This window comes from Crassostrea angulata, chromosome 5 (genome assembly GCF_025612915.1).
Source record: "Crassostrea angulata isolate pt1a10 chromosome 5, ASM2561291v2, whole genome shotgun sequence".
In the NCBI taxonomy this organism is placed as follows: Eukaryota; Metazoa; Mollusca; class Bivalvia; order Ostreida; family Ostreidae; genus Magallana; species Magallana angulata.
The window spans coordinates 8,235,429-8,307,517 of NC_069115.1; the positions used below are offsets into that span (position 1 = coordinate 8,235,429).

At 34.3% G+C, this 72,089-nt stretch overlaps 2 protein-coding genes, 1 long non-coding RNA gene and 1 pseudogene across 4 annotated transcripts; 2 read left to right on the plus strand and 2 right to left on the minus strand.

The window, feature by feature from the left end:
- Positions 1-14,900: 14,900 nt before the first annotated feature.
- On the minus strand, positions 14,901-18,101 carry LOC128185771 (uncharacterized). 2 transcript variants are annotated; one of them, XM_052855433.1, is made up of 2 exons: positions 17,990-18,101; positions 14,901-16,463 (listed from the first exon to the last, which is right to left on the minus strand). In XM_052855433.1, exon 2 carries the CDS (start codon positions 16,459-16,461, stop codon positions 15,199-15,201), a length of 1,263 nt encoding a protein of 420 aa, XP_052711393.1. In that variant the 5' UTR covers positions 16,462-16,463; positions 17,990-18,101; the 3' UTR covers positions 14,901-15,198. The 2 variants fall into 2 exon arrangements, with proteins under 2 accessions (XP_052711393.1, XP_052711392.1); XM_052855432.1 differs by lacking the exon at positions 17,990-18,101 and adding an exon at positions 17,616-17,729.
- A 6,128-nt stretch (positions 18,102-24,229) lies between these two features.
- Positions 24,230-55,846, plus strand: LOC128183754 (uncharacterized; annotated as a pseudogene).
- On the plus strand, positions 39,462-42,512 carry LOC128185773 (uncharacterized). The gene is made up of 3 exons (XR_008243841.1): positions 39,462-39,594; positions 39,684-39,756; positions 42,392-42,512. It is a non-coding gene; the product is annotated as an uncharacterized LOC128185773 (long non-coding RNA).
- On the minus strand, positions 42,375-44,505 carry LOC128185772 (slit homolog 1 protein-like). Its single transcript, XM_052855434.1, has 4 exons — positions 43,322-44,505; positions 43,091-43,213; positions 42,913-43,008; positions 42,375-42,560 (listed from the first exon to the last, which is right to left on the minus strand). The coding sequence occupies exons 1-4, from the start codon at positions 43,467-43,469 to the stop codon at positions 42,433-42,435; spliced, it is 495 nt and encodes a 164-aa protein (XP_052711394.1). The 5' UTR covers positions 43,470-44,505; the 3' UTR covers positions 42,375-42,432.
- Positions 55,847-72,089: the final 16,243 nt, after the last annotated feature.

A 72,089-nucleotide genomic window follows, 5' to 3' on the forward strand; every position in this document is an offset into this window, starting at 1 on the left:
TCAACCGAGTGAAGAAAGCTTTTGTTAGAGAACCGACCCCATCGGATTTCTTTAGCGTTGTCTCATCGCGCCAGATAGCCCAAAAAGACCAAAGTTGTCAAACCGAATCCGTTCAATTGCAAAATCAAACATGTGACTCAAAAACACGACCTCAAAGACACAGACAACCGCCGATTCGGTACCGAGATGGTAATCATGTAAATCCAACAGATGTTATTGTGTGTGATCGATCATCAGACTCTGACGGTTGTCACAAAATTAAAAAGGTGATAGGACAAAAATATTCGCCCCAGGGATTGCAGTATCTAATACAGGTTGTCGGTGAACCTGCAGACAATGCGTTTTGGGTTACCCCTGCATACCTAAATACCAAAGATCGCGAATCCATTAGGATCAGACCCCCTCCATTTATTGATGGGTAATTAATTGAGTCGTATCCCCAGATGTAAACAATTATCTTGTATGTAAATATACCTGTATAAATTTTTTATCATTTGCGCATTTTATTATTTTTTTCTATGTGGTGATTTTTAATTTGTGGATGATTTTATGATTATCTTATGCGAGAAATGTGTTTTTAACATGCAATATTTAGTGCAGCTGCCAATTGCGAGATAAGTTCAAGAACTGTTTAATTAGCGACAGTGAGCCTCGTGTGCTGAATACTAAATACATGGTCTGTCTGTAATCTGAGAATCTGTCTGTTTACACCTTGCGCGGCTAATTATTCAGTAATTATCTTTTGATAACATCTATGCCATGCTGAAAGCTGCTGTGTATCAACGAGATTTTTTTAATGCATTATATGGTATGATGCAATATAGGGGAAACTAGTTCTAGGATAGTAACTGTGTGTTTCCTTAGGTCATATTTTGTTACAAATGTGTTTCAATATGTATTGCTTTTGTAAGCACAAATACAAAAACCGTATGTCTCAGTTTTTATCTGATGAGTATTTTGTAACAAGTGTGGTTGAAATGTTTGTCATGTGTTTTTCTGTGTGTTTTATTTGTTTATGCATGGTTACATATGTGAGGTTAACAATGTATGCTTTTATAAGCGCAAATACATAAACCGTATCTCAATTTTTTTTATATATATGATGAGGATTTTGTAACAAGTGCGAGTGGAGTATTTCGTTATGTGTTTTAATGTGTTTTCAAAATAATTTTTTTCATTAATTAACCCTTGTTAAAATGTTACACATTTTATTTTCTACGGGCGGATGTTATGTTTATGTGTACTAGGATTTATAAATGACAAAAACTATTTATCATAATTTGTAACATCTGTACTATATTATTATTCAATTTTTTCATTTTGGAAATTCTAAATTTGTAATTGGAAAATAATTAGTTTACTCTGAACTACGGAAAGTTGTATTCACATATGTATGTAATTTCATCTTGACATCTCCCTTCCCTGAATCTTGGTATCAATGTCATTATTCTATAATTATTGTCAAATTAACGGTCAGATCTGAGAAATACGTTTCTTTGATTTATTCATGGTTAGAATTACGGTTTCCTGTCTTCCATATGTGAGCGTTGTAAAATTCTGCTTGCTGATGCAAATTTATTTGAAACTTTTTAATTAATTCTATTGGTCGGTTTATGTGAGAGTAGGCGGAGTTGTCAAAGATGAAAAGTGTGTGAGTGAAAATAGTGTGTTCTATTTCCGACCTTTGTTAAATTGAGTTGTACTTTTATATGTAATTTTCGGACTTAATAAATTGTGGAAATTTTAAAAACGGTATTTATTATTCAACTTCATAGTGAATACGTTACAGCTCCAAAATTTAGCATATGTTTTAAAATACGCACTGCAGTAGTTTTCTGATCATTTAACTAAATTTCCATGAAATATGATGCACTAGATTGTAAGTATGCTTATAAAATAAATAGAATACACTTCACATAAGAGGTTACGCATGCGCATGTTTTCACTCCTTACAAAATTCGCCTAAATCTTCGAGGCAGGTTCATTGTTTTACGACATTGGCATTTGCTAAAACTGTATAATCAAAATTCAGCTTGGTAAACTTTTTAAAAAATGTATATTTGTAAAATTTGTTTGTTCATAAATCTATGCATAATATGCGGGCTGAGAAAACTCAAGAAACGAAACTTATTCGTTATACATGTATTTAAAAACACTCATGACGCATGAGCTTTGATTGGTGGTTTTATGTGTTCCGTACAAAAACATTTAATGCTATGTTATTGTTAACATACTAAGTTAAAAAAAACAACAATTAAAATGATAATACATGTTTATACAACGCTTAAAGACCCATTTTAACACATCCGGGGTTTAAGTTTTGCCCGCTGTGAACAATAAAAAATTGAATAAAGCATTATGCCTGATACTTGTTATGCCATGGTAATAATTCATCATAAAAATGTTAAATGTAACGTTTTTCACTCAAATACTTTAAACTGTACACTTACCTTTCGATTTATAGAAAGATATTTTCTATTACACTGCCTTTTTAAAACAGAAACACGTACAGTTATTAACAAACAAAATATAACTACCTTAACATCGATTATTTAGTTGCGTTTTAAAAAAAGATTTCATAATCAACGTGCTTTATGTAGAACCATTCAGGATATAAAGATAAATTTAAAACGACTGAATAAACACGTCTAGATGCTTCCCGATTGTATTATTTTTGTAATCATTGAAGTAAAGATGAAAAAGGCATTTTGCCAAAATGAGTCGGAAAATGATTATGCATTGGTAAGGTCTGTAAATAAAAAATTTTGACATTATTTTTTTATTTTTTTTCTCAGATAAAAGTTTGATAAGAATTGTATGTATCTTCACAATGATTTAATTTCGTGCTGTGTGTGAAAATTAAGATAGGTTTATGAACCACTTTGAGAACCTTAGTTTTAAAAAACATAAGCATAACATTTGGTCTTTATAAATTAGTAAATCGATTTTTTCTACTTTGGACGAAGACATGTGATGGTAGCGATATTAGATATGTATTTGATTTATACCAGTTTATCAAATAGGGAAACAAAATAAGCAGAACGTTATAAAGCTATCAAAATTTAAGATTTACATTTTAAAATAAAATATTGTAGTTCAAGAAGATTACATTATCTAATTTTTTCGAGAACACTACTAAGTCAAAAAAGTACTGACATTCCCATTTTTTACTGATAAACTTAGACATTTACTGACAATGTACTGACTTTACTGATAAACTTAGAAGTGGTACTGACGTTTTTACTGAGGGTATTGAGAAACGTAGAAAAGTACTGACAAACTTAGACAATACTGATAAACTTAGAGAAGTACTGACACTTTTTACTGACAGTACTGAAAAACTTAGAAAAGTACTTATAAGTACTGATAAGCACTGACACCATTATTCTTACTCCCGTTAGAAAGGTGTGAAATTGATTTAAATAATGTATTTTTAATTATATTTAGGAATAAACGATTATCAAAATTATCAATAACATTTTCCTTTAATGAAAATGTCAATTTCATATGTAATTTTATAAGTGAAGGAGAAATTGATCCTTATCTAAAAAAAAAAAAAAAAAGAACTGGCGGATTTTATTGACACTCTTCAGCTAAACATCAATAAACTTGATCACCCATAACAACACCTACCTATTAGCATTTGACTACCCGTATTACCCGTGAGCAGATTTTAGGGTGGTCTGGACACCCCTCCTCCTTTGCACCCTCCCTAAAAGATATCGGTTTTAATACGTACGAAATTTTATTCCACAATTGTGTCACTCCAATAATCGATTACTGTAGCGGAGTATGGGGGCACCAAACATCGCACAAGATCGACATGGTACAGGACCGCGCAGTTCGATACTTTCTAGGGGTTCATCGAATGACCCCCCTCCTGGCAGTCCGAGGCGAATGTGGATGGACAACTTCAAGCGCAAGACACAAAACAAATATGGTTTGACTTTGGAACCGTCTTATGGCAATGGACGACGACCGAATTACCAAAAAGGTTTTTCTCTGGGACCGATCACTGTGTGGTGAACGAAGTTAGAGCCGGTGCGTAAAGTCCATTCTAGACGATGCAGATTTACTAACAGCCTATGAAAATATGCACACATGTAACATAACCTATTTTATCGGCAAACAGCAGTCAGATCAGGAACTCAAATGGCAAATAGATATCCATAACACTCCTAAATTAAGAACATACAAACTTTTAAAGGAACATTTCTGCCTAGAAAATTATATTTCAATGAATATTCCTAAACATATTAGGTCAGCAATGGCACAGTTTCGGTGTGGGGTATTACCGCTGAGGATAGAGACCGGAAGATTTCGGGGGGAACCTGCCACTGAGCGCACGTGTAAATTCTGTATCTTGGACGAAATAGAGGACGAATTCCACTTTCTCATAAAATGTGCTCTATATAACAATCTCAGAAGTGAACTTTATAAATGTGTTAATTTCTCGAATAATTCATATTTATCTCAAGACAATCTATTTCAAACTCTCATTTGCAATTTTCCAAGACAAACTGCTAATTTTATACATTCTGCATTTTAATTAAGACAAAGTAAATTCTCGCGCATGTATTAAAATTATTACTTAGTGTTAACAGTGACTTATAGGTCCAATGGGCCGGGTGTTTGATATATGTAATTTTATACTACTTAGTTGTAAAAGATGTAACACATGTCACTATAATAAATAAATGATGATGATGATGATGATGCACCCTCCATGGAAAAATCTAATTTCTTAAATTTGCCTAAATATTAAATATGGCTCTGACACCCCCCGCAAAACATAAACAATAATTCTACTCTTTTGAAATGATTTTTGGGGTCCGCGCATTTTACAATTTAGTAAATTAATGCGCTGTGTTTCCGTATACTTATGATCGCGATAAGCTCGAAGCGCTTGTTATTGAGACCGAACGGGTTTATAAGATATGTTATCTTTGTGAAATAATATAAATCTAGAAATGAACCCTATCCGTCTTCATTGAAGCTAGAGGAGACTAGATTTTATCAAAACATCTGACTCAACATTGACACAAATCAAGTTTAAATATCTTATTCCATGTATTTAAACTGACCGTGATTTGTAATTTGTAAAAAAAGAAAAGAACATGTGGAGGATCCATGTAACCTGCCTGACTTAAAGCGCATAATAACACAACATAAACAAGAAATCAAATTGACGCAAGCGTCAAATGGGCCGCAAAAATATAATTGTTGTATGAATCATTGGTTGTTAACATAAAAACACACCACAAAGATCGAAGAAAATAAGAGTTGGTTGTACTAATCTTTATGGTAAATTTTAATATACTCTCAGCAACTTGTTTTGAAGAGTTTAACATTTTACTATTATCATAAAGAATTGATTTCGTTACTGTAAGCATTTCTAACGGAAATTGTATGATCATTGCCATAGTATGAAGTAATGGAGAACACATTGCATGATTTGTACATTACTCTGATACAAAGTTCAACTCATCATATTTCTCTTAGAGATTATGTATTTCAAACCATTTTGGTTTTTTCGTTGTTGCATTGTATTGAATGAAAACTTAATGCATTAGTTTAACATATGATTTTAAGGGACCTCATAATAAAATAAAAATGGATTAGTTCAAATTCCAGCCAATTCAAATTTTCAGTTCTGTCATATTCTTGCGTAAATAATTGATATAAAATTAAATGTCATTTCATGATATTTTTTACAACATTTTACATGGAAATATAGTAAATACACACGCAAAGTCATTTTATTTGACACGGCACATAGAAATTCAAAAATAGCATTTATATAAAATTTAATGACATTCAGGTCTTTAGTATTTCAGGTCTTTAGTATGTCCCGCATACCGATCCTGATGCATTGTTTTGAAAAGAATGAAGAACTCCGAAATTTTCCGAATAGATTATAGTCTCGATAAAAACGCGCCAAATACGACAATCTACTAAGTATGACCTACTTTTCATTTACGAATAAAACAAAAATACGTGATATTTTCTAAAAGGCATAAAACATATTTCTACATGCAAATTTACTTTAAATTCATAAAAATAAGCATAGTATTAATTCTATTAAAAAAGAACTATCCCGCAGAAACGCAGTAACAATATTTAAATGTGTATCAAATAACGGACCGCCTTCCGGCGGCCCGTAATAACACGTGCAGATAATCACACACCGATCGATATGATGATATATATTTTGACATTTTTGCCCGGTGTAATGATGCATAGAATATAAACATAGTCTTAATGAAATGTCTGTTGATTCTATTTAGCAAGAGGTAGATTAGTTTATATCCTAATTCTGTAAATCGCAATCGATGATTGACATTGGGTTTGTTTCCCTAATAAATCACGAGAGAGAGAGAGAGAGAGAGAGAGTTGATTTTTTTTCGGAGGGGGGATTAGTCCGGTTCTTTGCCACTTTTAACTTTAAACAGTGTGCATTGTCCAGTTCAGTAATTGATATGCATTATTGTATAGAAATGTCTTTATATATGTACATCTAAAGCAAGGAAACAGTTCATAAATGATTAATGAATGTATTGTATACAAATGCCGGTAACGGATACTACACACATGCATGGTTTTATAACAATGTTTCGGGTTTAAAATATAAGAGAGCAATTATAATAATTCATATCACTGTGTCAAATGACATTCCGAATTTAAAACTCTTTCTTTTCATGTTTGAAATTTTTTGAAGTGATCAACAAAATTTTCAAATTCTGTTTTCTTTACTTAAAAAAAACTGGGGAAGAGTATTAAGGGGTGTTAAAACAACATATTGAATTATTATTGATTAGAAGTACCAAGCATTCAGATCTTAGAACGTGTGTGTATAGACAAGTGCACGTGTGTCTGTCACCTCATTGTTCCCAAACCAGCTACCATGCACTGCAAATTATCATGAAGGACTGTGTATATCCTCTCCTTTAAAAACTTCAATCAACTAGTTAAACATGTGTTTTCAGGTTCTTTGATCAATTGATCTGATGTAAAATAAAATATTAATGGATAAAAGATTAAATTGACCGCTCTAAGTTAATCTAAATAGGCCTAATCATACATTGTAAGTAATGAAATTTAATTAAAATTGCATGTCAACTGATTGAGAATCAATTGCTGGGTAATTTGGTTTGTAAGGTTGAAGGATCGATAATTCCTGATCGTCGGGAATCGGAATGATTAAACTATCTGCTTGAAGGCGAATTCCAAAAAGGAAACTGACTGTTGCACATGGTTGCGCAAATTATCAACCAGAAACGATAACTCTTAATTTGAGACCAATGGAGGTAATAGAGAGTTATCTTTCATGGATCAGCTAGTTATCTATTTGTCTCAATAACTGGTCATCTCATATCAAGTTAGGTCTGATTATTAAACTTTGATGTAATTTGAACTTATAATAAAGTTATCATTATCATGATACTCCCTACGTATACAGATAAGGATCCTCATGCACTATCTAACCCAGATACTGCAAAGATCTAGTAATAAGATAATATTTGCAAGACTTACTTGTGTAGCACATGTACACGGGTACACGTAGTTATGTAACAAAATATACCTTGACTTTCAGCAGCTCATATTGTTCAGACGTTTCTACAATGTACTACGTTCTGTAAAGATGGAGTATCTATGAAATGCAAACTAAAATTGAAATATAAGGCAAACATGCATCTTATTACTCTGCATTTAAGAAGTGCAGGTGTTGCAAAAATGTTCCGTTAATATTAATTACAAAAAAGGTGTCTTTAATCAATAAAATATATAAACTATGAAAATCCTCAAATGCACCAAAGATATAATAAAAAGAAGTTTTAAACAGAATAAATTAAACATTTTCTGCTATTTTTATTATAACATTAAGGGTATCAAGGCCTAATCTCAATTCGCCAAACCGTAAAAACACATTAACGTTACTGCCTAAATGGTATTTTTGTCGTACATAATAGCTGTTGCTGATTAATACCGTACCACAAAAAGTCGACAAGTGTGATAGGGATACAGTTTTGCTTGTTTGGTTCTTTCATGAGCGTTTTTCAATTTTATTTGTTTGTTAAACGATGGCTTCTGAGAAGGATAACGGTAATCACGGTATCAACTGTTAACAATTTGAATTTTTCTCACTATTAATCATTTTAAAAAATGGTTAAGTGTATTTAAACCATCTAAATATTAGGGACCCGAGTTCGATCCCCGTAATCGACAGTGATTGTATGTGACAGGGTATGGCGGTCGCCCGCTTGGACACGTTGGTTTTTCCGGGTACTCCCGCTTTCTTTCGCATCAATGAACCCCTCGAGCTAACATACGTGCCAACGAGATAGATTAATATAAGTTGTCGAACTTGTTTGTAAATCGTTGTATAATAGATAAATTTCAGTTCATATTTAATGAGATCAGAGGCAGATGACATCCTATTGCCCTGTTAACCCCAAATAGTGATGGAAAATGTCATTTGGGAAGTGAATGAAGTGCATATCTTAGCCTCTCAGTTACATGTTTCAGCCCATAAGATAATACCTACAAATCTGAATGACATTCATCATCCTGTGTAGCATATAAGTTATACCTTTATTTTGCTTAAAAAAAAAAAAGAATAAACAAAGTAAGTTGAATTTTAAAAAAAATAATAATTACATTTTAATTAAATAATCATTACAGAAAAGGAACTCATTTATCAATCAATTGTTTTAATCCAGATTAAGTATAGGTACATCAAAGTCCTAGTCCTCGATTAAAAATTGTGAATGTGATTGCATAAATAGATAAATGCCTATAAATGATTAGATCGTTGTGCATATGATATCGGTCACTTTTAATTATAGAAATTGTAGGAAACAAATCATGATTTTGATACGTTTCAAACAAAAGTGAATCAAACCTAAATATTATTTGTATTAATAGCTCTAAATAAATTTTTATTGTAATGATTGGCAAAAAGATTTTAAACTATAGAACAGAAAATTATACTCTGGTTTGTACATGCACAACCCTCATGTTTGAATTTAAAAAAATGAACATAGTGGCTGGGCCTTTGCGTAATAGATATAATATATAAGAAAGAATATGTATACATATGACCTGACATTGTGAATTTGCCCTAAATCTGTAAGTAACCGATCCAAAAATTAGTTTTCAGAAACAAGATACATGTATGTCGAAAATACAGTTTGCAAGTAATACAATATATTTGGATAAATGAAGAATAATGGAATAAGCAGTCACGTCGAGCATGTTTTCCAAATTGCATATTTCGTGATACACTTGGCAAGCACATGTAGCATTATATCAAACTAAGCGCAAGTTAACCCCTGGCAAACAACATCCGAAACAAGCAAAATTGATGTTTGCATCTTTGAATAATCTGATAATAAACGTTTGATAACTAAATCACCAAAATGTTTTTAATTTTACGTATGTATTTCAAGAGCTTTCAAAAGCGGCGCGAAACTGTTTGTCTATATACAAACTATATGTCAACAGTGTTATCTTATCATAAGGAACTAAATAATTATTCTCTCTGGTCGTTTTTTTTTATTGGACATTGAATGTAATTGGTATTTATACAGTTGTTATTTTTGTAAATTCAACTTGGTATAAAATTACATGTAATAATTACTTTAAGAAATTTAATTTAAAATATTTTCTTTAATTTAACAAGAAGATACCAAGTCCCCTGTAATAGTTATCGTATTAGAATAATATCCACTTTCTTTATCAAACGATTACATGAAAACATGATTGCCATAAAATTAATAATTTAAAGCTTTATACTATCATATGAAACTTGCATATGTTAGAAAATAATCATTTAATCCATAGTTGATAAAAACATGTTACTAATGGTAAACGTACACTTTATATAATTGTATATCAATGAAATTCATGTTGCTGTGATGTTGTTATATAGCAATGTAGATTTCATTAAGTATTACCTGAGGTAAAATACCACATGTGCATGTTTAGCAGTAAATTAGTATCACAAAAAGGCAAAGAGCAGCGTAACTTGCATATTGTTAAGTATCAACAATTTTCCAGACTCCTTTGTCTCTAATTTTATTTAGATTATAAGTAGTTTTTATAATCCCTATGAAATTCATGAACATAAAATGACATTTCAGAGTGGATAAAATGTACTTCAAAGTGTTGGCATCATCCTCCAACTTCACGAACTTCCATTGTCCTTCAGGTCCTTGCATAGACCAGCATATCCCGCTATTGCTCAAGTAAACGTTATAATCCTGCCATTTCTTTGACTTTATGTAAAATATGTTGTCCAACTCTGTGTTTCACCGATTCAAACTTACATTCGCAGCCATCAGATGGCGTAGTGTTAGTTGAACGTAAAGGGCATTGGTATATTGATGACATTTCCAATCTCCATCCCGGCCATTTTATCTAGCCAATGTTGTATGTTCGATGAAGAAATTTTAATTTATCTTGACTAAAACTTGGAATTCTGATTTTGTGAAGACGAAGATAATTTTAAAAAAATTTCGTTTTCTGTTGGATGAAATATTGTGAGAAACACAATTTTTTGGAAACTTGTTTCCGTGACATATGTAAAAACTTCAAAATCTGACTTATAGTTTTCATTTATTATTGCAAGAACTCCTTAGGTTCTTGGTTGATCATAGCCACTTCGCAGCTTGATGCAGTAAACTTGCCACAAAAGTGCGCAGAAGTTGCTCGTTCAGCAGACGGTATATCCGGCTGCGTTAGTAGTTCATACGTCTTAGCTTTTAATTTTCCTAAGAACATCAGAGTTTAACTGGTGGGAAACTTGTCTTCCAAGCTAAGTACAATTGTTTCGTGGGTTTGTTCGCTAATCTCCTTCAAATAGGCACGAGTAGTGAAAAGCAAATATTTCAGACCTTCCGCTACTGCATTAAGCTCCGAATCTTGGTAGTGCAGCAATGCTGTATATATCTTATCCTTCCCTGAAGGAAAGGCAGTGGTAAAAATAGTTGTACCAAGTTGCTTTAAATAGATGCCATGGATATCAAGAACAACAACTCCGCCGGTAATACAGACAGTCTAGAAGCCTTAGATTAATTTGTTGATTCGATTTAATTTGAAGCCTAATTTGTAAATTTCAAGAGAAAATATACATGTTAAGATTCAATATAACTTAAAGGATGAATAAAATATCACTAAATAAATAGATTTCGTGTTTGTTACAAAGTGGTAACTAAGGTAGCCATCTTGAATTCGATGCTTAGCATTAAATGTTTAGGCTACGAATATCTACCTAGTGGCTTGACTAGCTCACCGTTCAACAACGTAGCCACTACGTAGTGCCCTACCTAGACGCTACGATCTTGAACGCAACCCAGACCGTATAATATGATACTGAAATAAGTAACTATGATAATCATAATGGTGTACCGTGAAATTTTAGTTTTATGATAATGCTGACACATATGATACATGTAATAATAATCATAAGCTTAGCTCTAAATATAGGTTGGTCATCATCCTACCACCTTATTCATCTCCATTCAGTATCATTTCAGTCAAAACAATTAATACAAAATTAATTACGGACAACTATATATTTAGACCGATAGATTTAACCATTGCACATAGATGTAACCTATATCCATTTACATTGTCCATCATAGCAAACGGTTGTTCAGTCAATGTCCGCTGGCATGCACCGTAGCTACATGTATAGCATAACCATAATTTGCTTACGCATCGAGCCCCTCTTTGTATTGGCCATTGGCCTACTGTCTGATAAAAAAAAATCAAAGTTGAAACTTGTTATGTTTGTAAATCAATAAGCTCCGTCATGACGGTAGCATTCTGCATACAATCCTTGTTTAAAGCTAGCATCAGTAACATCTTGTTTTGATGTGTAATCGTCAACTTATTGAAATTATGCCAGTGCGAAGGTGGCATTTTTGCACCTTGCAATTTTTTATGTCGACATGTAACTTATTTAAATCGACATGTAACTTAGTTATGTTAACATGCAAGATAATTATGTTGACATGCAACATAAATATGTCGACATGCAACTTAGTTATGTTGACATAAAACTTAAAAGTTGCATGTGAACATATTTATGCATGTCAACATATTCATCTCGCATGTCAACATAAGTAAGTTGCATGTTGACATAAATAAGTTGCATGTCGACATAAATAAGTTGCATGTTGACATAAATAAGTTGCATGTCAGCATATCTATCTTGCATGTTAATATAAATAAGTTGCATATCGACATAAAAAGGTAGCATCTAGCATCTTGGATGTCACAGGTGGGCGATATTTGAGATTTTTTTAGATTTTGTATAATTCTTATCTGATTGCAATTTTCTTGCATGTCAACATAATTATGTTGCATGTTGATATAATTATCTTGCATGTCAACATATTTATCTTGCATGTCGACATATTTGATAGAAAAATAACTTGCACACAAGGGGCAGAGATATGCCACCATAGGGTCGCAAGCTGACTGACGTTTTTCATACTAATCGTTAGACCAAAAATAATCACCTTATTGTCTACGGACTTTTCCGTTTTTCGCAATTACAACAAAGAGTACACGGCAGGTGTGACCGGTCAGCAGATGATGCTCACTCCTCCTAGGCACCTGATCCTACCTCTATCTTTTTAAAGGTCCGTGTTGCTCTGCTTTGTATTTGTACTTCGTTTTTTGGATTTTTAAGATGGTCGACAGTTTGTATGTTATGATTCCTTTTAAAAGTGTTTAATTGTGTTTCCCTGAATGCAACATTTTTGTTCAGTCTGTAGAATCAGTTGCAATGGGAACACATAACAAAATTAAATGGTGTCAAGGTTTTGTACTTATCAAAGTCTGCACAGCTACATGTACAAAGTGTGAGAAAAATTGTTGATTACGACTGACCTCTGTCTTTAAACATAGTGAAAATGAAAAAAAAAAAAAAAAAGAATTGTAATCTTTGTATTTGCCGTTGAGGGCAACATTATAAAAACTGAATTAATATTTTTTTAATATCCCCATTGCAAAAATGCTCTACACGTGATATATTCAGTTTCTTTTTGATTAACTATTAATATCTATATTCAGTAGTTAGTCATTGAGCTGATAAGAGAGCAAAACCTACATCTTAAAATAATCAGTTAAAGTAGGCAATAAACCTAGGATGGTAACTGAACATTTCCTTAGGTGGTTTCCCTGACAAGAATTGTCTTTATGTCCTCATTTCAGCTGTTTGCTATCTGATTTTTTTTTTCAACAGGAAATATTACTGTTATCGTAAGATTATATTTTGCTTAGTTATGCTTTAAAATTGCGTAGAATAAACAATATAACTACATGTAAAGTGAATAGGGAAATATAGTTTTAAATTCTTACTTAAAATGATTGTCATTATTGTGATTCGACAACCATCAAGTTTTCATCTATGCTATAAGTTCAACTGCATTAGATACATACCTAATATCTTCGTTTTTTATGAAAGTTTATTTAAAACATGTTGCTACACGTACAATTGAAGTGTTATGCGGTGTATGACTTTTATGATAAATCGCAGCTATTTTTTTTAATTACTGATGACATGTATTATCATACCTCTAATTACTTTTCACTATGTGAGAGTAATTCGATATATATTTCGCTGATTCCCTGAGAATTGCCGTAAACTTACTGACTCCCTTCAAAAAGGTGCGTCAATTTGATGAACTGATACACCCCTATTCGGAAAACTTAGCAATTTCTTTTAAGCAAAGGAAAATTTCCGAAATATTCCGAATAAAATAATGAATATTCATAACCATATCATTAAATTCTAGTTGCAACGTCCTTTTTGATAGGCTATACGAATTCATCTTTTTCGCATGGCATAACTTGCCAACGTCACAGTATATCGCGCGTGCAATTTAATTATATTTACTTAGACGCCTCGGGAAATAGACTTGCTCTCGGGGAACTGGAATCGAACTGGAATCTTGCTGACTCCCTGAATGGTATACTTTAATTGTATACTGTACATGATTAAATGAAATCCAAATGAAAGTAGTCAGTTTTATATGTAGAGATATTTATTAAATCGGTGCGATAAAACGAATAGGATAATCAGTCCTTCGTCTTCAAAATACAAAAAAAGACAACGTTTAAAAAAAATAAAGGACACAAAAGGAACGAAATAAAAAAGAACCAACTTTTCAAGGGTTTGATTGGAAGTGTAGTCCAACTAAACTAAGTCATCCATGACTCTCGTGTGTGCATTCATTTCATTAACATAGAAATAAATTTTGTTTTAGAAACTATTTCTCGCAACCTATCACATAATGTATTCCGATTTTTTAAACACAATGACGTGGTATTGTTTATCTCTATAAAGCTTATATCGTTAATAGGTGGTATATATTTTTGCTTGGATATAAAAATAAACAAATTGTGTTTAAAATGTTTTTAATTCTGTATCATTAAGCTAATGTACCAGAAGATAAAATTCAAACAATTATGCAGCAACAACCGTTGGCGTTGTGAATTACTAGTACGTTTAATAAGTGTTAGATTTCATGACAATTCTTAACACAACCAAACTACTTGTGAGGGAGATAAAGTGTGTAATTCTTATAACATGTTTTAATCAAGTCTGAATCAGAAATATAAGAAAATGATTCTATTAACGCAATCAAAGCATTAAATTAACTCATGTTGAATCATTTTAACACATCTAGACAACATTTACAATAAGAATTTACTTCTATGCTATCATGTTTGACGCCACTAAAAGCTTTAGTTATATTACCACGCCTAACTATACAGTTTTTTCTCACACATATAGATTATAACAATGTAAGCAAAGTATCCCAGGAAAGTGAGTTTTGAGACATAAAAATTAATTATGAAGTTTTAGACAAAAATGCAAATAACAAACGATTATCAAGCTTTACTCATTAGCTATATCAAAAAGATTCAATATAAATTTTACATCTAAAATTGCATTTTAAATCATATAGCTAATAACATGTTTTAAGTAGTTACATTATATAGGTGCATACTATGTAGGTCTTAAAAATCTCTACGAAACTCCTAGAACACAGAACAAATACATTTATATCAGTATAATCCTTGGTATCCTTTCCATTTGCAGATATTCTTATCTTTGAAAACGATGAACGATAATAATTAATGCCAAATAATATATTTATGATTTTAAAAATCTTGAGCTGTCTATACGTCAAGAATTTCCCACAAACAGTTTTCCTTTGATGCTTTCAAATTTTCCGTGCCCTCTATAGAAAAGGTTCTCCAACACGATTTCAAGAACAGAAATTTACAGGGCCATTTAATGGAGGAAAATAAGAACTGCGGCAGGAGCCTTTCATTGCCCAAACGGACGACCTTCCATTGTCCTTCTGTTCCCGGTTTGTCTGAAACAGAAACACACTTTCCATCTTTGTCCATAGAAACGTAGGAGTCTGACCACTTCACTGATCTCATGTAAAATATACCGTCCAACTTCCGATTTCGCACCGGTTCCAAATAAAATTTACAAGCAAAAGACGAGTTTTGGCTTCCACCAATAAAATCCGTTTTAGGTGACATCATTTCAAATCTGTAGTCCGGCAATTTTGAAGAGCGAATGAAATGTTTCCGACGACAGAACTTTTTATCATGCCCTAAGCTTGGAATTCGTATTCTATGAATGCAAATAAAATTCATAAAATTTTCGTTTTCTGTCGGTTGGAATATTGTATGAAACACTGCTTTTTGGAAACTTGTTTCCGTTACATATCTCATAACTTCCATGTCTGATTTTTGACCTTCATTTATCATGGCGAGAACCCCTCGAGTACTTTGTTGATCATAGTTGCTTCGCTGTTTAATGCAGAAAACTTGCCACAACACTATCGTACGGAGATTTGCCAAACGAAAATACAGATTGATATAGACCGATGCCCGGCGGGCAGACTGTGGGTCGGACGTCGTCAGTAGCTCGTGCGTTTTTACTTTCAGTTTGCCCATGAACTTCACAATGTCGTCGGTTGGAAATTTGTCTTCTAATCTGTTAACAACACTTTCGTGAGCTTGTTCGTTGATCTCACCAAAATATGCATTTTTGATGAAAAGCAAATCAACCAAACCAGCTGCTTCTGCTTTTAACTCTGAGTCTTCATAGCGTTCTAATGCTACAAATATACTATCCTCTTCTACAGGGGCATCAGCAGATTTTAGATTTGATCCTATTTTCTTGAACATCGAAGATAGAGCTGACAAGGAAAGTGTAAACGATAATACGGGTACTGTAGAGCATCCAGTCAATTTAGACAGTATATCAACTCCATATGCTAGCTTCTGGAAAACGTCTGCGACGTCAGTTCCTGTTAAGTCAGTTAATTTCTTTGCGGCACATTTTACGTAATCATCAGAGGTGCCGCCGGCGAAAAGCTTTTGTAGTTCTTTTTCTAATCCTTCCATTGATATTTGATCCATCCCTGATGAAATAAAGTAAATGGGGTTTTTTCAGAATAAGAAATACTCTAATTCTTTAATACGTATGTTTTGTCGAATAAAAGAAAAAAAATGTCATTGGTTCTAACAAGATGACTAAACTAATCGATATCTAAGTGTGTCAAGGTATTGTATGTAAAAATCATGTACGATACAAAGGTTTAAAGTCGTAATATGTAATTTATTGTTCAATGGCCTGCAATTTTGCCAGTGTGATGTTTACCTTTAAACGAATTTTAACTCGTCACACCTGATTTCGCGTCATCTCACTATGTACAAAAACCCTAATATATTGACATAATTATGATGCTTAAGCAAGCAAAATGCATGCATACCGTATTTTTTAAAGGTACAAATCATATACATATATATTCTATTAACATGCATGTTTTTCTTAATGATTAAATTAAGTTCAATTGAAAACAAAAATTAAGTATATGCAAATTCTACTAAAACAAACCGCTTGAAGTTATTTATTTTTAAAAAGCATTTTTATACGCTAAACTATCTGTGACAATTTCATTTATCTTTAAAAAGAAACTTTTCATCAGCAGGTTAATAATTTTACTTTGCAATGCCGCCAACCCAATTAAACAAAAACAAAGATCAATAAATTCTTATTTTTTTTCTACATCTTTTTTTTAAAACACATACCGCTTTTATCTGTAACTAACATTGATTAACAGGGAATGAGTAATTCCAAGTCCAACGTCTATTATTAGCATCGATCAGTGCATAATAGATATATTGAATTATAACAATAACGTTTTATCTATATCATTATGTGTTGATTTACCGATGTTGAAGCTAGTGACGAAGCCAAAGTAGAAAACAAAACCACGTCTGACGTCTTGTGTTTTATCTTATAAAATGGGCGCCGGACACTTATTAAAAATAAAACTGATGTGTAAATCATTGCATCATTTAATTTAAAGTTCTTTTTTTCTAAAGTTTCCTAAAATTGAATACAATTAGGTTAATCTATCTCTTTGTACTAGGGTGCGACTCATAAGTGTTAGATGACTATCCCACATGAGAGAGAGAGAGAGAGAGAGAGAGAGAGAGAGAGAGATCTCCATCATTAGATTTGTATTTGCCAGAAAACAAGAAACAACTCTATAGAAAAAAAACCTTACCGATATGTGCTCTGTGTCAGATTAGTCCATACTGAAAGTTGGTGCAATGTATAGTAGCGTTATATTTCAATTGCGTATCAATAAATACACCATAGCGACGATCATTTATTTGTGTTGCGCAACTTTGTTATTGTTCTTAAAATAAATGCTGGAATTTCCTCCTCTTTCAGTTGTCTTGCAATAAAGCAGCTGTCTAACCTTAGCACCTATAGTACATAATAGAACTATAGGAAAAAGCGGATTGAACAAGGGGTTTCCTAAATTAATTAGGCTTAGAGAATGGTCATTATATCTATAGCAAGAAACGAAAAAGAAACTAGTTTGTTCCTGTGAATTTTTACGAGTGAAAAATGATATTATGCCAAAGAAGATACCTTAGATTTTTTTCCTTTCATCGATTTCAATTCCACTTTTTTCACAGGTCTGTGTATTTTGATGATCATCCAAATACCTAGAGACTTAATAGATCGTCACAATCGATCGCAAGGTCAATCATGTGCACTAGATTTGGTCTTTTAAACAAGGAATAATCTGCTTAACCGGGTCAAAATATTTCATTTAAATTTCGATTTAATGGGACGAATAGACAAAAGAATTTATTTACGATTCATTAGACAAATGCCTAATTTCGGACATTAATTATTTCCATTTTTTATCACTAAAGTCAATAACTCGTGTCATGTTAATGTTTTCATATGTTGCTAAATAGAAAATACGTTTTTCAAAACCAATTTAGAAGTTACATCATTGAAAACTGCTAATATATAAATGTATAAACTACGCTTGAAAATTTAAAATATAAAAAAAAACATTTAAGCTAGCTGTAACAGTATATACATGTACAATATCTGTAAACAAAAACATTATGCAAGCTTTGTTTATTTTACTTGACAATTAAATTTGATCTCTTATTTCGCTTAAAACTTCACAATTTTGGCTGACCTTTATAAATACTTGAGAACAACTCGCCTTGTTAAATAGTTTTTTTTGGAAAATTACTATCAAATCAATATTATTTACATACTGGTACTGTACCAGTTATCGGCTAAGACCAGTTATCGGTTAAACTGAGAGTTCGGGTTTATAGCACGTGACAATCCAAGATTTTTTAATTCAGTCGTCTCTTTCGAATAAAGAAAAGTAAGTTTGCTTGAAAACTTTCTTGAATATGTTTTTTACATGAGCTTAAACGATCATTGTTTACCGCTGATTTTACATCTTTGCACTTTCAGCAGTGGGGGAAGTGACGTAATAAGTTAAAAATAGAATATTACCTCTTTGTGATACGTTAATTATTATATCCCTTCTTTGATTTGACATATAAAATCAATACATTTAACATGTATAAACAAAAGGAATTCACGAATTTCCGAGAAATTTGTAGCGCAATTGAACGCCTGATTGCACAATTATGTATTGAATAGTATACGATTTGGTGTATTACCATATGATAATAAACGAATTGTTTATAATGTCTCATGACCCCAAACACTTTAGTCTGACCTAGCAAAGGGGCATAATTCAAACTACATTTAGCAGAGTATAAAATCAACATGAACACGGATTTTTACTATGTTATCATCACGAAGCCGATAACTGGTACAGTAAATCGTAAAATCTCGGCAAATTCGGGGCGTGCTTAAAAGCACAAAACAAGATGTATTGGGTTCTAAATAATGATATAAACTAACAGATTGATAAATATAAGAAGTTCACTTTTTAAAGTATGTCAAGTTTTATCCAAAAATATCAAGAAATAAGGAATTACGAAAAGAAAACGTAAAATTTTAGCCGATAACTGGTACAGTGCCAGTACCTAATAGATACTAAACATCCGCTAAACAAATTTACTTAATCTTTAAGAATATACATTTTTATAGTTTTTATAAAGTGGCGTTCGTTGCAGATTTATTTACAATCCATATAACATTTCCCAAACTCCTGTTCTTTAATGTTTCTCTCAGATCAGTGGTAATCTTTAACAATTTCGTGAAATTTAGTAACTGATCTATAAATTGTCAGTACATCTATTTAAACAAATTTAATGATTTTCTAAATATAAAGATTTAATTGTTTTAACTTTACGACATATGAAACCATATGTACATGTTATGTAGTAAATTGAGTGCCCTAAGCTTGAATCATATATTATGCAATATTATGTAAGGTTGTGAGACCAGGGCCCCGACTACGGTACTACAGGTACTTATTGCTTTGATATAATATATGAACAGAATTTTGCTTTCCTTTTGATATTGACCCGAGATGGTCTCAATTGTATGTTTACATAACAAAGAATTCTGAGATCTGTATCTCGCTGATATCCCGACATGCAGCTGACACTCAAATTTTGGTTTACTATTAATAAAGCCTTACTGGTGCATTTTTACATTAAAATCGGGTAAATAAAAGTTGACCATAACCGTGATCATGTGCCTCTTAAAAGGATATTTCAAATAACCTTTTATTTCACATGAGTATAACATCAAAATCCGATTCAACAGAAGCCAATATTACAGTGAATTTAAAACAGAAATATTTGTTATCAAGCTTTAGTAATTTTTTAGCATATTGCATCGCAGACACCAGCATCGCAAACTTTAAGCTTTAAAGACCAAAAAACTGAAAAAGGATCGAACTCTAGACTACCGAACGAGTAAGTCTGTAGTAGTTTCAAACTCCACATATTTGGGGAACTTTTGTGCATGCGATGTTGGTACCGGACATGACTGTATCAGGCTAAAATTCAAGATGTAATATCACAGCAAAGTTTTTCGGGTTGTGTTGTCGTATCATATTTTTTTACGGTGCAACCTTTTTGGCGAGTGCAGCGCGTAAATAAATCTTTTGATTTAAACTATTGAAAATTTCATTGTCAAAAATTTAATTTTCTGATAGAACAGTAAAGCCAGTAATTTTAAAATCTGATATATAATTGCGTCCTAAACGGGATACAACATATATCGATTGTTTTTATCGGACTCCAGAGTCAATTTTGATAAATACATGACCACTAAAGGAAAAAGAAGTTTTAAAAAAGGACTACAGGAGGGGAGCTGTCTGTCACGGCACACAGGTACAGTGTACACATGTTGAACAGATTTCCGTCTAGGAAACTTAAATAAATAGAATAATTTACACAAATTTAACTGCATGAAATATAGAGGTAAACTTTCAAAACGCTATTAACATTTAAGGTAACATCATGAATGAATGAGAATAAGTATACCACGAATATTTGGGGGATTTACATGTACTCCTTTTAATTTTCAAAAATATCGATTTTAAGCTTCATTTCATCCGAAGGCTCAAATTTGTTCAGCATAAACTTTTGGCGTCCTCATTTTTTGCACAACTAGTGAGTCAATTTTAATTAAACTTAGCACGGACCATATTTGGATCAAAATAATTTTTTTAATAGAGGGCCATACCCTGCATGCACATCAATGTGACATAAAAAGAAAATAATTAAATATCTTCTTCTCAAACACCATTTGTCAAGAAAAGTTGAAACAAACGTAGAAGCATACTCTTGGAGTTTTTATCTAATTATGTTCAATAAATGATCCCCGGGGGTAAGATGAGACTGCGATGCGGGATTGAATTTGACAAATGACTATAAAATATGCGCAGCAATGTTAAGGCGTCCCGATGCTAAAATACGGCTGGAAAACGATATTATTTAAATCATCGCCAAAATACTTTGACCGGGAGTATTTTTTAAAATCTATGTTACATTTATTGACACCGATGTTAAACATTATATTTGATGCATTTTGTGACGTCATATGTTCTTTGTAATCACGTGACGGGCGAATCCTAGTATTGCAAGTTATCTTTTTAAATCGCATCGGCGCAGGTGATTAATGACATTAAATCAAACATATTTTTAAGAAAAATCCTTTGTTAAGTCATATACTTTGAAGTTCTTGCTCGGGAAAGAAATAGATATTTCGTTTATCGAAGATAGTGTTGAAACATTCCAGAAAATCATCAAAATAATGCACATTTTTACTAATCAAAAGCAATTTACAAAAAATTGGGGTTAATCCGTAGGTTTCCGTAGCACGATTCACATTGGTACTTATATTCTCTACCAATTTTACGTAAAATATTCTAAAATTATGTTGATCTTTCACCTGCGCCAAGCTGGTTTTACATGCATTAAAATTCTTCATTCAGTTGTTTACACGAAGCAGGGAGAGTCTCCAAACCACTAGTTTATAAATTGTCTTTAACTTATAACGAAGCTTTACAACTGCCGATTATTTGATACTGGTTTTTAATATGAATGAATTCTGTACGTCCAGCATTAACGGCAGCATCTATGTAAAGGAAACATGCAGTTTTATAGTGGTTAAATATAATTCACTTTTAACGTTGAGATACATTACCTGGGAACTATCGACAGGAATGCAGATCGTGACGTCAAAGTTAATTATGACGTCATATCGTATGAAGTACAGGCAAGTGACTTTCTACACATCGCTGTAAAATCCATCGGGAAGCCTTAACATGCCCGCGTGACTTTATAAAAAATCCTATTTTAATTGTATCGTCTTCAAAGTGTACACTATTTGTATGTATTATTAAAATGTATAGCAACCCTTTTGTCGTAACCCGATGAGCTCTGTTTTCTTTTATGTTCTGAGTATTAAAGGTTTCATAAATACAAACGCTAATATAAGTTTGGGGACTTGCCTTAATTGAATGAATATGTACGGCACAAACTCGGAGATGTTCAATTACGTTTCTCCGAAAGAAGGTACGTAAAAAGTGAAATTTGTAGAAGAATACGTGTGTTTGCAACTTGCAAGTGGTTTATCAATTTCATCAATTAAAGTATTTTATACCTTTTGGCCAGTAAATTAGAAGCACTCTCTGCACGTAATAGAGACTTGGAACTTTCTGGAAGGCACTGAACACTTTTTTTTATTGTATTAGTTATGGTTGAATTTTTTGCATCTATAACCGTGTTTAGAAAATTAGACTTTTATTGTTTTAAAAAATGACGTTGAATTGTACACTTCAAGAGGATTATTACGTTTTGCAAGCGAGTAACATTAAATGTGACGTGGCGTGCGCAAGTTCTATAGTACTTGAAGTTGTGGGGTTTTTTAGTTTGTTTATTGACAGGTGGCATCTGGCACCGGTATTTTCACTGGTTGTACAGGAGCCTTAGAGGTGGACAAAGCAGGCTGGGGTTGCGGTTGTTTTCTCTGTCCACGTCCCAATCTTGAGGCCGCTGGATTGGAGGCAGTGATGCTTCCTATACTCTGTCCCGAGTTTTTGCTTCCACCACTTTTTGCTTGATATTTCAGTAATAGTAAATACCTTTGTGCTCAAACTACGTTCATCCACTAATATAAAAAACGTCCAGATTATGTTTTGAAACGCCCCCTCTACCGCTTCAGGTTTCAATACACATCCCGAAATGGAAAGTCTACGGAGATTTTGCATTGCAACAGCCATTAATAAGCCCGGATGATAACGTTAAAAAATTGTCCAATGTATTCCGAGTGTATTCCGAATGGAGAAAAGATGTAAACATTCCCCATTATAAATCTCCGTAAGGAATCTGTTTTCGTTCCTGTGAATTTTTCTGAGTAGAAAGGGATAATTGTTCAATGAAGATATCTTAGATATATATTCCTTTTAACGATTTCAACTGTGTTTCTTTCACAGGTATGTGTAATTTTATTAAAAATCCTGAAAAAGCGATGGAAGCAATAACTTGGGACAGACTATACAAAGTTAACTTACGAACTGTGTTAGTACTTGGTAAGGTTAAAGGATTGATGATTCCTGATCGTCGGGAATCGAAATGATCAAACTATTTGCTTGAAGGCGAAGTCCAAAAAAGGAAGCTTGTTGTTGCACATGATTGTGCAAATTATTAACCAGAAACGACAACTCTAAATTGTACATGTATATGAGACTAATGGAGGTAATTGAGAGTAGTCTTTCGTGGATCAGCAAGTTATCTATTTTTCTTAATTACTAGGCATCTTATATCAAGTTAAGTATGATTTTTAAACTATGAAGTATTTTGAACTAATGATAAAGTTTCCGGACCGTGATAATCCCTAAGTATCCAGATAAGGATCCTCATGCACTCTCTAACCCAGATACTGCAAAGATCTAGTTATAAGATAATATTTGCATGACTTACTTGTGTAGCAAACTAAAATTGAAATATAAGGCAAACATTCATCTTATTACTCTTTTGAGAAGTGCAGGTGTTGCAAAAATGTTCCGTTAATATGCATTACAAATTAGGGTGTCTTTATTCAATAAAGTATATAAACTGTAAATCCTCAAATGCATCAAAGATACATTAAAGAGAAGTTTTGAGCAGAATGAATTAAATATGTTTTGCCATTTTTCTTTTGCTAACATTAAGGGTAACAAGACCAAATCTCAATTCGCCAAACCCTAAATGTTTGTGAGTAATTTAAAACACATTTACTTTTCTGCCTAAATGGTATTTTTGTCGTTGTTGTTGTTGAATAATACCGTACTTCATGTACCGCAAAAAGACGACAAGTGTGCTAGGGAGACAGTTTTTCTTGATTGTCTCCTTCATGAGGAGATACAATTTTATTTGTTAAACGATGACTTCTGAGAAGGATTACGGTAATCACGATACCAACTGTGGCGAAAAAGACAATTGCGCAGCTAATTGTGAAAGTGATTTTTACGATTTTTCTCCTCCATATACTACTGCTAAAAGCGTGATGGATGTTTGGGTAAGTATGAGAGAGAGAGAGAGAGAGAGAGAGAGAGAGAGAGAGAGAGAGAGAGAGAGAGAGAGAGAGAGAGAGAGGTAATGGCAATTTTAAATTTTATTACGTTTTTACGTCGCAGATTAACTGAATTTAGGCGAGTGTAATGATTTCGGAGAAACCGACCACAACGAGTGCAAAACGTAATGTGTTCATTTAGTAAGAATATGGAAAATGTGTATGCCCTGCGGAAACCTTCGGGCCACCTTTATGTATCGGTAACATATATTTTCCCTTCTTTTTTTTTCAAAGTACAACACATTCTGTTCAGGGAAACAATATCCATCAATTGTACTGATTTAGATAATTGTTAATAGAATGTACAATGCAGTTACCGCGGTGACTGTCAGAATGGCGACTGGAAGTGTTTCCTGGGCATAAAGGAAAATATTGTGAGGGTGATTTTAGAACAAGACTATGGCCGAAATGTAAAATGTCATCATGATTTCTTATCTACAACTTTATATCTGATTCGAACAATTTATGGTAAGAAATTGATATATCAGTAGTTATTTTACAACGCTGGTGGAGAAGGTACATCAATTCCTTAAAATCGTTCCGACAAATCGACAAACATTGTAGATCCTAACTAATATATATATATATATATATATATATATATATATATATATATATATATATATATATATATATATATATATATATATATATATATATATGCAATAATTAGTATTCCTTTTACAGTTATCACTGAATCAAAGAAAACCACAACAGAGAGACCAAGGGATACATTTGGCTCTGTTGTTGGGAGCTGCGGTACTTCCTCTACCGCTTTTTGTGCCCACCAAATTTGTAAGCACCCTAACATCAGGCTGACACAGTGCAATGTTTTATGAAACCCATTGTTCAATGTTATGTTCTTGAAATAGATGAAGAAAACGCTTTGTTATAGTTATTCTGATTATATTGCGTCGAACGTGAAACAATGTAAGTAAAGTGAAAATAGAAAATTTTAGTTTAGAATTTAGTTTTAGAATCAGAATTAAAGTATCTCTTTAATTGTCATATAACAAAAAATATTTCAATAAACAAAAACTGTTGTAAAGGTCCAACCATTACCATAAAGTTTTTGCAATCTACCATTTTTGTCAAATGAAGCTTTACAAAAGCATTTGATATTTGTCCTCTTTGGATAAGAGACGATAAACGAGGAACTGTGTTTATTACAAGACAATTGTTGTCTTTTATTGCTGCATTCACATATTTTTACAACACAACACTATCTTAGTATTGGTGTTTTAATTACCATAATGAAACATAAAATCACAATAAACAAATCTGACCATCTTAAAAGACATGAATTTCTAGTTTACCACTAGCAAACACATCTAATGGACACCTTATATCATTTTACATTCCACATGGACTTCAGATAATTTTAAAATCTTGTGAGAGGTACTTATATATTTTTACAGACTTGTAAATGATGTATGTTGGAACCTTTTTTTATAAGATAATAAAGCAACCTTACAAACAATTTTTGTTTTACATATCCTAACTTACTATTATATAAATAGTGCCTGTTTGGGAGGGTAACAGTTGAAATTGACACCCCGAGAAAACCATTGTCAACCGACGCGAAGCGGAGGTTGACAATGGTTTTCGAGGGGTGTCAATTTCAACTGTTATCCTCCCAAACAGGCACTATTTATTTTGTTATACTGAATGTCTTTTTTAAAATTTTTAAGAAAATTTTACTGCTTTTATATAGGAATAACGTGAATTCTACAGCGAACCGTACGCGCATAATTTTCGCGCATGTAACATTTTTTAATGTTACCCGTTGCCAAGTGCGTTGCTAACGCTGAGGGTAATAGTAAATATTATTAACTGCGTCTTAACCAATCAGATTTCAGTATTTAACATGAAAGTATAACAATAATATATATGAAAGATTTCAGAGAGTATTTTAATTGCCCCTCAAATAGGGTACTTTAGTTTCTCATATATGTCTTTAAGCTAGCATAAACAATGTAAAACTACTCTTTATTGTAAATGAAGGACGTTTATTTGTGTACAATCACAATTAAAGAAAATTAACTTTATCTTCTATTGTTAAATATCTATTTTTTTTTTACCTTTTCAAAAAAAAAAGATTCGAAGAACGAATACAACGAATTCTTTTGACACTCGTCATAAATAACGCAACTTAATTAATATTTGTCCAAATGTGATTGTTAACAAAACTCTAGGTTTAATGTATACATGGCTTGTAGCCACATAAATAACTTAAACGTGCCTACCTTACATGTAACTGTCAATTTTGTGATCAATGATATGATTGCATGGCATAATTGACCTACTGTGGGATCATTTATATTCGTGGTGTCAATTTTCGTGGGTAGTCAAAACGGTGCCGCTTAGTGGGAACCTTATTTCGTTAGTATTAAAAAAAGGCTGGTATATACTTTCAAGGGGGTGTAGTAAATTAGTTGACAATGGTTACCCACGAAGTTAGTCACTTTAGAACATTAGTGTCCCACGAGTAATGATAATTCTACAGTAATGACTGGATTAGATGTGTTACACTCCACTTAATGTATTAGTATTCAGTGTACATAATGTATCCTCTTGTATAACGAATGTAAATTGGGTACCTTATACGATTATGCATGGTGGCTACGATGATAGTAACATGTACGTACATAATCGAATTTCAAAAAACATGTTAACAATTCGTATTTTTCTCACTATTAATCATTTTTAAAAAATGGGAAAGTGTATTTAAACAATCTAAATATTAAGTACTTTTGACTATGTGAAGAGGGCGTAGAGTTACACAGTGTCGAAGTACCGCAGTGGACAATGCACTCGCTTTTCACCCCTGCGACCTGCGTTCGATCCCCGTGATCGCAGTGATTGTATGTGACAGGGTATGGCGGTCGCCCACTTGGACACGTTGGTTTTTCGGGGTACTCCCGCTTTTTTCCGCATCAATGAACCCCGTCGAGCTAAGTTGTCGAACTTGTTTGTAAATCGTTGTAAAATAACTAAATAAATTTCAGTTCATATATTTTTTGTTTATAATGTTTACAGTGCTTTAGTAAGACATTTCTAATGGCCATATAAAATTTGAGTGTTAGTTGCCGTGTTATAAGGGAGATTAAGAATTAACAGTTCCTTGTTAGGAACTGTTTAATTATGTCCAAAACTAATCAATAGATAGAAAATGTGCTTAAACAAGCTTTTTATCGTATATTTAACCAATAAAAAAATTATAACTAACTGCTAACCTCTCAAAAATTCATATTGCAAAATACAAATTCAAAGCAGAGTAACACGGACCTCTAAAAAGTAAGAAATGGGATCAGGTGACTAGGAGGAGTAAGCATCTCCTGCCGACTGGTCGCACCCTGCGTGTGTTCATTGTCAAGGTCATGAAAAACCGAAGAAACTTTAGTCAGTCCGGTGTATAAATAATGGTATTATATGCATGAAATAAAGTAAAGAAAAATATGGACGAGCCTTGATTCAAAACAATTGTGAGCTCTGTTTTGCTTTTAACTCTGAAACTGATGCTTAAATTTTTGTTGATCATTAGATATGCCTTACTAAGGCATTGTAATCAATAAAAATAGAAAATAAAATTTGACCAAAATCTTGGCCATGCCCCTTTAATTGCTGGCACCTAAATGCCCAAGCTTTACATTGAAAAGATCCAAAAAAGTAGCCTACAGTGGAGTTTTTTAAATTTTTTTAATTGGATTTATGGAAAAGAAAAGTAAAATGCTTTGAATATTCACCTAAAATGGCAACCGTATGATGGCAATAACTAAACGTATCTGTATGTAAAAGGCTTATTTTACAGTCTGTAGAAATTAAAGGTACAACATTGTAGTCCTGGCCGGATATAAATTAAGGTTACCAAAAAAAGTAATTAAAAGCTTGCATATACAATGAATGGAACGTGCTATCAAAACTGTGCTTAATTTGGATAACTAGCCGTCTTGAATTTGGTACTCTAGTGAATATTTCAACAGATAAATCTTCATAAAGAGGCTTGATAATTCATTAAAGTTAGTTTTAATTTCCTATTACAGCTTGTTACTCAGTTTTCTTGAGAATCAAAACCAAACTACAACAAAGAAAACGAGCTACTCTTTGTTTGAGTTAATGTTATAGTTTGTTTTCAGCAAAAGAAAATCATCATTATTATAAACTACTAGTAGGTGAGTTTATAATTAAAAGTGACATATTTTCATGCCAGTCATATTAGGTGTTCGATATACGATGTTTGATATGCGTTTGAATTCAAGTTGAACTGAAATGCCACAGTCAGGTCAAACATATTTTTACGACATACATTACAACATAACATAGCATTTAAATCTCATACTTTAGCAATCGATTTTTATGCAATAGCTTACAGTCTCTTAACATGCCTTTAGATTTTTAATCGTCATAGCATACAATAGCAAACCATAGCATAGCATAGAATAAAATTATAACTCGGTTTTAATGATTTTAGAACAAATTGTTTACATTGCAGATAACTGGTCAACTTTCATTTTTGTTTTTAATTTTATTTCGAAAATTTTGGAACTCAGCTGTATGCAAAGACGTCTTAAATCAAATATCATAGCACGGCATAGCATAGAATAATAAAGCGTATCATAGAATACTATATCATCAAGCCATTATTGTAATTTTTACATAGGCAGTCATACAAATCTCAAAGCAGTGCAATAAACCTCAAATCATACATGTATCTTTAAAATTTTATATCATAGCATAGCATAAGATTGTAAAAGACATGCATAAAATGACTGTATGTTTGATTGAGTTAATTGTAAGGTATTATGAAATTTTACTTATGTAATGTAGATTAATATTTATATATAAACGTTAGCTGACTTCAAACATGACCATTGCAAAAATTTTACCACCCCAATAAGGAACTTAATTCATCATTTTCCTACCATTTAAATTAAACAAAGTTTTAGAAATTTGAATTTTTATATGTGAGAAGTTTTTGTTCAAGGACATTTTTTAAAAGAACAATATTTATAGTCTACAGTATTCTATGTCGCTATTTATATAATAGTGATGTGATGTGCATATACTATATCTGGGTTTGATACATAGTACATGAGAATAAAAGCAAATAATCATCGGCAGAGGAAGCGTTTGTTCTTTCACATTAATCATTGAAATTGATCTTAATTAACAAATTGCTGTACAATTAAAAAAAATCAACGAACCTTTTTGTTCATAATTGACCTTACCGAGAAAGTAAAATTGTTTGGCAGAGAAAATCTCATTGAACTTTTTCTTGTACATTTTTATCAAGCGTCATTAAAAGCATTTTTATATACAATGTTCTTTAAATGCATACCTGTTGACCCTCCCGCATTACGCGAGAGACTCCCGCAAAACGGCCTAAAAATCTAAGATCTCCCGCGCGGGAGACAAATTTCTCCCGCAATCGTATTTGTCTTCCCCATACCCCCCCCCCCAAACTTCTGAATCTTTACATGCAAATTTCAACAACCACTGCAGGTTTTTCTTTAATTTTGAGCTCAAAAAGCTGCTGTGTAGCTTTAATATATCAAAATCCATCTAAGTACTGTCTACCGTGATCACCGTATATGACATGTTATAGTCCAGTTTACTTTTTACGATTATTTCCGGTTTTGACTTAAATCAGTTACGTATTTAGTTATGCATAGGCCTTATAAAAAAATTATTGAAAGTTTAAAACATCTTGATTTTACTCTGTAACCAAAGAAAACAATACACAGCCAGTGGTGTCACTGAACAGGTGCACAGGTAAAGCACCCAAGCCACGTGCAGTGAGTCGTGACTAATTCTGTCTGGCCAACACGGTCGGTAAAAATCAAAGTGAGTTTGGAACACTGAGTGTTTATACAAGCTACCGATAAAAAAAGTATATCACAAGAGTTTTGGAAGTTTATAGTACCGGTGTTGTATAGCAGTTTTTCCCCCATAGTAGCTTTTCCCCCCGGAAAACCTACTATATAGTAACCTTTCCCCCCAGGGGGAAAAGCTACTATATAGTAGCTTTTCCCCCATAGTAGGGTTTCTCCCTCACGTGTTTGGTTCAGATTTTATAAAAAATATTTATGGAAATCCAGTAAGGATTAAAATCAATGTTTCTACACTCCCAGGTTGCATACATGTATATCTGCATTCATCTGTACAGGTTAAGTTTCGTTTTGCCGATTTATTATTTTTATAGACAATGCTGAAAGTTGAACATGTGTGTAATGGAATTACACAAAGAACTTAATTTAGGTATACACTTATATGCATAATTCTGTGTTCTGAAATTGTATTAAACGAGAATGTTTTAAGAATTTCTTGATAAATTTATCAGACTGTTTGTCTGAAATTTCATCCAGGCTAAACCTCTGTTTTAGAGAAATTTTGTTTCCGATGTTTCAGAGCCCGATTTTTAAAATCCTATTATAATAATTACAGTGCATATTCGTTAGGGTCCAATTCAATTCAATTTATTATCCTTTAGCTTTACAACTCATCGGAATACAAATTATAATACATATAAAATTATATACAAATGTGCAATGTGCAGTAAGTGAGTGGACATATTAAGACAATATAATCATGTACATATCTAAGATATGAATGAACATAAATGTATAAGGGTCCAATGTCTCATAAACTAGAGATGACCATATTACCATATTTTTATAGTGGCAGTGGTTTACCACTTGAAGATGCATATGACTCTGAAAATTTCAGCTCTCAGGGTAGGGGCCCTTGATGTTTCAGGGCCCGATGTTTAAAACCCCATTATAATGACTGAATAGTGTTCTATAAGTGGGGACCCGAATATCAAATTCTAGAGATGACTAATTAACCATATTTTCACAGTGATAGTGGTATACCACTAGTAGATGACACCGAAAATGCCCCCATGCAGGGTAGGAGCCTTTGTTGTTTTCGAGCCCGATGTTTGAAATCCAATTATAAAGAATATGTATTTTTTAGGGACCCATATCGCAAAAACTATAGATGACCACATGAACATATTTTTACGGTCATTTAAAAGTAAAAACATCATTTAAAAATATACAATCACTCATATATTTCTTTATCAAAATGATTGAAAATTACGATTAATTCTGCTGCTTTTTTTTTAATTTACGAACATATTTTTTTAAAAAAGGTACGCGGGTAAAGTTTATCATTCTTCAAAACATTTAATCAATTCATAAGGTGACTAATGATATAATAAATAATTAGATAAATAAATCAATTCATAAAAGGAGAAACCGAAAATCAAAAATAGATAACCAACCTAAGCGCTTATACGACTTTTTTACTTGTAAGTTGATTAGTATGGTGGCATATCTCTGCCCCTTGTGTGCAAGTTATTTTTCTATCAAATATGTCGACATGCAAGATAAATATGTTGACATGCAAGATAGTTATGTCAACATGCAACATAACTATGTTGACATGCAAGAAATTGCAATCTGATATGAATTATACAAAATCTCAAAAAATCGCCCGTCTGTGACATCCAAGATGCTAGATGTTATCTTTCTATGTCGACATGCAACTTATTTATGTTAACATGCAAGATAAATATGCTGACATGCAACTTATTTATGTCAACATGCAACTTATTTATGTCGATATGCAACTTATTTATGTCGACATGCGAGATGAATATGTCAACATGCAACTTAGTTATGTTTACATGCGAGATAAATATGTTGACATGCAACTTATAAGTTGCATGTCAACATAACTAAGTTGCATGTTGACATAGATATGTTGCATGTCAACATATTTATCTTGCATGTTAACATAACTAAGTTGCATGTCGACATAAAGAAGTTGCATGTTAACATAAATAAGTTGCATGTTGACATCAATAGGTAGCGTATCTAGCATCTTGGATGTCACATGTTGGCGATATTTGAGATTTTTTATAACTCTTTTTTGATTGCAGTTTTCTTGCATGTCAACATAGTTATCTTGCATGTTGACATAACTATCTTGCATGTCAACATATTTATCTTGCATGTCAACATAATTAAGAGAAAAATAACTTGCACACAGTGGGCAGAGATATGCCACCATAGATTAGAAGAACAAGCTTATATTTTTTTTTAAAAGTCAGCTCATCACAATATATGTGTTGGTTGTCTTTTTTTTTTTTTTTTTTTTTTTTTGGTTTTTGTTTGAATTTTTTTAAATTTCCCCTTGTTTAATTGTTCGAAGAAATGATATGGTACACAAGTAAATCTTTATTGCAAAAATATGAAACAAATAGTATAATTTTTTTAGGTAATTGAATCGTATATCTTGATTTATATAGCATCGTTTTCAAAATTGTATATTTATAAATCACGTTGCAAACTTAAAAGTGGAAAAATTAGCAAATAGTGAGTGACAATATAAACATAAAGTTAGTTCAGGCTCCATTTCACATTTTCCAAAGTAACCAGCAAAGATACCGACATTGTTCTGGTTGTGAAGACATTTCATTGTTTTTTTAAATGTTTACATCATAATATCTCGCGTTTCGTAGAAATGTGCTTAAGAATATGAATATGCGTAACTTTAAACGAAATGGTAAACACTAACTTTACACATGCTTTAATTACATAATTAAAATACCCCTTAAACTTAGAACCCCATCAATCAAAGTAAAACTAAAACATTTCAGTTTCTCATCATACCATTGCATCATGTCTCCCGTTTGATATTTAGAAGAAGAAATATATAATTGTTTTTAAGATCGTCAATTCTAACGGTATTAATTTAAAATCGATAGCCTTTTGGACGAAGGGAGTAATACGTTTCCACTTTTTATTCCCTTCCTCTACAAAATTAAGTCAAGATTGGTCAGTTAGTTCCCTGGGAGAAGCTTATACATTGATGGTAATACATTAGAACAATTAAATTTCCAAACCGGCGTATTTTCACTCAAATGTGTTCTCACGTGTTCATAACGTCGAAGTCAAAACTGTATATAAGCATCGATTAGATGAAAAAGATTCGAGGTATTCCGAAATCCGTGTAAAAGGTGTTCCAAAAAGGGGTGAGAACAGGTGAAATAAACGATGATGACACATGCATGTTATAAAGGCGCATAGTTCATATTTGGGGTTGAAAAACCATGTATTTTATTCTATGTATTAATAAATGCCATAATTATCCTTTTTTGTGAGAAATTAATATCATATCAGTTATTGCAAATTATTGTCACGAATGGTCCGCAATAAACATGGCCGGAAAGTAAAAAAGGGGGAAAATCCACTATATAGTAGGTTTTCCGTGGGGGTAATCTGGCTATAAAAAGGGGGAAAGCCCACTATATAGTCAGCTTTCCGTGGGGGCAAAACTGCTATATAGCCATTTTTCCGGGGGGAAGAACTGCTATATAGCCATTTTTCCGGGGGGAAAGATGGCTAGGGGGAAAAGGCACTATATAACACCGGTACTATGAATTACAGGGATACTATAGATATTACAACATAGATCATTTTTAAATGATACTGGAGATATACATGTTGTTTTGTAAATTAAAAATCTATCCTATATATAAGGCAAAAAATAAATTCATAATTTTAATGAATATTATTTACTGGTATTTTCTTAACTGGGTTTCACTGCAACTTCAAAATACGCAAAAAAATATTCTGTGTTTACCCTAGATGTCAGCATGCAGTGATGGTTCAATACTGAACAATAAGATGACTTAATATAAAAAGTGGCACTACTGACTTTTTGTTTTGTACCATGCAAACAAAATCATAGTTTTCTGAACAAGTAGAGCAACACAAGTTGTAATTGCACACTGGTAGTCATAGAAATAATAAAATTTGAAATGATTACAAATGCATTAATTACAATGAAAAAATAAGGTATCTAACAGTATTTTTTAACATATATTTGCATTTCACGTGAAAAAATGCCGTTTACGCAAAATCTCCCCCTTAGCCAAGTTGGTAACGGGGAGATTCTCCCACAAAGCAGCTTTGAAAGGTTAACAGGTATGTAAATGTTTAATCAACTTGTTTAAAAAATTTATTTGTGTAGTAATTTAAATAAAACGTCAATAAAGGAGGCATTTTGGAAAGATTCATAATTTAAATTGCTTAGTTTGAATCGTATGTATCTACGTTCTGCCAATATATAAAAACCGCCTTTTACATTATCGGATGTTGTGGCGTAACGGCAGCGCGTTAGGCTAATGAGCGTAATGATTTTAGGGCCGAGAGTTCGAAACCCGATCTCGGCACTTGTAGAAAAATGCCATACTCTATTTCGGCATAGTATGATTACGCTATATCAACCCTTTGTAAACTAAGATAAAATATATGAGTATTGAATATATAGAGACATGCTAACAGGAACTAAAATAATAGTATAAAAAATAAGAGTGTGTGTGGTGAATAAAATCAATTTTAATACTATTCTTTCAATACATTATTGTTGTGAGGTTTTCCTATTAACAATTTTGATTATTTTTTCAGAAAATAAAAAAAAAACTTTTAAAAAAGATTCTTGTGTGAAAGCAGCCTACACGTATAGCAATCATGGTACGTTAAAGAAAAATCAATGCAAAAATACCATAAAAACCTACTATAGACTGCCGCGGATTTTAAAACTAAACCCCAGACACTTTATTTGGGAATAGACGTTTGAATAAAATAAAACTTTACAAATTAAGTTAAAAGTTAATGCATATTTTGGCTTGTCAGGGCCTTTTTTGTTAGCATCCTTTAATTGTAAAAAAAAATCGCAATAGTACACTATGTCCCTGAAACCGACCTTTACATTGTGACGTGTTTTACGAATAAAATGAATCCGATTTAAATGTTTAATATATTCTTACATAATTTGTAGTGCTGAGTATAAAACGCTTCAAATTTAATTCACTCCAAAAAGTCTAGCTGTCATGATGACATGTACTTAACCCTTCAAAACGGGGTCAAATATATATTTAATGTAATTCTTAGGCATAGAGATAAGTACATATATATTGTCGAATTTGATTGCAAACGTTTGGTTGATATTCTTTTCATAAATAACAATAAAATTCTTTTCTTGACAATGTCTAAAGTTCACTTAAATGAAGAATCAAAACTTAACTGTTAAACTCACGGTAAACGCATGTTAGAAGTGTTTGAGAATGAAAACGAAAAAAACATACGTGAAAGCTGTAAGAATTGCAATAGCACTGTTAGAATAAGATGACCAAGTTTAAATCAGATTAACCGAGCCTTAAATTCCATTTTTGCCTATTACGTTCTGACAGTAAATTTGAAATATTCCTTAAAAGTTTAGCTAGTGATATATGAGGTAATCAAAATTTTTTATCAGCACTTTCCCTACAGTGGTGCTATTATGTATTAAAGAATGAATAGTTTTTAGTAAGTAACGAAAGGTAACTCCGCATCATTCTGCAATTTTTAATGGCAATGTTAAGTAATCTTCTGCGGTCACTTACTTATGGTAAACATTTTATTGAAAGCAATGTTTGCAAGAGGGATGGATGATTGTTGCCATTTATAGACAGCATTGATCTATTTAAGATGAACAGTTTTGAATAGAGATAACGAAAAATACTTAAAAGCTAGAATCTAGAGATTTTTTCCTGTATCTAATATTTCTTTTAGAGTAACAAAACATACCTGCATGTTGAAGGTTGATCTGATGGAAATCATTTTGACGACCCAGCCTATTAAGTTGTTTGCAAGAAAAGTTATCAACGAAAACTGACATAATTAGATAATTTTCCAACGATCGAGGTTCAATTATGTTGATAGACTGACCCAGTTGTTATCACTGACGTTCTAAATAAACATCCACATTCAATACACTATGTAATTTTCTCCTCTTAGATATCCGCAAGTGTTTACAAATATCAATGTATGATCCTTTATTGATATGATTAAGGATAACTTTAAGGTCGGGTGGATACCAAATGAACGAGTACTGTAGGGTGTCTTATCATGAATATTTGTTATGTTTAAAATATACAACGTCAATATATGACAAAACAAGTGCCAGTAATATCTATAAGTCTGTGCTTGTATCTTTTGATGAAAACGTAGTACTCCATAATTGAAACAATAATAAAATGTAACAGGTAACCATCCAGGAACACAAAACATAACAATGTTTCACATTATTATTTTTTATAATATTTCAAAATGTAAAGGTCCATTTACATGTAAAATGGAAATTATACATATACATAATTATCATTACCTATTTTGAAATATACACGGAATATTAAAACCAAACTCTAATTAACTACTCTTCAACTATTTCTTTATCCAATCCTAATATAAAAAAAATAAACCATGTTTTAAAATACATGTCCAAGTAATTTGTAATTTTTAAATATACGTGTACAAGTAATTTGTAATCATTCATTCATTCATTCTTTATTTGCACAAGACATACATCTTATGGCATAGGTTATTACATATTATTAATAGCAATATTGAAATAATGGTATGGTACATGTACATGTACATGTAAAGTACATTAACAATATATATAAAATAAAATTTTACTAACAGGCGAAAAAACCAGAGAATTTTTCTTAATTATCATGATTATTGAAAGCTAGTTTGAGATACTTCCCCAAATTACACAGTTCTTTAAAATTTTGAACACTGAATGATTGTATAAATTTGTATACAGAAGGTTTTTTCCAATAATATTTCTTAATATATTTTACTCGGATTTCTCTATACTGCTGACATTTCAAAACAAAATGGAATTCATCTTCAATATCTGAACAAAATTTACATAAGTGTCTTTCTTTTGGTACATTAGTGTGTCGTCCACTTTCAATTGCAAGTCTATGAGATGACAATCTAATTCTTGGAATTTGTTTCTTATATGTAGAAGGTATTGATTTTGTTAAATAATATTGTAATGAAAACTGGTCAATAATACGCTTGTAAAAATAACATCGAGATGAGGAATTAATCTGTTCTACAAGATGTTGAGTAAAGTGATCAATGATTCTTTGCTTAATTAAAGGAAAATAGGTTGCACAATGTATATACTCCTGTTCATACCATATATGTCCTAGACCTATTTCAAAAAGTTTATTTTTAATTACAGTAACCCAATTTTCAGCAGGTGCCAAAGACGATTCACAGTCATCATACAGCATTTTGTAACAGGACTGCAAAATACAATTCTGACTTTGTAACAATTTGAACCAAAATTTGAATATTCTAAACATTCGTATAGTTTTCATAGGTAGACTCCCAGTTTCAAAATATACAATTGCAGTGTTTGTATTTCTCTTCACACTTAACACAAATTTAATATATTCTAAATGCACTTTTTCTATATCATTTGCAGCATGCATGCCCCATATCTCACAGCCATAATTTAATATACTAGCAATATAAGTATCAAAAATTGACAGCATTGTTTCAGTGTTCAGATACAATTGACTTGGTTTTTACTTTAAAGAAAACATGGCTTTTCTCCCTTGGCTCACCAACTGTTTCTGTGTATTGTTAAACTTTCCATTATATTGTAACAAAAGGCCCAGATATGTAAAGCTATCGACAACCTCAATTGGCTCGCCATTTAAATGCCACCTTTCATTATTGTGAATTTTACCACCATTTCTAAAAATGACAATTTTGGTTTTTTGTACATTTACAGTAAGATCCCAGACAGATGTATAAGAATACAATGTATCTAACATTTCTTGAAGCTCATGTGCAGTTTCGGAGAAAATTACCATGTCATCTGCGTACATTTAAACAAAAAGATTTAACTCTTGAATTTGTATTGGTATGTTACCTTTACACAAAAATTCCATTTCAAAATCATTCACATATAATGAAAACAATATTGGAGTTAGCACTTCTCCCTGCAAAAGTCCTTTGTTATTTTTAAAAAACTCAGATAACTTTCCTGCTGAATTAACACATGATTTCATAATATTATACATACTACGAATGAAATTCAACAATTTTCCTCTAATACCAACGTTAGACAATTTTTCCCATAATTTCAATCTTTCAACAGTGTCAAATGCTTTCTTAAAGTCAACAAAATAACAATACAATCTTTTTTTACTTTCTTATTGACATATTAATAATATTTGAAAGGCTAAATATAGCCTCAGCTGTACCTCGTTTGGGTTGAAATCCAAACTGTGCATCAGTGATTACATCATTTGCGTCAGACCATGTTAACAATCTTTGATTCAAAATAGATGTGAATAATTTACAAAAGCAACTGACAAGACTAATGCCTCTATAATTATTGGGGTCTAATGCATCACCCTTTTTAAAAACTGGTATTATAATACACTGTGCCCACATATTAGGGGAAAAACCAGAAGACAATTTTCTATTGAATAATCTTAGTATAATTATGTAGACTGTTTTACCGTACATGTATCACTAGGTGAGATCCCTTCTCATTTACAGCATATTACACTAACATGCAGAATAAACTCTACGCACTGACATGCATATTTCGGTATTTATATTTTTATGTTAAGGCATTCATCATATATACATTTGAAAATAAGATAACGTATGGTACAAATCGTTAACTTTGACATTGATATGATTTATTACATATGTGTCATTTTGATACAATATTAAGTTGGTAAGATGAATACAATGAATTCAATCACGCTTGAATATAATTTTACAGATTTTAATGATGGAAACCATGCTTGTTGCTCCGAGGTACATGTGACGTATCATTTTCTCGCGTTGTGCACACTACATGTATTTACATCATAAAGGGGACGCAAAACAATCAAGTAAATGTTTTAAAGTGGTCCATTATCAGCCATTTATCAAATTTGATTAAAAGTTTAATCAAAAAGACTTTGAAAATGTAAACAAGATAAGAAACAATGTAAGCTTGTAGACATATTTTGGCCCGTGGTCGATCAGAAGTGTATATGAAACATTGAAATGCTTATTAATAACTTTCTTATTAAATATTAGGTACCTGAGTTAATATTGGTCGCTACATACATTGATTCACTACGTATATAAATATGTTTTAAGTTATAAGGACACCGATACATGGCTCCTGGTAGGTACACGGCTCCTGGTGTAGGTACATGCTGCCCACCCAGGCATCCAATACGATCAGTGTTCCGTCTCCGAGCGTCAGACATCTACCGCCTGATGTATTAAAACAAGCCAATAGGAAAACGCCAGGTATCGAGGGCATCAAGCAGCTAAATGTTATTTGAGTCTGTACGCACCAATCGCACTAGATTACGTAGTTATCATTAATCTTCTGGCAGATGAGAGTCACGAAGCCCGTTGATGCAGACAGCCAATAAAGAGAATGAAAACACGGTCGCCGTACTTATGCAGGTTAAACGAACATATTTATTTACTTAATGGTTGAAAATAAAATCTTCACCAAAAATGATGAAACATACACTTTTTTCTGGTGCTAGTGTTCGTTATATTTCCTATGCCATTTCAAAAGCTATCTTCATTTCCTGGACATAGTCAACATGGTACAAATGCTATCCTGAACCGCAATTATATTCCTGCAGCAGCTTTAAAAGTTGCAAAATCAGAAAATGGAATTCGAGAAGAGCGGAGATAATTTTGTTTTTGGGATCACGATTTCTTTTAAAGATCAACATTAGAAGTAGGGTTAAAAGCATCTGTCCATATTATACCAATGTACTTTAACATTGTGCTTTTAATATCAACTAGCAACTATTTTTTGCGTGTAATTTCCAAAAAGAGAAATGGTGCAATATCTTTATTTAATCTTGATTAGCTGTAATTAAGTATTAATTATTTGAATCTTTCTAATGTGTGATTGCTTTGACTGTGTTATTCAGTACCCTTCTGTTTCATCATCTGACTCCTTCCAATCTTAAACAATGTGGTAAAATGTTTGGCCGTATTTGTACGTCTTACAATAGTTGCAGAACAAGAAATATAAAAATCAATTGTTTATAAGCTATTTGTAAAAATGAATTGCTGAGAGATCGGTTCTTCTATTGACTGGTTGTTTTAACATCATTTTTGGGGGGTTCACTGGGCAAAAGGATGTTATCGCACGAATAAAGAAATGATTAAACACTATGTATTAATCATATACATGTAATCGATTATAATCCTGTCAATTCACGTATAAGCATGTTTATGTTAATTATCTGGCTGCAAGCTCTGTACGCATTACACTTAAAGTTCTGTTTACATTCATTTATGCAGCAAAAATAAAGAAGACGTTGTCTTTTACAAAAAGGAAGATTTCGTTGATTCCTTTGCTAACATTTTTTTTAACATAATTGCATAAAAAAAATTGTATTCGTTCATAGAACCCTTTTTATGAGAAGGTAAAAATATTAAATAGATCTTGAACAATGGAAGATCAAGTTTTAAAGAGTTTACTTTAGTGATTGTACACAAATAAACATCCTTTATCTATAATAAAGATCAGTTTTAGAAAAGAATTGTTTATAGATACATGCATAAGAAACGAATGTACCCTAACTAAAAAAGCAATTGAAATACTCTCTGGATTCTAGTATGCATACTGTATTGTAAAGATATGTAAAGCTAAATAGTTCGTAACTTGAAGGTTGTTTTATCACGTGTTTGTGGATTACTATGTTACTTACCATGGTCAGGTCTTTTTTGATTCTTTTAATTTTTTAAAATATGATTTAAATATGTTTGCTATTAACATTGACAACCAGGTGTTTATGGGTTTACTAGAAATATGTTATTTAAAATGGTCAGGTTTTTAAAAAGTATTTTATGTTTAATATATATAAATGCTTTTGAAACACCAATACTAAGAAAGTGTAAGTTGTGATGTAAAAATACATGAATGCAGCAATAAAAGACAACAATTGTCTTGTAAAAAAAAAACGCAAATCCTCACTTATTGTCCCTTATAGGCCATATATTAAAAGTTTTTTTTTAAAGTTATATTTGACTAAAATAGTAGATTTCTCAAGATTTATGGTAAACTTATAGTAAAGGCATACCCAGAATATTTAGACCAGTACAACAGTTTTTTCGGTTGAAATATTTCACCCCAGCGAATGTTTTTGTCATTTAAATTTAGACCACGTGGTTTTACTTGACCCTTTCAGTTTCTATTTCCTAGAATCAAGATACATGTACTTGCAGTCAAATATAAAATATAGACTTTTTTTTAATTTTAAACTTTATATCCATTTATTGGTGGATGAGCTGTGCATTGAGTTCTAGAAAGAAATGGGACAATAGAAATAGGTTTTTATGATCTTGCAACAATTAACATGCTTAGAAGCGACCCCCCCCCCCGGATTAATTTTCAATCCGCGCCTGACCTAGTCATAGCACCAGTAGTGAAACAGACTATACTATTTTATGAAGGATGTTCCTTGAAATTGGCTCGATAAACTATGTTTTAATTCAAAACAGACATTCTTTATTTTTTTAAAGGCATGGTAATGCACACATAAGCATCAACCATGGCTATGATTTTATTATTAAAAGCAACCCAATGTTTATATTTTCAACCACTCTACACGTGGTTGAAGACGAACGATAACTCTGTTCTAAATACCATCGTTTAGTTTAAATAACTGATAGATGATGAAATAAGACATATATCTTAATATATTTTCATGTTTTAACATAAATCAAAGTAGGATATGATATGAAAAAAAGATCAGTTCTTACATATTTTAAGAATATCTTCCGAACACTTATACTTCCGCTAAAAATTTCACAGGAACTGAACAAATCTCGGGGAAGTCTCGAGAGCTTTCATTCGAGCACCTCTGGATTTATTACATACTAAGCAACGATAAGGAAAACATTCCGAACACATTCGCAGGGGTGTATTTGTTGACAGTTATATAGATTTTTAAACCGATCTGGTGCATTTCAAGAGTAGAACTTTCTATTTCTCATTAACTTACTTTGTTTCACGTTTGACGCAATTTATAATTATATGAACTCTAACAATGCAATTTTTTTTTATTTCAAGACATGCCATTATCAATGGGCTTCATACAACAGTGCACTGTGTCAGCCTGATGTTAAGGCGCTCACGAGACCGGCTGGTACAAGAAGCAGTAAAGGAAGTACCGAGGCTCCCAACAACAGAGCCAAATTTATCCCTGGTCTCTCTGTTGTAGTTGTTGTAGTTTCGATCACTGTTAAAAGGAATACTGAATTATTACATAGCACATATATATATATATATATATATATATATATATATATATATATATATATATATATATATATATATATATATATATATATATATCAGTTTGCTTGAGGATTGTTGTAACGTTAAATATAATATTGATGTTCAATTGCAATCCCCACCAAACATCGCAGAATAGTGCACAATAATACTAATTTGAATGAATAGAACCCACTTCCACCAACGTTATAAAATAACTAAATATATATGAACTTTTCATTACAAATTTTAACCAAACATCGAACCAATATGCTATAAAATTGTAGATGCGCGCCTTAGTCTTGTTCTCAAATTACCTTCACAGTATTTTCCTTCATACCCCGGGAAACAAACACATTCGCCATTCTGACAGTCACCGCGATAACTGCATTGTACATTCGATTCACAATCATCTAAATAATAAAATTGATGACTACAATTTTATTCAACAGGATTCATTGCACTTTGAAAAAAAAGAAAGAGAAAATATGTTACCGAGACATTCAGGAGGCCCGAAGGTTTCCGCAGGACATACGCATTTTCCGTATCCTTGCGTAGTCAACTCACACTGTGTATTTCCTTTGCACTGATCAGTCTCTCCCACATCATTACACTCACCTAAATCAGTAAAACTGCGACGTGAAATAATAACAAAATTTATATTTATTAATCAACTAATTCAAAATCGTCATTAGCCGCCAGTCTCTCTCTGTTTCTGCTACTTACCCAGACATCCCTGGTTTTCAGCAGTAGTGAATGGAGGAAAGTCGTAAAACCCACTTTCACATTCACATTCAGTATTGTACATGACAGTTTTGCAAATGGCATTCTTGCGACAGTCGGTATTGCCCGTACAACCTGCCTCCATAGTCATCTTTCCCCCAAACAAACAAATTGAAAATGCTAATGAAGGAGAAAATCAAACAATACTGCATCCCTAGCACACTTGTCGTCTCGTTGCGGTGCACTGGTATATGAAGAACGAATTATTCAACAGCAACTTTTATATATAACGAAAAATAACCTTAAGGCAGAAAGGTAAATCTGTTGACTACTACTGTAATAATCATTTTGAGTTAAGGCGTGCATACTGGTACTGTACCAGTTATCGGCTAAAATTTAACGTTTTCTTTTCGTAATTCCTTATTTCTTGATATTTTTGGATAAAACTTGGCATACTTTAAAAAGTGAACTCCTTATTTATTAATCTGTTAGTTTATATCATTATTTAGAACCCAAAACATCTTGTTTTGTGCTTTTAAGTACGACCCGAATTTGCCGAGTTTTTACGATTTACTGTACCAGTTATCGGCTTCGTGATAATAACATAGTAAAAATCCGTGTTCATGTTGATTTTATACTCTGCTAAATGTAGTTTGAATTGTGCCCCTTGTGAGGTCATACTAACGTATTCGGGGTCATGTTACATTATAAACAAAACTCATAAAATAATTCGTGTATTACCATACGGTAATACACCAAATCGTATACTATTCAATACATAATTGTGCAATCAGGGGTTCAATTACGCTACGAATCTCTCGGAAATTCGTGAATTCCTTTTGTTTATACATGTTAAATATATTGATTTTATATGTCAAATCAAAGAAGGGATATAATAACGTATCACACAGAGGTAATATTCTATTTTTAACTTATTATGTCACTTCCCCCACTGCTGAAAGTGCAAAGATGTAAAATCAGCGGTAAACGATGATCGTTTAAGCTCATGTATAAAACATATTCAAAAAAGTTTTCAAGCAAATACTTACTTTTCTTTATTCGAAAAAGACGACTGAATTAAAAAATATTGGATTTTCGCGTGCTATAAACCCGAACTCTCAGTTTAGCCGATAACTGGTCTTAGCCGATAACTGGTACAGTACCAGTACTCTTTATGTTATAATCGAAGTATTATTAAAATGTGTTAAATTTATTCTGTTTAAAACTTCTCTTTATTGCATTTTTGGTGAATCTGAAGATTTTTATAGAATATATACTACATTGATCAAAGACATCCTAATTTGTGTTGGATATCAGCGGAACAGTTTTGAGACGCGTGTTCTTCTTAAATGCAGAGTAATAAAATGAATGTTTGCCTTCTATTTCAATTTTAGTTTGTATTACATAGACACACAAGTTTGCAAGCTATACATTAACGATATTTTTAACATGTAGGTATATTATCATCCACCCAGACACCTACAGTCAAGGTATATTCTATTGGATAACTACGTGTACCCACGTGCTTGTGCTTCACAATTAAATAAATCTTGCAAAACTTCTGTAATACTTAGTAAAGTTGTGTAGTATCTGGATTAGAGAGTGCACGAGAATCCTTATATCTATATCTGTAGGGATTATTATGGTCCAACAACTTTATTATTAATTAGATTTATCATTACTTCATTGCAAAATAATCTTATTCTGTTTTTTGACTGGTTGAATAATTAGTTATCTATAATGAATAACAAACGAAATGAATGTGTATCGAGCGTGATCGTTGGTGTATCAATACAATAACAATAACGTTAAGGGTCCTCAACACACCTGGGAAAAGTTCAGCATACAAGTCCATTCTTCTAAATTACTTAAAGATATGGATTTCTAGCATGTGTTGGAATTGAAAATGACAGGAAAAAATTCAAATGGGGGGGGGGTCAACTTTTTAAAATTTTACCGCTATTCAAGAAAATAAAAATACTTCGAAATAATGTGAACTAGTCGAGGTCTTTGGCCTCATGCTCGATCACGCATTTTACCAGGCTATTTGTGTTACTTACTCTCAGCAAAATTCTGAATATTAGACACATACATAGAACATCTTTTTCGTATTTTAACAGAGGACATTGATAACTTGCGACGTTGTTTTGAGCGAGCTACGTCTATCTTTTTTGTGAGCGCACATGTATATTATTAATCATAAATTTATGAGGATGTCAATACGAGTTTCCTGGTACATGTAGGTAAATCCTACCCATCCTGGCTAGGAATAGATCTGTGTTCGTTTCCGAACATCAGGTTTGTATCACCTTGTCAATAAAGAATAAATAAGGGAATTTCAGGTATTGAGATCATCATGCAACTGAGTGTTTTTGAATATCTGAATCGCGCAATAGATTACAAATAACTTTCTATATCCTCGGACAGATAAGATTCGGGATGCCCGTTAAAGCAAGCAGCCAATAAAAGGAAAGTTGCATATGAGACGTCGTAGGCCGCTGTCATAGGTTCTCTACAATCAAACCGAACATGTCGTTTTGAGCACAATATGTATTTTAAACATAACTATGTGAAACATACTGTCCATCCTGGCTATTATAAAATAATTGTTCGATGTCCGAGATTCAGACTTATATCAACTGATTTGTAAAGAAAAAAAATTTCTTAATCGGGAGGGAATGTCAACAAGGCCAGCGATATGAATCATATGAACAAACATTAAATCTACTTAATGATGATTAAAAATAACATCCTTAACCAAAACGTAAAAAATATTTGCACTATAATCGAAGCAGTTAAAAGTACAAGGTAAATTATTTTTAGTGTCGAAGAAATAAAAGAAGAGACCAATGGGCCACATCGGTCACCTGAGGGTCTATATCTACCTTTGGCCACCGTAGCTTTTTAAACCAAAGATTCTCGTTTTCATACTTCTCCAGTTGAGGGTAGGTCACATCCATACATTATCTTGCAGCAGTTTCTCTTTCCCAAAAAATTTCCCCAGGATTGTTTTAAACGGTTTTCTATACCATGATTCCTATTCATTATACATTACAGCAACTCAATGGCCCTTCTACGATTTTTTGAAATTCTGTATAATACTATTTTTTTTATTTTTTTACTGATGGCATGATTTTTTTTCAGTGTCACATATAACCAAAATGGCAAAATGGCTTCCAAAAAGTAATGATTTAAAGTGCCATGGTTGCAATTTAGACACAATTTTTCAAAAACGCAGGCAATTGCAAATGTTTTCCCTTATATAACACCCTTTGCCAGCTGTTTACGCTGTTATTTAAAAAATAAAGTAAGGGTTTTCGTTAATGCTGCAGAATAACCTAGCTCCGAGGTCTAGAAATGTTCTTTTGAAATATAAAAGCCGAGGCGTTATTAAGCCGAGGCTTTAATATTTCAAACAATATTTCGAGACCGAGGAGGTTATTCTGCAACATTAACGATAACAAGAACTTTATTTCTACTCTACTAACAGCCCAATATTTCTCTTATAGAGAGACGATATAGGTCATTTTGACAGGTCTGTTCCGTGTAACCCCAACGGGTTTGTTAGTAATGTTTACATGTGTATCGATCAAAGGAATATCACATGCAGACGACAGAATTGTTCTTTGGATTTTTAATAATTTTCACTTATCTATAAAATACGTTTGAATCATATTCCTAATATTTTAAGGGCAATTTAATACGATTATTACTATTACACGTTATATATTTTATAACACTGTACCGGATAATTATGCCAGTGCCAAGTACGTGGCATTTTTGCGCCCGCTCAAGGCGAAGCGGTTTATAAAAAAAAGCGTAAACTGTTTCAAACCATTTTATATTGACGAGTATAAAACTAATAAATATTGAATTCATTGCTTATGATTTAATTTTTTTACTCTTCATCGCAGATAAAAACGGTCATTTGACTTAAATAAAAGCACTTATTGATACCATTAGGGGCTGACAAATACATTTTTTAAGCACTTGCCCTCGGCCAAGTGGCTGGGTAAAATTTACTTGCCCTACCTCAATATCTACTAGCCCTACCAAATTCTTTAATGTGATTAAAAATAAACAATACATATACTGTACGATGTTTTTGCCCTTTATTTTAAATTTTCCCACTTTTAATACTCTTTATGAAATATATATGGTTTGTATTTAACATCTCTTCCTCTTCGGTTTTCTCGAGAATGTGTTTAAAAAATCAACACTTTACATATTGATATTTAATTAGATTTGTTCTCAAGGTAAAATAAAAAGAAAATAAACATTTTTATTAACAATTTTGGTTGTTTTGATCATTTCTTTCACCTTAGGTGAATGTCCGAGATAATAGGTGACAAGCGCACACGCATTCACAACCGTGGTTTCAATAAGGCCACAGAGGTGTTAAAAATAAAGGTGAAATGAATCTTCAGCGAGTTGTTTAACTTAGACTTATGATATCTAAATCATATTAAGCCTGATATTTAAATTTTTAAAAAGCTTTAGCGAGTGATAACAGGCACATATCCATTTTTAGCATCAGTTATGGCGGCGTACATGGAGACGGTGAACAAACTTCAATGGTGAAGTTAAACATAGAATAAAGTTAAACAGCTCAAATTTTTGTTAAATTGCCATTTTATAAGTATTTATCTGTTAACATATTATAATCAAAACAGTTTTTGGAATTAAAAGGCTCATTAGACTTCTGGGCTGCGTTCAAGATCGTAGCTGCTACGTAGGGCTATCATATGTTACAAACATATTTACTTATTGATAGCGAGCGCAGCTCGCCGGCTCACAGCGCCGGCGCGAAGCGAGCTCTACCGGCAAGGCGTGTGTGAATAGAAAATTCGGACTAGTTGTACATTCATTCAACGGATTTTTTTAGCGTCAGAAATCGGACCAGTAATGCATTGTTTTAATCGTCCCAGTAGTTCCCTGTAATCATGGCAATTTTTATCACTTCACACTCTCACGAGAATCAGCAAGACAATAAAACCAATAACGATGTATACGACATAACGTTACAGTCAATGGTACCTCTAAAGTTCACATCAGTACACTCTCAATAAAAATATAATCGAGTGACGTCACAAAGGTTTACACATTGATCCGGTAGCTAGATTTTCTCGGCGTCAGTTAATTTTGACCCACAATTCATAGTACCAATGGTTTCCAACCTCACGTTCTCCCGAGAATCAAAGTACATATCAGAAGTGTAATTTTAAGAGCATCATGCTTTTTAAGTAAATAAAACAGTATACTTCGCCAGGGACGTATAACATTTCCCAAACTCCTTTTCTTTAATGTTTCTCTCAGATCAGTGGTAATCTTTAACAATCTCGTGAAATTTATTAACTGATCTAGAAATCGTCGGTACATCAAAACGATAACTCCAAATTGTACATGTATATGAGACCAATGGAGGTAATTGAGAGTAATCTTTAGTGGATCAGATAGCCACCCATTTATCTCAATAACTGGATATCTCATATCAAGTTAAGTCCGATTAAGTCTAAGTAATTTGAACTAATGAAAAAGTTATCTGACAAGAAAATCCCTACGTGTACGGATAAGGATCCCCATGCACTCTCTAACCCAGATACTGCAAAGATCTAGCTAGTTATAAGATAATATTTGCAAGACTTACTTGTGTAGCAAACAAAATTGAAATATAAGGCAAACATACATTTTATTACTCTGAATTTGAGAAGTGCAGGTGTTGCAAAAATGTTCAGTTAATATTCAGTACAAATAAGGCTTTCTTTAATCAATAAAGTATATAAACTATGAAAATTCTCAAATGCACCAATACAATACAATAAAGAGAAGTTTTGAACAGAATAAACTAAATATTTTTTGCCATCTCAATTTGCCAAACCCTAGCGTTTTCCAATTTTTTTGTTTGTTAAACGATGGCTTCTGAGGAGGATTATGGTAATCACGATACCAAGTGTGGCGAAAAAGACAATTGCGCAGCTAATTGTGAAGGTTAAAGTAGATTTTACGACTTTTCTCCAGTACTACTAAAAGCGATGGATGTTTGGGTAAGTATCAGGAACAGAGAGAGAGAGAGAGAGAGAGACATGAGAGAGACATGAGAGAGAAAGAGAGAGACGGGAAAGAGAGAGAGAGAGCGAGAGAGAAATTGGCGGGTAATGGCAATTTTAAATTAGCTAATTGTTTAATACAAATTTTATTACTTTTTCACGTCGCAGATTAACTGAATTTAGGCGAGTGTAATGATTTGGGAGAAACTGACCACAACGAGTGCAAAACGTAATGTGTGTTCACTTAGTAAGAAAATGGAAAATGTGTATGTCCTGCGCACACCTACGGACCACCTCCATGTCTCGGTAACATATATTTTCTTCTTTTTTTTCAAAATACAACACATCCTGTTCAGTGAAATAATATCTATTAATTGTACTGATTTAGATGATTGTGAATCGAATGTACAATGCAGTTACCGCGGTGACTGTCAGAATGGTGACTGGAAGGGTTTCCTAGGCATGAAGAAAAATATTGTGAGGGTGATTTTAGAACAAGACTAAGGCCTAAATGTAAAATGTCATCATTATTTCTTATCTACAACTATATATCTGATTTGTGCAATTTGTGGAAAGAAATTGATATATCGATCTTTAGTTATTTTACAATGCTTGTGGAGATGGTGCATAAATTTCTTAAAATCGTTACAACAGTGTAGATCCAAACTGTTATATGCTTGCAAAAATAAGTATTCCTTTTTACAGTTATCTCTGAATCAAAGGAAACCCTTACACAGAGACCAGGGATAAATTTAGCTCTGTTGTTTGGAGCCGGGGTACTTCCTCTACCGCTTCTTGTGCCCACAATTTTCCTGAGCGCCCTAACATCAGGCTGACACAGTGCACTGTTGTATGAAGCCCATTGTTCAATGTTATGTCCTTAATAGATGAAGAAAACGCTTTGTTATAGTTATTTTGATTATATTGCTTCAAACGTGAAACAAAATAAGTAAAGTGAAATAAAATTTTTTAGTTTAGAATTGCACCTGATCAGAATTAAAATATCTCTTTAATTATCATATAACAAAAAATATTTCAATTAAAAAAACTGTTGTAAAGGTCCAACCATTTTGAGTGTGACCGTACCATAAGTTTACCATAAAGTTATTGCAATCTGCCATTTTTGTCATATCAAGCTTTAAAAAAGCATTTGATATTTGTCCTCTTGGGATAAGGGACGATAAACGAGGAACTGCGTTTATTACAAGACAATTGTTGTCTTTTATTGCTGCATTCACATATTCTTGCAACACAACACTATCTTAGTATTGTTGTTTTAATTACCATTATGAAACATAAAATCACAATAAAAAAAAATCTGATTTTATTGAAATGATTTGAAAATATTGTGGAAGGTACTTTCATATTTTTACAGACTTGTTAATGATGTATGTTGGAACCTTTTTTATAAGATAATAAAACAACCTTACAAACAATTTTTGTTTTACATATCCTAACTTACTATTAATATATATAAAAGATTTCAGAGAGTATTTTAATTGCCCCTCAGATAGGGTACTTTAGTTTCTTATACATGTCTTTAAGCTAGCATAAACAATTCATATGTAAAACTGCTCTTTAATGTAAATGAAGGACGTTTATTTTTGGACAATCACAATTAAAGAAAATTAACTTTATCTTCCATTGTTAAATATCTATTTATTTATTTTTAACTTTTCAAAACAAGATTCGAAGAACGAACACAACTTCTTTTACTCACTCGTCACAAATAACGCATCTTAATTAATATTTTTTCCAAATGTGATTGTAAACAAAACTCTAGGTGTAATGTATACATAGCCTGTAGCCACATAATTAACTTAAATGTGCCTACCTTACATGTAACTAACAATTTTGTGATCCATGATATGATTGCATGGCATAATTGACCTACTGTGGGATCATTTATATTCGTTGGGTCAATTTTCGTGGGTAGTCAAAACTGTGCCTGCTTATATTAGTGGGAACCTTATTTCGTTAGTATTAAAAACATGCTTATATATACTTTCAAGGGGGTGTAGTAAATTAGTTGACAATGGTTACCTACGAAATTGGGCACTTTAGAACATTAGTCCCTGACAAACAATGATAAGTCCACAGTAATGAGTGGGTGAGATGTGTTATACTCCAGGTAATGTATTAAAATTATAGTTTTCACTGTACACAAGGTATCCTCATGTATACTGAATGTAAATTGGGTACCTTATATGATTATGCATGGTGGCTACGATGATAGTAACATGTACGTACATAATCGAATGTCAAAAAACACTTAAACAATTTGTAATTTTCTCTCTATTAATCATTTTAAAAAATGGGAAAGTGTATTTAAACCATCTAAATATTAAGGACTTTGGACTATGTGAAGATGGCGTAGAGTTACACAGTGTCGAAGTATCACAGTGGACAATGCACTCGCTTTTTACCCCTGCGACCCGAGTCCGATCCCCGTGATCGACAGTGATTGTATGTGACAGGGTATGGCGGTCGCCCGCTTGGACACGTTGGTTTTCCGGGTACTCCCGCTGTCTTCCGCATCAATGACCCCTTCGAGCTAACATGCATGCCAACGGGAGATATTAGTAAAAGTTGTTAATTGTTGAACTTGTTTCTCAATCGTTGTAAAATAAATAAATTTCTGTCATATTTGATGAGACCAGAGGCAGATAACATCCTATTGCCTGTTAACCCCAAATAGTGAAGGTAACCTGACGGAAATGCCATTTGTAAAGTGAAGGAAGTGCATAACTTAGCCATTCAGTTACCTGTTTCAGCCCATTAGATAATACCTACAAAACATAACATAACGTTACAGTCAATGGTACCTCTAAAGTTCACATCAGTACACTCTCAATAAAATCGAGTGACGTCACAAAGGTTTACACATTGATCCGGTAGCTAGATTTTCTCGGCGTCAGTAAATTTTGACCCACAATTCATAGTACCAATGGTTTCCAACCTCACGTTCTCGCAAGAATCAAAGTACATATCAGAAGTGTAATTTTAAGAGCATCATGCTTTTTAAGTAAATAAAACAGTATACTTCGCCAGGGACGTATAACATTTCCCAAACTCCTTTTCTTTAATGTTTCTCTCAGATCAGTGGTAATCTTTAACAATCTCGTGAAATTTATTAACTGATCTAGAAATCGTCGGTACATCAAAACGATAACTCCAAATTGTACATGTATATGAGATCAATGGAGGTAATTGAGAGTAATCTTTCGTGGATCAGATAGCCACCCATTTATCTCAATAACTGGATATCTCATATCAAGTTAAGTCCGATTAAGTCTAAGTAATTTGAACTAATGAAAAAGTTATCTGACAAGAAAATCCCTACGTGTACGGATAAGGATCCCCATGCACTCTCTAACCCAGATACTGCAAAGATCTAGTTATAAGATAATATTTGCAAGACTTACTTGTGTAGCAAACAAAATTGAAATATAAGGCAAACATACATTTTATTACTCTGAATTTGAGAAGTGCAGGTGTTGCAAAAATGTTCAGTTAATATTCAGTACAAATAAGGCTTTCTTTAATCAATAAAGTATATAAACTATGAAAATTCTCAAATGCACCAATACAATACAATAAAAAGAAGTTTTGAACAGAATAAACTAAATATTTTTTGCCATCTCAATTTGCCAAACCCTAGCGTTTTCCAATTTTTTTGTTTGTTAAACGATGGCTTCTGAGGAGGATTATGGTAATCACGATACCAAGTGGGGCGAAAAAGACAATTGCGCAGCTAATTGTGAAGGTTAAAGTATATTTTACGACTTTTCTCCAGTACTACTAAAAGCGATGGATGTTTGGGTAAGTATCAGGAGCAGAGAGAGAGAGAGAGAGAGACAGAGAGAGAGAGAGAGAGAGAGAGAGAGAGACATGAGAGAGACATGAGAGAAAAAGAGAGACGGGAGAGAGAGAGAGAGAGCGAGAGAGAAATTGGCGGGTAATGGCAATTTTAAATTAGCTAATTGTTTTATACAAATTTTATTACTTTTTCACGTCGCAGATTAACTGAATTTAGGCGAGTGTAATGATTTGGGAGAAACTGACCACAACGAGTGCAAAACGTAATGTGTGTTCACTTAGTAAGAAAATGGAAAATGTGTATGTCCTGCGCACACCTACGGACCACCTCCATGTCTCGGTAACATATATTTTCTCTTTTTTTTTCAAAATACAACACATCCTGTTCAGTGAAATAATATCTATTAATTGTACTGATTTAGATGATTGTGAATCGAATGTACAATGCAGTTACCGCGGTGACTGTCAGAATGGTGACTGGAAGGGTTTCCTAGGCATGAAGAAAAATATTGTGAGGGTGATTTTAGAACAATACTAAGGCCTAAATGTAAAATGTCATCATTATTTCTTATCTACAACTATATATCTGATTTGTGCAATTTGTGGAAAGAAATTGATATATCGATCTTTAGTTATTTTACAATGCTTGTGGAGATGGTGCATAAATTTCTTAAAATCGTTACAACAGTGTAGATCCAAACTGTTATATGCTTGCAAAAATAAGTATTCCTTTTTACAGTTATCTCTGAATCAAAGGAAACCCTTACACAGAGACCAGGGATAAATTCGGCTCTGTTGTTGGGGGCCGGGGTACTTCCTCTACCGCTTCTTGTGCCCACCATTTTCCTGAGCGCCCTAACATCAGGCTGACACAGTGCAATGTTGTATGAAGCCCATTGTTCAATGTTATGTCCTTGAAATAGATGAAGAAAACGCTTTGTTATAGTTATTTTGATTATATTGCTTCAAACGTGAAACAAAATAAGTAAAGTGAAATAAAAATTTTTAGTTTAGAATTGCACCTGATCAGAATTAAAATATCTCTTTAATTATCATATAACAAAAAATATTTCAATTAAAAAAACTGTTGTAAAGGTCCAACTATTTTGAGTGTGACCGTACCAAAGTTTACCATAAAGTTTTTGCAATCTGCCATTTTTGTCATACCAAGCTTTAAAAAAGCATTTAATATTTGTCCTCTTGTGATAAGGGACGATAAACGAGGAACTGCGTTTATTACAAGACAATTGTTGTCTTTTATTGCTGCATTCACATATTCTTGCAACACAACACTATCTTAGTATTGTTGTTTTAATTACCTTTATGAAACATAAAATCACAATAAAAAAAATCTGACCATCTTAAAAGACATGAATTTCTAGTTTACCACTAGCAAACACATCTAATGGGCACCTTGTATCATTTTACATTCCACATGAACTTCAGATAAGTTTTAAATATTGTGGAAGGTACTTTCATATTTTTACAGACTTGTTAATGATGTATGTTGGAACCTTTTTTATAAGATAATAAAACAACCTTACAAACAATTTTTGTTTTATATATCCTAACTTACTATTAATATATATAAAAGATTTCAGAGAGTATTTTAATTGCCCCTCAGATAGGGTACTTTAGTTTCTTACACATGTCTTTAAGCTAGCATAAACAATTTCTATGTAAAACTGCTCTTTAGTGTAAATGAAGGACGTTTATTTTTGTACAATCACAATTAAAGAAAATTAACTTTATCTTCCATTGTTAAATATCTATATTTTTTTTACCTTTTCAAAACAAGATTCGAAGAACGAACACAACTTCTTTTTGTCACTCGTCACAAATAACGCATTTATTAATTAAATATTAATTAATATTTATGTAACTAACAATTTTGTAATCGATATAATTGCATTGCATAATTGACCTACTGTGGGATCATTTATATTCGTGGGGTCAATTTTCGTGGGTATTCAAAACTGTGCCGCTTAGTGGGAACCTTATTTCGTTAGTATTAAAAAAAGGCTTGTATATACTTTCAAGGGGGTGTAGTAAATTAGTTGACAATGGTTACCCACGAAGTTGGTCACTTTAGAACATTAGTGTCCCACGAGTAATGATGATTCTACAGTAATGAGTGGATTAGATGTGTTACACTCCACTTAATGTATTAGTATTCAGTGTACATAATGTATCCTCTTGTATGTAAATTGGGTACCTTATACGATTATGCATGTTGGCTACGATGATAGTAACATGTACGTACATAATTTGTGTTCCTATTTTGTTTTTTATCCGTATTTGTGATATAAACGAAGTGAAATCTAAATTATTTAAATACTATGAAGACGAATGGAAATCGAAAACAAGGTCTCTACCGAAACTTAGGACATACGTAACATTTAAACAAAACGTCCAATTAGAACCCTATGTAACGATGAACATAACCATACAGGAACGGTCTCTGATGGCACAATTTAGATGTGGAATCCTTCCTCTAGGAGTCGAAACTGGTCGTTATCGAAATGAACCTCTTCAAGAACGTTATTGTGTTCTGTGTAAAAGCAATTCGATTGAAGATGAAAAACATTTTATTTTTCAATGCAAATTTTATGAAAATAATAGAATCTCTTTCTTTCATTGTATAAACTTAGAAAAAAATCTAGATGAAACTGTCAATTTAAATATCATTATGAAAAATAATCAAAGACAGACTGCCAAATATCTCAATTTGATTTATTCAGTTAGACAAAGTTATCTGTACAAGTCAAAGTAAACTCATGCGCTCAGAAATGTATATTTGTATATTATAAGATTTCAAAGTGACATATAGGTCCAATTGGCCGGGTGTAATTCGATAGTGTATATTCTCGCATTATCACCGGTGTGAGATCGGTTTGTCCGGTGTGAGACAGCAGTGTGAGATTTTTCTGTCTTACACTGTGTATTACTACGCCGTTTTAAAACATAAACAAACGTTGTCTGCTGTAGGGAAATGCAAAATGGTGCATTGAGATTATCCATTAAGTAATTGTGTTGCTTAATTAATTACAATTTATCATATTTTAAATTAAAAAACTGTCGTATGCTCTCATTTTGACTTGCACTATTTGAAGCATGCGGAGGAATAAACTGAAAGTAATCTTTTGAACGTCATAACAGAAAGTTGTCAAACATCATTTTTTAAGATAATATAATGCGAGAAAAATAATCATTCATTATATACTCGTGTGGGATAGTGAAATTCCACCTCGGGGCCAAGATTCACGGTCTAGGACTCGGCAAAGCCTCGTCCTAGACCGTGAATCTTGTCCCCTCGGTGGAATTTCACTATCCCACACTCGTAATAATGAATGATTCTATTAATATTGTATTGTTGTACTATACTTATGACATACACATGTCACTATAATAAAATATTTACTTACTTACTTACTTACTTACTAATCGAATTTAAAAAAACACGTAAACAATTTGTATTTTTCTCACTATTAATCATTTTTTAAAAATGGGAAAGTGTATTTAAACAATCTAAATATTAAGTACTTTTGACTATGTGAAGAAGGCGTAGAGTTACACAGTGTCGAAGCACCGCAGTGGACAATGCACTCGCTTTTCACCCCTGCGACCCGAGTTCGATCCCCGTAATCGACAGTGATTGTATGTTACAGGGTTTGGCGGTCGCCCGCTTTGACACGTTGGTTTTTCGGGGTACTCCCGCTTTTTTCCGCATCAATGAACCCCTCGAGCTAAGTTGTCGAACTTATTTGTAAATCGTTGTAAAATAACTAAATAAATTTCAGTTTATATTTAATGAGCTCAGAGGCAGATAACATCCTATTGATAGTGATGGAAAATGTCATTTGGGGAGTGAATGAAATGCATATCTTAGCCTCTCAGTTACCTGTTTCAGCCCATTAGATAATACCTACAAAACTGAATGACATTCCATCACCCGGTGTAGCATTATTATAAGTTATACCATCATTTTGCTAAAAAAGAATAAACAAAGTTAGTTGAATTTTAAAAAAATAATTACATTTTACTTAATCACTGCAGAAAAAAAAGGTACTCATATATATTCAATTGTTTTAATTCAGATTAAGTATATATACATCCAAGTCCTAGCCCTCGATTAAAAATTGTGAATGTGATTGCATAAATAGATAAATGCTTATAAATGATTAGATCGTTGTACCTATGATATCGGTCATTTTTAATAATAGGAATTGTAGGAAATAAATCATGATTTTGATAAATTTCAAACAAAAGTGAATCAAACTTAAATTTTCTTACTTGTTTTAATAGCTCTGAATAATTTTTTATTGTAAGGATTGGCATATAGATTTTAAACAATAGAACAGAAAATTATACTCTGGTTCGTACATACACAACCCTCATGTTTGAATTAAATAAAAATGAACAGAGTGGCTGGGCCTTTTGCGTAATAGATATAATATATAAGAAAGAATATGTATACATATAACCTGACATTGTTAATTTGCCCTAAATCTTTATATAACCGATCCAAAAATTAGTTATCAGAAACAAGATACATGTATGTTGAAAATACAGTTTGCAAGTAATAAAATATATTTGAATAAATGAAGAGAAATGGAATAAGCAGTCACGTCGAGCATGTTTTCCAAAATGCATATTACGTGATACACTTGGCAAGCACATGTAGCATTATATCAAACTAAGAGCAAGTTAACCCCGGGCAAACAACATCCGTAACAAGCAAAATTGATTTGTGCATCTTTGAATAATCTGATAATAAACGTTTAATAACTAAATCACCAAAATGTTTTTAATTTTTTTCTAGTATTTTAAGGGTTTTCAAATGCAGCGCGAAACTATTTGTCTATATGCAAACTGTATGTGAACAATGTGATCCTATCATAATGATCTATATACTTATTCTATCTGGTCGTTTTCGTATTGGACATTGAATGTGATGGGTATTTATTAAATTGTTATTTTTGTAAATTTAACTGGGTAATAAATTACATGTAATAATTAGTTTAAGAAATTTAATCTAAAAGATTTTCTTTAATTTAACAAGAAGATACCAAGTCCCCTGTAATAGTTATCGTATTAGAATAATATCCACTTTCTTTATCAAACGATTACATGTAAACATGATTGTCATAAATGAAATATTCCTCAAAAGTTTTGCTAGTTGTATATGAAGTAATCAAACATTTCTATCAGCACTTTCCGTACTGTTGTGCAATTATGTATTAAACAATAAATAGTTTTTAGTAAGTAACAAAAGGTGACTCCGCATCTGCGATTTTTATTTGCAATGTTAAGTACTCCGGGATCCTCGGCAGTCATTTATTGTAAACCTTTTATTGAAAGCAATGTTTGCAAGAGGGATGGATGATTGTTGCCATTTTATACTGTATTGATCTCTTTAAGATGAACAGTTTTGAATAGAGGTAATGAAAAATACTTAAAAGCTAAAATCTAGAGAATTTTTTCTGTATCTAATATTTCTTTTAGAGTAACAAAACATACCTGCATGTTGAAGGTTGATCTGATGGAAATCATTTTGACGACCCAGCCTATTAAGTTGTTTGCAAGAAAAGTTATCAACGAAAACTGACATAATTAGATAATTTTCCAACGATCGAGGTTCAATTATGTTGATAGACTGACCCAGTTGTTATCACTTACGTTCTAAATAAACATCCACATTCAATACACTATGTAATTTTCTCCCCTTAGATATCCGCAAGTGTTTACAAATATCAATGTATGATCTTTTATTGATATGATTAAGGATAACTTTAAGGTCGGATGGATACCAAATGAACGAGTACTGTAGGGTGTCTTATCATGAATATTTGTTATGTTTAAAATATACAACGTCAATATATGACAAAACAAGTGCCGGTAATATCTATAAGTCTGTCCTTCAAATTATCTATCATCTATCTATCTATCTATCTATCTATCTATCTATCTATCTATCTATCTATCTATCTATCTATCCTTTGATGAAAACGTAGTACTCCATAATTAAAACCATCATGAAATGTAACAGGTAATCAACCAGGACTGCGTTTAACAAAAGAACTTACGACTTACGACCAAATAAATGAATGCTAATTAATCACCAACAAATCAAAGATTTATTCTTACGGCTGGAAATATAATTTTGGGAATTAAAATATTTGTAAACAAATGGTTTTATGTCAATTTTGTTCTTTAAAGATCATTTTACGAGACTGCAAATATTACGACTTTGTCGTAAGTTCTTTTGTAAAATGCAGCCCAGAAACACAAACCTTAACGATGTTTCACATAAATATTTTTTTTTAATATTTAAATATGTAGAGGTCCATTTACATGTAAAATGGTGATGTATACATAATTATCATTACCTATTTTGAAATATACAAATATATTAAAACCACACTCTAATTAACTTTTCTCCACCTATTTCTTTATCCAATCCTAATATAAAAAAAAATTAAACCATGTTTTAAATATACACGTACAAGTCATTTTTAATTATTAAATATGCATGTACAAGTATTTTGTAATTATGAAATATACATGTACAAATAATTTGTAATTATTAAATATTCATGTACAATTTATTTTTAATTATCAAATATACATGTACAAATAATTTGTAATTATTAAATATACATGTACATGTAATTTATAATTATTAAATATACATGTACAAGTAATTTGTAATTATTAAATATACATGTACAAATAATTTGTCATTATTAAATATACATGTACAAGTAATTTGTAATTATTAAATATACATGTACAAGTAATTTGTAATTATTAAATATACATGTACAAGTAATTTGTAATTATTAATGTGATATTCTACTATCGTCCTTTATTTACTGTACTGTACTTGGGTGCTACAGATAAATCCATAGCAATCCTCGATGAACATAACAGTGATTGCAGTGTGAAAAAAATATTATGTAGACTGTTTTACCGTACATGTATCACTAGGTGAGATCCCTTCTCATTAACAGCATATTACACTAACATGCAGAATAAACTCTACGCACTGACATGCATATTTCGGTATTCATCTGATTATGTTAAGGCATGCATCATATGTACATGCATCTGAAAATAAGATAACGTATGGTACAAATCGTTAACTTTGACATTGATATGATTTATTATATAAGTGTCATTTTGATACAATATTAAGTTGGTAAGATGAATACAATGAATTCAATCACGCTTGAATATAATTTTACAGATTTTAATGATGGAAACCATGCTTGTTGCTCCGAGGTACATGTGACGTATCATTTTCTCGCGTTGTGCACACTACATGTATTTACATCATAAAGGGGACGCAAAACAATCAAGTAAATGTTTTAAAGTGGTCCATTATCAGCCATTTATCAAATTTGATTAAAAGTTTAATCAAAGAGACTTTGAAAATGTAAACATAATAAGAAACAATGTGAGCTTGTAGACATATTTTGGCCCGTGGTCGATCAGAAGTGTATATGAAACATTGAAATGCTTATTAATAACTTTCTTATTAAATATTAGGTACCTGAGTTAATCTTAATCGCTACATACATTGATTCACTACGTATATATAAACATGTTTTAAGTTATAAGTACACCGATACATGGCTCCTGGTAGGTACACGGCTCCTGGTGTAGGTACATGCTGCCCACCCAGGCATCCAATACGATCAGTGTTCCGTCTCCGAGCGTCAGACATCTACCGCCTGATGTATTAAAACAAGCCAATAGGAAAACGCCAGGTATCGAGGGCATCAAGCAGCTAAATGTTATTTGAGTCTGTACGCACCAATCGCACTAGATTACGTAGTTATCATTAATCTTCTGGCAGATGAGAGTCACGAAGCCCGTTGATGCAGACAGCCAATAAAGAGAATGAAAACACGGTCGCCGTACTTATGCAGGTTAAACGAACATATTTATTTACTTAATGGTTGAAAATAAAATCTTCACCAAAAATGATGAAACATACACTTTTTTCTGGTGCTAGTGTTCGTTATATTTCCTATGCCATTTTAAAAGCTATCTTCATTTCCTGGACATAGTCAACATGGTACAAATGCTATCCTGAACCGCAATTATATTCCTGCAGCAGCTTTAAAAGTTGCAAAATCAGAAAATGGAATTCGAGAAGAGCGGAGATAATTTAGTTTTTGGGATCACGATTTCTTTTAAAGATCAACATTAGAAGTAGGGTTAAAAGCATTTGTCCATATTATACCAATGTACTTTAACATTGTGCTTTTAATATCAACTAGCAACTATTTTTTGCGTGTAATTTCCAAAAAGAGAAATGGTGCAATATCTTTATTTAATCTTGATTAGCTGTAATTAAGTATTAATTATTTGAACCTTTCTAATGTGTGATTGCTTTGACTGTGTTATTCAGTACCCTTCTGTTTCATCATCTGACTCCTTCCAATCTTAAACAATGTGGTAAAATGTTTGGCCGTATTTATACGTCTTACAATAGTTGCAGAACAAGAAATATAAAAATCAATTGTTTATAAGCTATTTGTAAAAATGAATTGCTGAGAGATCGGTTCTTCTATTGACTGGTTGTTTTAACATCATTTTTGGGGGGTTCACTGGGCAAAAGGATGTTATCGCACGAATAAAGAAATGATTAAACCCTATGTATTAATCATATACATGTAATCGATTATAATCCTGTCAATTCACGTATAAGCATGTTTATGTTAATTATCTGGCTGCAAGCTCTGTACGCATTACACTTAAAGTTCTGTTTACATTCATTTCTGCAGCAAAAATAAAGAAGACGTTGTCGTTTACAAAAAGGAAGATTTCGTTGATTCCTTTGCTTACACTTTTTATAACATAATTGCATAAAAAAAATTGTATTCGTTCATAGAACCCTTTTTATGAGAAGGTAAAAATATTAAATAGATCTTGAACAATGGAAGATCAAGTTTTAAAGGGTTTACTTTAGTGATCGTACACAAATAAACATCCTTTATCTATAATAAAGATCAGTTTTTGAAAAGATTTGTTTATAGATACATGCATAAGAAACGAATGTACCTAACTAAAAAAGCAATTGAAATACTCTCTGGATTCTAGTATGCATACTGTATTGTAAAGATATGTAAAGCTAAATAGTTCGTAACTTGAAGGTTGTTTTATCACGTGTTTGTGGATTACTATGTTACTTACCATGGTCAGGTCTTTTTTGATTCTTTTAATTTTTTTAAATATGATTTAAATATGTTTGCTATTAACATTGACAACCAGGTGTTTATGGGTTTACTAGAAATATGTTATTTAAAATGGTCAGGTTTTTAAAAAGTATTTTATGTTTAATATATATAAATGCTTTTGAAACACCAATACTAAGAAAGTGTAAGTTGTGATGTAAAAATACATGAATGCAGCAATAAAAGACAACAATTGTCTTGTAAAAAAACCCGCAATTCCTCACTTATTGTCCCTTATAGGCCATATATTAAAATTTATTTTTTAAGTTATATTTGACTAAAATAGTAGATTGCTCAAGATTTATGGTAAACTTATAGTAAAGGCATACCCAGAATATTTAGACCAGTACAACAGTTTTTTCGGTTGAAATATTTCACCCCTGCGAATGTTTTTGTCATTTAAATTTAGACCACGTGGTTTTACTTGACCCTTTCAGTTTCTATTTCCTAGAATCTAGTTACATGTACTTGCAGTCAAATATAAAATCTATACTTTTTTTTTATTTTAAACTTTATATCCATTTATTGGTGGATACGCTGTACAATGAGTTCTAGAAAGAAATGGGACAATAGAAATAGGTTTTTATGATCTTGCAACAATTAACATGCTTAGAAGCGACCCCCCCCCCCCCCCGGATTAATTTTCAATCCGCGCCTGACCTAGTCATAGCATCAGTAGTGAAACAGACTATACTATTTTATGAAGGATGTTCCTTGAAATTGGCTCGATAAACTATGTTTTAATTCAAAACAGACATTCTTTTATTTTTTGAAAAGCATGGTAATGCACACATAAGCATCAAACATGGCTATGATTTTATTATTAAAAGCAACCCAATGTTTATATTTTAAGAATATTTTCCGAACACTTATACTTCCGCTCAAAATTTCACAGGAACTGAACAAATCTCGGGGAAGTCTCGAGAGCTTTCATTCGAGCACCTCTGGATTTATTACATACTAAGCAACGATAAGGAAAACATTCCGAACACATTCGCAGGGGTGTATTTGTCGACAGTTATATAGATTTTTAAACCGATCTGGTGCATTTCAAAAGTAGAACTTTCTATTTCTCATTAACTTACTTTGTTTCACGTTTGACGCAATTTATAATTATATGAACTCTAACAATGCAATTTTTTTTTATTTCAAGACATGCCATTATCAGAGGTATAGAATAGGGTACTTTTTATATCCTATAACCAGGCACTATAACCAGGATGTGCGCATTCGCGAACCAACTTTCCATCGGGATCGGTAAACGATTGGGAGGAAATTCGAAAGCTATTTGGAGGAACTTCGAACTGATATATGTGCAATTTAAAAATGCGATTTTTATATGAAAAATATGATCAGAAGTGATAAAAATGTTATGTACATTAGATTTTACACCAAAAAATTAAATAAATAATTGAGAGAACAATCAAAATCAATGTTACAGGAAAACAACAGGCACTTAGCATCGGAGGGGGGGGGGGGTTGGAATGGGGGCAGGGACAGGGGGACGGGGCCGCCCTCCAGCACACGTTTTCTCGCAGCAAATATTTTTCTTGAATTTACTTATAAAAAAGTAAATTAACATACAGTTGCACCCCCCAATGCTTTTGGGACCATGTAAAATTTGAAATGAAAGAGAGGAAATAAACTGTGAAATTGAAGTTAAAGGTACACTTAGCCCCCTACCCCCACGGATTAGGATTTTCAATTATTTAAAAAGTATTTTTGAGTTGGTTTTTTTTTTCAAGGCAAGATTGGATGAGTCTGCCCTCAACCCACTTTGCTACGATGCTGGGTGCCTGAACAAAATATCATGGTTTCATTACATACATGTATGCTAGTATAAAGACTTTATGTAAACCAATATTATCTCGTGCATTGTTCCATTCACCAGGTTCTACAAACACCTTAGTCCAAAATAAATAAAAAATCCAAGACTAGGAGGGGAAGAAAGAAGAAATCTATTTTCCTTTTTTTTTTTACTCAGGAGCTATTTTGTTGGGGGGGGGGGGTATTAGGGATGAACAGGTCACTGACCCCTTGTAGATCTACCAATGACCTATCACCAGGGTCTGTATACACATAACCAGGGTCAGTATACCCATCATCATGGTCTCCAGGGTCAGAGTACCTATCACCAGAGTCTGTGTACCCTTCACCAGAGTCTGTACACCCATAACCAGGGCCAGTATACCCATCACCAGGGTCTCCATACCTATCACCAGGGTCAGAGTACGTATCACCAGAGTTTGTGTGCCCATCACCAGGGTCTGTACACCCATAACCAGGGTCAGTATACCCATCACCAGGGTCTCCATACCTATCACCAGGGTCAGCGTGCGTATCACCAGAGTCTGTGTGCCCATCACCAGAGTCTGTACACCCATAACCAGGGTTAGTATACCCATCACGAGGGTCTCCATACCTATCACCAGGGTCAGAGTGCGTATCACCAGAGTCTGTGTGCCCATCACCAGGGTCTGTACGCCAATAACCAGGGTCAGTATACCCATCACCAGGGTCTCCATACCTATCACCAGGGTCAGAGTGCGTATCACCAGAGTCTGTGTGCCCATCACCAGAGTCTGTACACCCATAACCAGGGTTAGTATACCCATCACGAGGGTCTCCATACCTATCACCAGGGTCAGAGTGCGTGTCACCAGAGTCTGTGTGCCCATCACCAGGGTCTGTACGCCAATAACCAGGGTCAGTATACCCATCACCAGGGTCTCCATACCTATCACCAGGGTCAGAGTACGTATCACCAGAGTCTTGGTGCCCATCACCAGAGTCTGTACACCCATAACTAGGGTCAGCATACCCATCACCAGGGTCTCCATACCTATCACCAGGGTCAGAGTACGTATCACCAGAGTCTGTGCGCCCTTCACCAGAGTCTTTACACCCATAACCAGGGCCAGTATACCCATCACCAGGGTCTTCATACCTATCACCAGGGTCAGAGTACGTATCACTAGAGTCTGTGTGCCCATAACGAGGGTCTGTATACCCATAACAGGGCCAGTATACCCATCACCAGAGTCTCCATACCTATCACAAGGGTCAGAGTACGTATCACCAGAGTTTGTGTGCCCATCACCAGAGTCTATACACCCATAACCAGGGCCAGTATACCCATCACCAGGGTCTCCATACCTATCACCAGGGTCAGAGTACGTGTCACCAGAGTTTGGGTGCCCATCACCAGGGTCTGGATACCCATAACCAGGGTCTTCATACCTATCACCAGGGTCAGAGTACGTATCACCAGAGTCTGTGAGCACATCACAAGTGTCAGTATACACATAACCAGGGCCAGTATACCCATCACCAGGGTCTCCACACCTATCACCAGGGTCAGAGTACGTATCACCAGAGTCTGTGTGCTCTTCACCAGAGTCTGTACACCCATAACCAGGGCCAGTATACCCATTACCAGGGTCTTCATACCTATCACCAGGGTCAGAGTACGTATCACCAGAGTCTGTGTGCCCATCACCAGGGTCTGTATACCCATAACCAGGGCCAGTATACCCATCACCAGGGTCTCCATACCTATCACCAGGGTCAGAGTACGTATCACCAGAGTCTGTGTGCCCATCACCAGAGTCTGTACACCCATAACCAGGGCCAGTATACCCATCACCAGGGTCTCCATACCTATCACCAGAGTCAGAGTACGTGTCACCAGAGTTTGTGTGCCCATCACCAGGGTCTGGATACCCATAACCAGGGTCAGTATATCTATCACCAGGGTCTCCATACCTATCACCAGGGTCAGAGTACGTATCACCAGAGTCTGTGTGCCCATCACCAGGGTCTGTATACCCATAACCAGGGCAAGTATACCCATCACCAGGGTCTCCATACCTATCACCAGGGTCAGAGTACGTGTCACCAGAGTTTGTGTGCCCATCACCAGGGTCTTCATACCTATCACCAGGGTCAGAGTACGTATCACCAGAGTCTGTGTGCCCATCACCAGGGTTTGTATACCCATAACAGGGCCAGTATACCCATCAACAGGGTCTCCATACCTATCACCAGGGTCAGAGTACGTATCACCAGAGTCTGTGTGCCCATCACCAGAGTCTGTGCACCCATAACCAGGGCCAGTATACCAATCACGAGGGTCTCCATACCTATCACCAGGGTCAGAGTACGTGTCACCAGAGTTTATGTGCCCATCACCAGGGTCTGGATACCCATAACCAGGGTCAGTATACCTATCACCAGGGTCTCCATGCCTATCACCAGGGTCAGAGTACGTATCACCAGAGTCTGTGTGCCCATCACCAGGGTCTGTATACCCATAACCAGGGCCAGTATACCCATCACCAGGGTCTCCATACCTATCACCAGGGTCAGAGTACGTATCACCAGAGTTTGTGTGCCCATCACCAGGGTCTGTACACCCATAACCAGGGTCAGTATACCAATCACCAGGGTCTCCATACCTATCACCAGGGTCAGCGTGCGTATCACCAGAGTCTGTGTGCCTATCACCAGGGTCTGTATACCCATACCATAACCAGGGTTAGTATACCCATCACCAGGGTCTCCATACCTATCACCAGGGTCAGAGGACGTGTCACCAGAGTCTGTGTGCCTATCACCAGGGTCTGTACACCCATAACCAGGGCCAGTATAACCATCACCAGGGTCTCCATACCTATCACCAGGGTCATTATATCCATCACTAGAGTTTGTGTGCCCAACAACGGGGTCTGTACACCCATCACCAGGGTCAGTATACCAATCACCTGGGTCTGTATACCCATAACCAGGGTCAGTATACCCGTCACCAGGGTCTTCATATCTATCACCAGGATCAGAGTACGTATCACCAGAGTCGGTACACCCATAACCAGGGTCAGTATACCCATCACCAGGGTATGTACACCCATAACCAGGGTCATTATACCCATCACCAGGGTATGTACACCCATAACCAGGGTCAGTATACCCATCACCACGGTCTCAATACCTATCACCAGGGTCAGAGTACGTATCACCAGAGTCTGTGTGCATGCTCATGACCAGGGTCTGTACATCTGTAGCCAAAGTCAGCATACCCATCACCAGGTTCTCAATACCTATCACCAGGGTCATAATGCCTATCACCAGAGTCAGAGTACGTATCACCAGAACTATAAAAATATCACCTGGGTCATTATACCTTTTAGTAGGGTCAGTGTTCGTAGTACTAGGGTCTGTGTGCCCATCATCATGGTCTGTATATTCATAACAAAGGTCAGTTTACCCTTCACCAGGGTCTCCATACCTATCACCAGGGTCAGCGTGCGTATCACCAGAGTCTGTGTGCCCATCACCAGGGTCTGTACACCCATAACCAGGGCCAGTATACCCATCACGAGGGTCTCCATACCTATCACCAGGGTCAGAGTGCGTATCACCAGAGTCTGTGTGCCCATCACCAGGGTCTGTACGCCAATAACCAGGGTCAGTATACCCATCACCAGGGTCTCCATACCTATCACCAGGGTCAGAATACGTGTCACCAGAGTCTGTGTGCCTATCACCAGGGTCTGTACACCCATAACCAGGGCCAGTATACCCATCACCAGGGTCTCCATACCTATCACCAGGGTCATTATATCCATCACTAGAGTTTGTGTGCCCAACAACGGGGTCTGTACACCCATCACCAGGGTCAGTAAACCAATCACCCGGGTCTGTACACCCATAACCAGGGTCAGTATACCCATCACCAGGGTCTTCATATCTATCACCAGAGTCAGAGTACGTATCACCAGAGTCTGTACACCCATTACCAGGGTCAGAATACCCATCACCAGGGTATGTACACCCATAACCAGGGTCATTATACCCATCACCAGGGTATGTACACCCATAACCAGGGTCAGTGTACCCATCACCAGGGTCTCAATACCTATCACCAGGGTCAGAGTACGTATCACCAGAGTCTGTGTGCTCATGACCAGGGTCTGTACATCCGTAGCCAAAGTCAGTATACCCATCACCAGGGTCTCAATACCTATCACCAGGGTCATAATGCCTATCACCAGAGTCAGAGTACGTATCACCAGAACTGTAAACATATCACCTGGGTCATTATACCTTTTAGTAGGGTCAGTGTTCGTAGTACTAGGGTCTGTGTGCCCATCATCATGGTTTGTATATTCATAACAAAGGTCAGTTTACCCTTCACCAGGGTCTTAATACTTTTACCAGGATAGTGTACGCATCAATAGGGTCTGTGTGCCCATCACCAGGGTCAGTATACCTAACCAACAGTCAGTGCACTTATCATTAGGGTTTGTATATCCATTACCTGAGTCAGGTAATACTGACCCTGTTGATAAGTAGAGTGACACTGGTGATAGGTATACTGATCCTGGTGAAGAGCACACATACCTTGGTGATACGTACACTCATGACCCTTGTGATAGGTATACTGACTCAGGTGATGGTTATTCTTACCCTGGTTATAGATTTTGAGATTCTGGTGTTACGTATGCTGACCTTAATATATCTACACTTTTGTGTATACCGACTCTGGTGATGGATATATACTGACCCCTGTGATTGGCTACAGACCCTTGTGATACGTACACTGACTCTGTCGATAGGTATACTGACCATGGTGATAGAGAATGTGATAGATATACTGGTGATAAATGTACTGACTCTTGTGATAGGTATACTGACCTTGGAGATGGGCCCTCAGACCCACGGATGCGTACACTGACACTGCCGTTAGGTAAACTAACTCTGGTGATAGGTAATAGGTAGAGTTATCCTGGTGAAAGTCTACTGATCAAGGTAATGGATGTACAAACCCTGAAGATAAGTGCACTGACTGTTGTGATAGATATACTGACCCTAATGATGGGCACACAGACTCTATTGATTCGTAAACTATTCCTGGTGATAAGTATTTAGACCCTGGTGATGGGCATACTGGCCCTGGTTATGGGGGTACAGACTCTGGTGATGGGCACACAGACTCTGGTGGTACGTACTCTGACCCTGGTGATAGGTATGAAGACCCTGGTGATGGGTAAACTGGCCCTGGTTATGGGTGTACAGACTCTGGTGAAGGGCACACAGACTCTGGTGATACGTACTCTGACCCTGGTGATAGGTATGGAGACCCTGGTGATGGGTATACTGACCCTGGTTATGGGTATCCAGACCCTGGTGATGGGCACACAAACTCTGGTGACACGTACTCTGACCCTGGTGATAGGTATGGAGACCCTGGTGATGGGTATACTGGCCCTGGTTATGGGTGTAAAGACTCTGGTGATGGGCACACAGACTCTGGTGATACGTACTCTGACCCTGGTGATAGGTATGGAGACCCTGGTGATGGGTATACTGGCCCTAGTTATGTGTATACTGACACTTGTGATGGGCACACAGACTCACGTGATACGTACTCTGACCCTGGTGATAGGTATGAAGACCCTGGTGATGGGTATACTGACCCTGGTTATGGGTATCCAGACCCTGGTGATGGGCACACAGACTCTGGTGATACGTACTCTGACCCTGGTGATAGGTATGAAGACCCTGGTGATGGGTATACTGGCCCTGGTTATGGGTGTAAAGACTCTGGTGAAGGGCACACAGACTCTGGTGATACGTACTCTGACCCTGGTGATAGGTATGAAGACCCTGGTGATGGGTATACTGACCCTGGTTATGGGTATCCAGACCCTGGTGATGGGCACACAAACTCTGGTGACACGTACTCTGACCCTGGTGATAGGTATGGAGACCCTGGTGATGGGTATACTGGCCCTGGTTATGGGTATACAGACCCTGGTGATGGGCACACAGACTCTGGTGATACGTACTCTGACCCTGGTGATAGGTATGAAGACCCTGGTGATGGGTATACTGGCCCTGGTTATGGGTGTACAGACTCTGGTGATGGGCACACAGACTCTGGTGATACGTTCTCTGACCCTGGTGATAGGTATGGAGACCCTGGTGATGGGTATACTGGCCCTGGTTATGGGTGTACAGACTCTGGTGATACGTACTCTGACCCTGGTAATAGGTATGGAGACCCTGGTGATGGGTATACTGGCCCTGGTTATGGGTGTACAGACTCTGGTGATGGGCACACAGACTCTGGTGATACGTACTCTGACCCTGGTGATAGGTATGAAGACCCTGGTGATGGGTATACTGGCCCTGGTTATGGGTGTACAGACTCTGGTGATGGGCACACAGACTCTGGTGATACGTACTCTGACCCTGGTGATAGGTATGGAGACCCTGGTGATGGGTATACTGGCCCTGGTTATGGGTGTACAGACTCTGGTGATGGGCACACAGACTCTGGTGATACGTACTCTGACCCTGGTGATAGGTATGAAGACCCTGGTGATGGGTATACTGGCCCTGATTATGGGTGTACAGACTCTGGTGAAGGGCACACAGACTCTGGTGATACGTACTCTGACCCTGGTGATAGGTATGAAGACCCTGGTGATGGGTATACTGGCCCTGGTTATGGGTGTAAAGACTCTGGTGAAGGGCACACAGACTCTGGTGATACGTACTCTGACCCTGGTGATAGGTATGGAGACCCTGGTGATGGGTATACTGACCCTGGTTATGGGTATCCAGACCCTGGTGATGGGCACACAAACTCTGGTGACACGTACTCTGACCCTGGTGATAGGTATGGAGACCCTGGTGATGGGTATACTGGCCCTGGTTATGGGTATACAGACCCTGGTGATGGGCACACAGACTCTGGTGATACGTACTCTGACCCTGGTGATAGGTATGAAGACCCTGGTGATGGGTATACTGGCCCTGGTTATGGGTGTACAGACTCTGGTGATGGGCACACAGACTCTGGTGATACGTTCTCTGACCCTGGTGATAGGTATGGAGACCCTGGTGATGGATATACTGACCCTAATGATGGGCACACAGACTCTATTGATTCGTAAACTATTCCTGGTGATAAGTATTTAGACCCTGGTGATGGGCATACTGGCCCTGGTTATGGGGGTACAGACTCTGGTGATGGGCACACAGACTCTGGTGGTACGTACTCTGACCCTGGTGATAGGTATGAAGACCCTGGTGATGGGTATACTGGCCCTGGTTATGGGTGTACAGACTCTGGTGATGGGCACACAGACTCTGGTGATACGTACTCTGACCCTGGTGATAGGTATGGAGACCCTGGTGATGGGTATACTGACCCTGGTTATGGGTATCCAGACCCTGGTGATGGGCACACAAACTCTGGTGACACGTACTCTGACCCTGGTGATAGGTATGGAGACCCTGGTGATGGGTATACTGGCCCTGGTTATGGGTGTACAGACTCTGGTGATGGGCACACAGACTCTGGTGATACGTACTCTGACCCTGGTGATAGGTATGAAGACCCTGGTGATGGGTATACTGGCCCTGGTTATGGGTGTACAGACTCTGGTGAAGGGCACACAGACTCACGTGATACGTACTCTGACACTGTTGATAGGTATGAGGACCCTGGTGATGGGTATACTGACCCTGGTTATGGGTATCCAGACCCTGGTGATGGGCACACAGACTCTGGTGATACGTACTCTGACCCTGGTGATAGGTATGAAGACCCTGGTGATGGGTATACTGGCCCTGGTTATGGGTGTAAAGACT

Excerpts from the sequence above, each read along its gene's own strand:
- LOC128185771 (XM_052855433.1), bottom strand. The coding sequence starts at position 16,461 with ATGGATCAAATATCAATGGAAGGATTAGAAAAAGAACTACAAAAGCTT.
- LOC128185772 (XM_052855434.1), bottom strand. The coding sequence starts at position 43,469 with ATGACTATGGAGGCAGGTTGTACGGGCAATACCGACTGTCGCAAGAAT. Across the intron at positions 43,214-43,321 it reads TGAAAACCAGGGATGTCTGG|GTGAGTGTAATGATGTGGGA; the intron begins GTAAGTAGCAGA and ends TTACTGATTTAG. Across the intron at positions 43,009-43,090 it reads CGGGCCTCCTGAATGTCTCG|ATGATTGTGAATCGAATGTA; the intron begins GTAACATATTTT and ends TTTATTATTTAG.